Genomic DNA, 70,327 nt, shown 5'->3' with positions numbered 1-70,327 from the left:
AAGAAACATGTGCATTACATTAGCAATTCTTTTAAGGAAAAAGAAAGAAAGCTTGTGATATTTAGCATGACAAAATGTTATATGCACATTAAAAACTAGAATAAAACCCAAATCAGTCCCTGACAATTACCTCGAAAGACAACGATGCCTTTGACAAAAAAAAAATCCCAATCCGGCCCCTGACAAAAAAAAAAAACCCAACCCGGCCCCTGACAATTACTTCAAAAGGACAACGAGGCCTCTGTGCCAAAAAAAAATCAATGTTATTTTTTTTGGCACAGGGGCTAATCAGTCCCAAAAAAAAATTATTAGGGACCGGATTGGGTGTTTTTTTTTTCTTGAGGGCCTCGTTGTCCTTTCGAGATAATTGTCAGGGGTCGGATGGGATATTCACTCTTAAAACTATTATGTATTTATATGTATTTATATCATTTATATTTTTAATGTGTATTTTATATTTTAATATATATTTTATAGGAGTTGTTGATTTAGTTACTAAGTCTTGCCCGTAACAGGGTTGAAGTTTTTTATTTTTATTTTTGAAAAAAGATCTTATTAAATTATCTGTCTGCGATATGATTTTAGATAGAACTTTTTTTTATTTCTCCTTTGAGGAGATTTGTTTGAGTGAATTGAAGAGTAGAAGATTAGAGGTAGATTATGAAGAAGAAGGTTGCATATCATTGTGTTAAATTGGGTTGGGCCAAGGGAGTTGCAATGTAAGATTTTTGGAGCCCATTGAATAAGTTATGGCCCTAACTATACAACAGCCTCTGAAGTTCTACTAACGAAAACTAACGTCTGAACTTGTACAAAAACAAACCACTTTAATGTTTCGAACCAAATCAAGTTGGTTAATTGAGTGGTCAGTTCATTTGTCTGGTTAAATAAGTATTGGAACTTGAATTTCGTCTTATATATACAACAATTTATTAACTAATAACAAATCTTTAAATAAAACTCTCGTATTAAAAGATACCGTGTAAACAACCAAAAAAAAAATCGTTTCAGAACAAATTGTAAATAAATATATTTGCCGATAAAAATTCAGATGCAGTTGATTTCACGTGAAGTTGATAACCGAGGGCTGTTAGATGAAAATTTAGTCAAATCAATCAAATTATCTAACAACTCTCAGTTATCAACTTCACGTGAAGTTAACTTAACCTGAGTTTCCACCATATTTGCCTCCTAAAAGTGCCACAAGAGTCCGAATCTCTTGCTAAAAAAGAGAGTATATAGTGTGTGTGTCAAAGTCAAACCGTCAATGGTTGGTCAATGATTAACGTTACTGGACACAGAGGCATATTTCATTTTTGCAATTTTTTGGCGCATAAAAAGCGGCCAAAGTGCCCTTGACACATTTTAGACAACCCCAATTTTAAGTATCGGTTCAACTAGGTATCCTTTAAAAATCGTACAACATTCAGCCTTTTATTACAATAATTAAAAAAAATTAAAACAAACACAACTAAAAATTATGAATAGATTTATTGTCTTTTTAAAATTAAATACACATTCAAAATACAATCTAAAAAAACTGAAATTTAAAATTTAAATTTTAAATTTTTGTTTCAGATTTAATATATTTAATTATTAATATATTATAATTTAAATACATATCTAAAAATCAAGTTATTCAAAATTCAAAATTTTGATTTTAAAAATATAAAATAAACCTTAAACTATCAAATTATTAATTAAATTCGTACAAAACACTCAAAAAAACAGAGAAGTCACGTTTGCGCCATGTCGAAAATTCAGAGGCGCACATAGAAAACTCAGAGGTGCACATCGAAAAGTCATCTTCCGCTGTCGTTCATCCTCTTCCGCGCTCATCCTCAACGCTGCCTTCCTCCTTTCCGGCGCTCATTTACAACGCTGTCTTTTTAATGTTTAAATTTAAATTTTAGATTTATGATTTTGGATGTGTTTTAAAAATATTTTCTGTATAACATCATAATTTTAGATGTGTTACAATTATTTTTTAATGTTTAAATTTAGATTTTAGATTTATGATTTTGGATGTGTTTCAAAAATATTTTCTGTATAACTTTATAATTTTAGATGTGTTACAATTATTTTTTAATGTTTAAATTTAAATTTTAGATTTATGATTTTGGATGTGTTTTAAAAATATTTTTTGTATAACTTAATATTTTAGATGTGTTACAATTGAAAAAGAAACTATAATTGAAAATATTTTAGTTGATGTATATAATTATATTCGACCATTCATAATTGTATTATTAACATTTATATTGTATTATTAAAGTTGACTGATTTTAGATGTGTTTTAAAAATATTTTGTATAAAATATCATACTATCAGATGTATTATAATCGAAAAATAACAACATAATTTTAAATTAATTGTTGATTATATACTTTATTTGCAACAACTTTATTAATAAAATTAAATAAGATCAACCTTGTTCCAATTAAATCAGCAGAGTGTTTTTATGTTTAAATTAAAATATAATTAAAAATGTTGAACATGATATTTCTTAACAAATTACATAAACACATGTGTGGAAAATAATGATACCTTTCACCAATGCAAAATGAGAGAGTGCTTCAGCTGGAAGGTGGTGATGGTCTTCACCAATGAAGACGAGATGAAGAATTCGGCTGGCAGCGTCCTTTTTGGTTTGGGATTCACTAATGCGTGTGAATATCCCGTAGAATAAGGAATTTAAAAAACTGTATCTGTTACGTGAAGTTACGAAAGTAAAGCAAAGTCACCGTAACCACCAATGAAGTGGGTGGGTTTTAAAATTTAAATTTAAATTAAAATCTAATTATAGATATGTATCTACAAAATAGGAACATGTTACACTACAAAAATAATTAAATATTATTTAAATCTGATTAAAGGCTGATTAATATTGTACAACTAGCATTTCCCATTTGGGAAATGCTAGTTGTACAATATTAATCAGCCTTTAATCAGCCTTTAATCAGATTTAAATAATATTTAATTATTTTTGTAGTGTAACATGTTCCTATTTTGTAGATACATATCTATAATTAGATTTTAATTTAAATTTAAATTTTAAAACCCACCCACTTCATTGGTGGTTACGGTGACTTTGCTTTACTTTCGTAACTTCACGTAACAGATACAGTTTTTTAAATTCCTTATTCTACGGGATATTCACACGCATTAGTGAATCCCAAACCAAAAAGGACGCTGCCAGCCGAATTCTTCATCTCGTCTTCATTGGTGAAGACCATCACCACCTTCCAGCTGAAGCACTCTCTCATTTTGCATTGGTGAAAGGTATCATTATTTTCCACACATGTGTTTATGTAATTTGTTAAGAAATATCATGTTCAACATTTTTAATTATATTTTAATTTAAACATAAAAACACTCTGCTGATTTAATTGGAACAAGGTTGATCTTATTTAATTTTATTAATAAAGTTGTTGCAAATAAAGTATATAATCAACAATTAATTTAAAATTATGTTGTTATTTTTCGATTATAATACATCTGATAGTATGATATTTTATACAAAATATTTTTAAAACACATCTAAAATCAGTCAACTTTAATAATACAATATAAATGTTAATAATACAATTATGAATGGTCGAATATAATTATATACATCAACTAAAATATTTTCAATTATAGTTTCTTTTTCAATTGTAACACATCTAAAATATTAAGTTATACAAAAAATATTTTTAAAACACATCCAAAATCATAAATCTAAAATTTAAATTTAAACATTAAAAAATAATTGTAACACATCTAAAATTATAAAGTTATACAGAAAATATTTTTGAAACACATCCAAAATCATAAATCTAAAATCTAAATTTAAACATTAAAAAATAATTGTAACACATCTAAAATTATGATGTTATACAGAAAATATTTTTAAAACACATCCAAAATCATAAATCTAAAATTTAAATTTAAACATTAAAAAGACAGCGTTGTAAATGAGCGCCGGAAAGGAGGAAGGCAGCGTTGAGGATGAGCGCGGAAGAGGATGAACGACAGCGGAAGATGACTTTTCGATGTGCACCTCTGAGTTTTCTATGTGCGCCTCTGAATTTTCGACATGGCGCAAACGTGACTTCTCTGTTTTTTTGAGTGTTTTGTACGAATTTAATTAATAATTTGATAGTTTAAGGTTTATTTTATATTTTTAAAATCAAAATTTTGAATTTTGAATAACTTGATTTTTAGATATGTATTTAAATTATAATATATTAATAATTAAATATATTAAATCTGAAACAAAAATTTAAAATTTAAATTTTAAATTTCAGTTTTTTTAGATTGTATTTTGAATGTGTATTTAATTTTAAAAAGACAATAAATCTATTCATAATTTTTAGTTGTGTTTGTTTTAATTTTTTTTAATTATTGTAATAAAAGGCTGAATGTTGTACGATTTTTAAAGGATACCTAGTTGAACCGTTTTAAAATTAGACCAATGCTTTGAAATGGATACATAGATATCTATTCCACTGTAATAATTCAGTAAGCGATCAGAATTGATTTAATGAATTACAAACATTTGTTGTATTTTGCAGCGTAGATGTAATAAAAGAGCCATAAATTATAAATTAACATAATTTTAATTTCTTGAATTTTTTCTACGAAATTTTAAAATTTAGCAGTAAACCACAGAACTTTGTACTATATATATGTGTGTTATGATCATTTGTTTTCGAATATAAATCAAATTAACACTCCTTTTAAAAGCTAGTTTAAATAATAAAGTATTTTATATGTCTATTTGTTAGTTTATTTAATTTTTAAATTAAATATTGTGTTTCTTATATTTTCTATCTTGGTGGTACAATAGATTTAAAGACAATGAAATAAAGAGTTAACTACTCTACATTCGAATAAACATGATAATGGTAAAAAATTAGACATTTTAATTTGGTATTTCTAAACAACTGTTAAAAGGTGACAAAAATAATTATTTAACACTAAATATATGAATATAGAAATTTAATAATTTACATAATAATTTTTTTAATGGCTTCATGTTAAAAAATGGGGTGACAGGAGATGTATATGTAAATTGATATATCATTTATAGTAAAAACTCAGGTACAGTCAACTTCACGTGAAGTTGATAGTTGAGAGACGTTAAATGATTTGATTGATTTGACTAAATTTTTATCTAACGGTTTTTAGTTACCAACTTTAGGTGAAATTGACTGCACCTGAATTTTTACCATTATTTATTGTTACACGATATATTTTGATATTTTAAATACTTTCTAATTCATGTTAAAATATTTTTCTCCCATTTAGTCATTTCTTAAAATTTATAGTTTAATCCATATCCATGGTGACTACTTAGTGCCAAGGGCTTTAATCTGTATCTATAAAAAATATGCCTAAGAATAAAAATTGTCTCAAATTTTCAATAACTCAATTGGTTTATTAACTATTTAAAACAAAATTATTAATCTCAGTCATGCTGTAAAATACTACAGAATTTTGTGGTATATCAAATCAATTATGACTACTTGCTGAACTATTTAGGTGTAAAATTTTTTTCTTTTTATAATTTATACGGTAACATTGGCCTTAGAATTAAGTGATGAATGGCTGAATGCCCTTTAAATGCAATTTAATTTTTAATAAAATAATATCAATTGGGGACTATATATAGAAGCATGTGCAGTATATATCGTTGCAAATAGTGTCGTTACTGTTTGGGTCTAAGACTAAAAGCATGTGATAGATAAAGTATCATTGACCAACTAAATTAAATAGGAATCTTATTGCCATTGGAATATGGTTATGGTCATAAAAATACAAATGAGTACTTTAATAATATAATAAAATGACGAGGAATTAATGAACTTCTTCCCAAGCTTTCATGAGTGAATGATATTGCCTTAATTACAACATCATGACGTGGAAAAGTAATAACAATGCATATTATTTGAGAGCCGAGGTGGATATGGAAATTAAATATTATTTGAGATATGATATGTATGTATCTAGAAATTAATTATAAGCCAAGAGAGAGGAGTATGTGGACAAACCAATTTATCAATATGACTTGGATTTCCACCAAAAAGACAAGGATGATGCAAAGTGCAAACCAAACCCCACAATATATATACCAAGGTCAATGCGAGAGAGAAAATTGAACATAATGAACGAGTAATTATTTTATCAGCATTTTGAGAAATTTTTATTTTTTTTTTTGTATTTTTTGGTTGATGATTTTAAATGCAGTACTGGATTTTTCTGTAATTTTTATAGATAATTTAAAAAATTTTGAAAATTTTTGAGAGAATTTTTTAATTATTTTATTATAGTTTTGAATAGGAGATATGAACGATTTTTTATATTAGAGTGCGAAGTGAAAAATAACGTTTGTTTGAGATTTCAAACGTATGTTATACGCTCTTTTAATGAGAGTGGTTTTTATTAGTATTAGATCTAATTGATTAGACTTTAACGACAATAAAATTTAGATGTGTAATAAATTTGTTTATTTATTTATTCTTTTATAATGTACAAATTCTATACGAAATACTCCTAATAATATGTTGATATTATAATTATTTGGATTATGTTATTTATCATTCTTATTTTTTTATTTATTGAAGCTACTAGTATTCATAATTATGGATGTGTATATCTGATCTATGGTTGCCTCATAGCTAGGTACTGCTTTTGCACTCATGGTGTCTTCCCCTTTTGAAGAAAGTGCTCTCTCATAATCATATACTCTCTTAGCTTTGTTTCATATCATACACCAACTATGACAAGCTAGCTAAGATCATAATATATATATATATATATATATATATATATATATATATATATATATATATATATATATATATATATATATATATCCATTGAATAAGTTAGTGAGAAAATGGGAAATAGTGTATTGTGGAGAATTTCAAGAACCAAAATAAATAAATAAATATGGCAAAATGTACTATTGGTTGCCTTATTTATGGAGTTTAATTTTGATATATTGACAGTATAAAATATTTTATATAATTTGTGTAATTATAATCGTTTTTTTTATGTCAATATGAAAAATAGTTATTTTTATTGATGTAATATTACGTAATTAGATATAGGTGTAAACTTACTTTATATTAATAATGCATCAAAATTAAATTTTTATTAGTATAAAGTTTTATTTTTTTAAATGTAAAACAAATATATTAAAAATGTAATTATTTTTATTTTTAATAAACAAATTTTTAATTTATAATTTTAATATGTATCCTTAAAATACTACATAAATTCTAGTTACATATGTAACCCAAATTTTAAAGGGTAAAGTATATTTTTTGTCTTTGAAATTTGATAAAAATTTCAAAAATATCCCCTAAATTTTATTTTATTTCAATTCTATTTAAAAAATTTTCGATTTACATCAAATATACTTCTGGAAACTAATTTTTCAAAAAACTTAAGACCAATTTAATAATAATTCCAAAAGAACAGTCTTTAAAATAAGTAAATCAAGCATAATTTTTATGTATTATTGTTAAATTAATCTTAATTTTTTTTAATTTAACTATTAAAATATATTTGATACAAATAAACAATTTTTAAAATAAAATAAAACTTAAAAGTATTTTGCATATCAAACAAGAAGCAAAAGTAATTGCTGATTATGAGGTCCAATTGTTGCTAGCATGTGTTTTGAGATTTGTGACAAATTTCTTAGGAGCTTTTCGGTTCCATTATTAATATAATTAATGTCAATCTTTAATTTGTCTTATTAAGCTTTCAGCGTTTGTGGAGTTGAGCTTTTGAGACAATGCAGTTGTTTTTTATAATTATCTAAGATTTTATATGTATGTATTGATTATTTCATTAAAAAGAAATCAAATTATTTATTCTCATAAGTATTATTCTTCTAATATTTATTATTTATTCTCTTTTGTTGGTAATAAAACATTTGACTATTTAAACTAATTAATTTGGAAGTAATGGAACTTTGGAAGTGGTAGATTAGATAATAAAAATTTTAATTAACATGATTATTTTTTTAATTTTTAATTTTAAATTTTAAAAAATATATTTTATATCCTTAATTCTTACTTAAATTTTAAATTCTCTAAAAAAAAGTTTAAAAAATAATTTTACAATTAAAAAAATTAGTTAATATATTGACTACTTAAAAGTTTTTTTTTTACTCCATTAGAAGAAAACTAAGTTAAAAAAGCTCACCAGAGAGTGACACAGTGAAGAATTTTATATACAAATATATAACTGAAGTGAAGAAGAATCTGAGTTCAGGAAGATCAGAGAAGTTGGAAAATGGCATGGGGTCTGCTATGTATATTTTCCTTTTAACTTGAAACATTTGGTGGAGCCAACATGTTCATTGCTTTATTTACAACACTTTCTTTTTTCTTTTTTCTTTTTTCTCTTTTCTTTTTTTTTTTCTTTTATCTAATTTAGCTCCCTTTTCCTCTTCTTTCTTATCTTTCGTTTTTTTTATCTTTTACTTTGCTAACGGATGCATATACAAATGTGAGGACCAAAATGTAATAAGCTGGCTAGCCAAGCCATTTTTCAAGGAAATGACTTTAATTTATTTAATTTTGAGAAATTATGACTTTAATTTAATTTCTAATTACCATATGTTTCAATTGTGTTTTTTGTCCATAGTATCTCAACTTGATAAGTTAGGTTACGTTTGTTTATAAAAACAGGACAAGACATTGAGAATAAGACAAGACAAGATACTGATAGACAGAGACACAAAATTTTGTGTTCTTGTATTCCGTTTTGTGATAAATTAGAACAAATTATGAAAATTCAATTTATTCTCATTTTTTTCATTCAAAAAATCTGAGATAAAAAATATAACAATAAAAAATATAATTATAAAAAATTAACAAGAATAATAAAAGAAAAAATAAAAAATAAGTTGTGTCCCTTGTTAGTGTCTCCGTATCCTTCCTGTCATGATGAACACAAAATACATTAATTTAGTGTCTCTAGACACATTGTCTCTGTCCATGTCTCTTCTGCCAAACACGATTTTATGTCTCAGTGTCCCTATCTCAGTGTCCTGTAAACAAATGCAGCCTTAAGAATTAATCTGTCACAGATCTCTGAGTTCTATTTAAAGGTTTGTTATTGGTCAATGAATTACTGCATACATAAGATGAGATTCAAACTACTGACACTTACTTAACTATTAAACGAGTGAGCTGATCATTCGACCTACCCAAGTTGGTTTATGCTTCAATTGTGTTAGCTCCAAGTCAAAAGGAGAATTATGATCCTATACTATTCCAGCATTGATAGATCTCTTTATTATGAAAGCAATTATGCTGTCCGCAACCCTCGTTTTGCTCTTTATAATGATGTAATTCCTTTTTATTATATTCTTATTCTTATACCTCTCCTTTAATTCTCTTTCTAAGATTTTCTTATTTATAAGTTTGGGGCCATCTAATTTAATAATTCAAAATAGGGGACTCTAATCTAATCATTCCTTGTCACTAAAGCTAAAAGCTTGACTACACTTAGTTTATATATATATATATTTTATGTAAAATCAATCCAATAATTATTTGAGTTAATTATTCTCTAAACTATCCATGTTTTTTAGTCAAAGTTATTCTGCCCATTTGGTTTATAATAAAAAGAAACCGAAAAACTTTGTAATTCCTCCTCCTCATTATAAGTTAGTTAAGAAGAAAGCAACAAATTAAACTCCACAGTTTCTTGATCGTTTCATTCACATTCTTCTATTTCCTTTCATTTTACCAAAAAGTAATAGTAGTAGATAAAAAAAATCAAATAAAGTGATATTTATAATAAAGTGGTGAGTACTTATAAAAGAGAATAGTTGTCGCAAAGAAAATACTAATTAAGTTGCTGGATCAAGGAATCGATGCTTATTTACTTTTCCCCTCGTGAGGTCATAACCTTGAAGAGTTTGTGTATTATTATTTATAAAAAAAATGGTATGTGAATAGAAAATTAATTATTAAATTAATTATTATATATTTATGTATAAATATATATTATTTAATTTATTTTTATTGTATATTTTATATTTTAATATATATTTTATATAAAAAACTAATTCAGTGACTAATTTTTTGTACACATATAATATAGTTATATTATTTATTACTGATCCTTCATGACGTAGGCTCATTTTTTCGGTTATGGAAACCATGAATGTGTTGTGCTTGGTTATGGATTTCTGGAGTGTTAGACCAATGTGTGGGGCAGTTTTTATGAGCTGCAGTGTGAAAATTTCGGACCATGCGAGTTGTGTGTACGGAAAAGGTGATGATCAAGTCGGAGGGTCCGAGTTGTAAGTAGAGAAATTTTGAATCTTCGACAAAGCAAATCGGACCGTCTGTGTTCTATGTATAGTTAATTTTTTTTTAGAAATCCGTATTGTTGGAGCAAATCGGACCGTCCGACAAGGCCTCTCCCACTCGCACCGTCCGATTTCTCTTCTGCTGACACCACATGCATGTAAAGCACGCCTGAACTCCATAACGGGATCCTACCCCATCTTCACCTCCGTAATAAAATTAAGGAGAGTGATAGGGGAACAATGAAATTTTTGAACAATATGAACAACCACCAATCAAATGAAAATATATTACACCCTAATTTAATGCTACTAATTAAATTTACTCTTTTAATCCTATTAATTCACATGATTTACGTATTGTTCAAAAATCTTGTTGGTTACCTATACTTTTCCTAAAATTAAAGAGTGCACTTATGTTGATTAAATGTTAAAATCAGTTAGAAAACAATGTAATGTTAACTAAAACTATTTATAACTAATAATCATGAAACAAAATAGAATATATATTAACTTAAATGGTTGTTGGAACCAGATATACCGAGACAAATTCTATTATTATTATTAGAAGAGAATATAAAATAAGAAGATACTCTATCAAATTCAAAATATTAAAACACTAAATTAACGAGTTTTTTATTTTATAAACTCCTTATTCTTTCTTGCTTTCTTCAATATGTGACTAATTTCATACACTACTCCTCACACTTGCAACATTAACATGCAAGTGCTTGGTTGTTTTGTTATTTAATGGTACTAAGAAAGTAGCTAGGAAGGAATATGAAGATGAGAAATGGAGTACGCCATGGGCTTCAGTGCAATGATGCACTATGTCTCCCAATGATTGGAGCGTGTTCTGTAGACGGCACTCACTCATGTGTGGATTGGATTCAACTTGGGAAACTTTGACATTGTAATGCTAATGCCATTACCACACTGTACTATATATCAACTATCATTTCTATTTGTACAACAATCTCATCCTTCTTATGCAAATCTTTGTCGCTCCATCACCTTGTACAACCACTACTAATGATGTCTCTGATGAAGCAAACAAGAAAACATGAGATTTGTAATCTTGGTATTAATGTAACAAGGGTCAATTAATTAAGACTAAGATTGGAATTTAGCTACAAAGTATGATTACATGAATGATGAGTAATAGTATGTAGCATTGCATTGAGTTAAGGTAAAGTGGAAGCAAGTGAACTAACTCAGGCTACACATAGAAATCAAAGACAGTGACTCTTCAAAAGGGAAGCAGGCCTGCCCTGATTGTGACACCTCGGAACACCAACTTATTGCCATTAGATCATCATCTTGGATCTTATATCTTATGTGGACCCAAATTACAATTACATACATACATGCATAGAGAAACAACAAGAGCACTCTTTCCCATGGATTCGTTTTTTTTTTTCTTTTCCTTTTCCTTTGAGTGAGTGGGTTTATTGTATTTTAATTTTTCAGTACATACAGTAGTATTCTTTTTTAATCTTTCTCTTTTGCTTTTAATTTCTTTCTTTTGTAGTAGTGGAAGATCAAAGCAAGATTATCTATCTATCTCTTGCTTTTGCTTTTGAGCCCTCTCTTTAAGACCTATCAACTCTTATTTATATTGTATTATTGAATTAAAAGCAAAGGGCATAGACCCAATTAGCTCATTTTCCATACCTAGTTGGTCCCTGGCTTGTAGGGCAAAGAAGAAGAAAGAATAAAGTTAGAGGCAGGAAAAAGCTTCCACTGCTGGTTCCTTTCTTCCATGCAAAATCTATCTGGAAACTTATTATCAATTGATCATTCAAACAACAACATAGTCATAGTCATGATTTATTAATAATCATCATCTTTTAGTCCTTACACATCCCTCTGCCACATGTTCCCAATTTCCAAATTGTTAATACTGTCATACATATATAGGACTTGCTTTAATTTGCTTCGGAAATGAAACCGTATTACTATGTATTATTGATTGATGAGGTGAGAATATAGACACAAATTCAACACAACACAATGGCATGCAAATTAAAGTTGCCTTCCAATTCATTCATTCTCCCAACCAATTGAATATTGACATAACCAAATCCTGACAGCATGGCATGACAACAGAGACACACACTTTTTATTTTATGGGGGGTCCATTTTCATGATAATTTACCATACAATACATTCCTTCAAATTTACTACTACAAAGGAAGTGAGTAATTATTAATTTTTAACCGCATGTACGAAAGTGAATGTGGTATACATGAGTGCTGAAAAGTCAAAACAGAGAATGGTGGGAATGCCAAAGATGGAAGGCATCTATCTCATTGTAAAGAAGGATAAGTTAGCAGTTTATGGATTGTGGTAGGGAAGTGTATACGCGGTTCAATACAATTTTAGAGAGTCCCACGGGCCACTACACTATACAATACATTATATTTATATGATATGATGCACCAGCACCAGTCTGCAACAGTGCCAACCACTTACTGCCACTACTCACTTTCCATTCTTTTGTTTTTTCATAGAAATGAATGCTAAGGTGGAAGTATAGTCATTTAACAAGTGTGTGTGGGATTCCCTCCTTCAAAGTGCAATTCAAAGCAATAAAGACTAAAGACCCATTCTTTCTTTCTTTGATTAAAGCTAAAGGGCATTTTTGTCATACGATCCACACCACTTTACTTTATCATGTTGCCCTAATCTAAGCTTTAAATTTCGGTTATCCATCCAACCCCTTTTTCTCTTTTATTTTTTTTTTTCTCTTCCTCTTGAACCAGCTCTTGTATTGCTTTTTCCTTTTCCCTTTCCCTAATAAAACCATAAAGCAAATAAGGATAACAAGTAAAACATTTTTTTCTGGGAGTGTGCATTACTTCCTCACCATCTTCTTCTTGTTCTTCATCAAAGAAAAAAGACAGTAAAAGAAGAAAGGAAAAGAGCAAATTTTACAAAAGTAAGGGCTTAGCCTTGGCTTCTTCAATTCCTTGTATTTCAAGACATGTAACGGTTCAAGCTTCTTTCTCTCTTACCTTAAAACCTCTTCTTCTCTCCAAACTCTTGAACCGTATCAAACCATGTCCACCTTGGCCTTCACAACCCTCGTTGTTTCGGTTCTGTTTTCTCTCCTCTCTTGCTCTGCTTCTTCTTCAACCCTGCTCAGTGATTTCCATGCACTTGTTTCACTCAAAGAAGGATTTCAATTCCCAAACCCAGCTCTCAATAACTGGAACACTTCCAATCCGGTCTCCGTTTGTTCATGGACCGGAATTCAATGCCACCGGGGGAGAGTGGTTACCGTCGACTTAACAGATTTCAACCTCTTCGGCTCTGTTTCTCCTTCAGTTTCTCAACTGGACAGCCTCATCCACCTATCCCTTTCCGGCAACAACTTCACCGGCGCCATTGACGTCAGCAACATGAGCAGCCTCAAGTTCCTCAACATCTCGAGCAACCAGTTCAGCGGCCACCTCCATTGGAACTACTCCACCCTTCATAGCCTCCAAGTTCTGGACGCCTACGACAACAACTTCACCTCCTTGCTTCCCGTGGGGCTTCTGAGTCTCAAGAAGCTCACGTACTTGGATCTTGGCGGCAACTACTTGTACGGAGAAATCCCGCCTAGCTACGGCGGCCTGACGGGGCTAGAGTACCTTTCTCTGGCGGGAAACGACCTTCGGGGAAGAATCCCGGCGGAGTTAGGGAACCTAACGAAGCTGAGGGAGATATACTTAGGCTACTACAATTCCTTTGTAGGCGGCATTCCGGTGCAGTTTGGAAAACTGACGAGTTTGGTGCATATGGATCTCTCAAGCTGTGACTTGGACGGTTCAATTCCAAGAGAGTTGGGGAAGTTGAACCAACTTGACACTCTTTACCTCCACATTAACCAGCTCTCCGGTTCAATCCCGACGGAGCTGTCAAACTTAACGGCTCTCGTCAATCTTGACCTCTCCAGCAATGCACTCAGCGGGGAGATTCCGGCGGAGTTCGCCAACCTCAGCCGACTCAAGCTCTTCAACCTCTTCTTGAACAGGCTTCACGGCTCCATACCGGACTACATTGCGGAGTTCCCGGAGCTGGAAACGCTTGGCCTCTGGATGAACAACTTCACCGGCGAGATACCGTACGGCCTCGGCTTGAACGGGAAGCTACAGGTGCTTGACTTGTCGTCCAACAAACTCACCGGTGTGATTCCTCCTCACCTGTGTTCCTCTAAGCAGCTAAGAATCCTGATTCTCCTCGACAATTTTCTCTTTGGACCCATCCCCGACGGTTTCGGAACGTGTTACAGTCTGACCAGAGTGAGGTTAGGAGAGAATTACCTCAACGGAACCATCCCTAACGGATTTCTTTACCTTCCTAAGCTAAACTTAGCCGAGTTACAGAACAACTACCTCACCGGAGCCTTGACGGAGAATTCCAATAGCTCCTCTCAGCCTCTTAATTTAGCCCAGCTTGATTTGTCAAACAATGCATTGTCCGGTCCACTACCTAAATCGCTTTCCAACTTCTCCTCTGTTCAGATCCTTTTGCTCAGCGGCAACCAATTCTCCGGTCCAATTCCGCCTTCCATTGCAGGACTCCGACAGGTACTCAAGCTTGATCTAAGCAGGAATTGGTTGTCCGGGGAAATTCCGCCGGAGATTGGGCAGTGCGACCACCTTACCTACCTTGACATGAGCCAGAACAATCTCTCTGGCTCTATTCCTCCTCTCATAGCCAATATCCGCATTTTGAATTACCTCAACTTGTCAAGAAACCATTTGAACCAAAGCATCCCCAAATCAATAGGCACCATGAAGAGTCTCACCATTGCAGACTTCTCGTTCAATGAATTGTCCGGTAAGTTACCGGAGTCAGGGCAGTTTTCGTTCTTCAATGCTTCGTCTTTCGCAGGGAACCCTCAACTGTGCGGGTCTTTGGTCAACAACCCCTGCAACTTGAGCAGAATGACATCCCAGCAGGGAAAGCGCTCTCCGGATTTCAAATTAATATTTGCGCTGGGGCTGTTGATTTGCTCCCTGGTGTTTGCAGTTGCAGCCATCATAAAGGCCAAGTCGTTCAAGAAGAATGGACCCGGTTCGTGGAAGATGACGGCATTCCAGAAGCTGGAATTCAGGGTGTCGGACATTCTAGAATGCGTGAAAGACGGGAATGTGATCGGAAGAGGAGGTGCCGGGATTGTTTACCACGGGAAGATGCCGAACGGAGTAGAAGTGGCAGTTAAGAAGCTACTGGGAATCGGTGCGAGCAGCCATGATCACGGGTTCCGTGCAGAGATTCAAACACTGGGGAACATAAGGCATAGAAACATAGTGAGGCTACTGGCGTTCTGCTCCAACAAGGAGACGAACCTGCTTGTGTACGAGTACATGAGGAATGGAAGCTTAGGAGAGGCGTTGCATGGGAAGAAGGGTGCGTTCTTGAATTGGAACTTGAGGTACAAAATAGCCATTGATTCTGCTAAGGGACTCTGTTACCTTCACCATGATTGTTCACCCTTGATTGTCCACCGTGACGTCAAGTCCAACAACATTTTATTGAATTCCAATTTCGAAGCCCACGTGGCGGATTTCGGTCTCGCTAAGTTCTTGGTGGACGGCGGCGCCTCCGAGTACATGTCTTCTATTGCCGGCTCCTACGGCTACATTGCACCCGGTATGTACTTCTTGTTAACTTGTTAGTTAGGGAAATGAAATAAAAGATTTTAATTAGGATAATCGAGGTTAGGTCCATAGTAATTATAGTATAGGAAACATTTCAAGTGCACCGAAAATACCGGTACTCTAATTGTTTTAATCGTTAATCTGAATTATAAAAAATATATATAATATATATTAATTGAAATCAATGGTTAAAACAACTGCTGCGTTTGAAATGTTTTCTACAGTACATAGTAGTAACAGCTAGGCCTAGGCAGGGGGTGAGTGAGGGATGCAAAAAGAAGTGGATGGAATTTTATAGAGAAACGAGAAGAGAATTTGTTTTGGTTCAGCATTCAGCACCTGCGAGTGGGGACCATAAAACTCTCATTTCCTTTCACAATCTCAGAGAGACAGGTCAATCTGACACTTTCTATTAATTGAATTTGGTTGATTATATTGCAGAATATGCATACACACTGAGGGTTGACGAAAAGAGTGACGTGTACAGTTTTGGAGTAGTGGTGTTAGAGCTTCTAACCGGAAGGAAACCGGTGGGGGCAGAGTTCGGTGAAGGAGTGGATCTTGTGCAATGGTGCAAGAAAGCAACGAATGGACGGAAAGAAGAGGTTATGAACATAATTGATCAGAGGCTGAGCGTGGTCCCCAAAGAAGAAGCCATACACCTTTTCTTCATTTCCATGCTCTGCTTAGAAGAGAACAGTGTGGAGAGACCAACCATGAGGGAAGTCGTTCAAATGCTTTCTGAGTTCCCTCGCTCTTCCTTCTCTCCTCACTTACACCAATCTTCTTCCTCTCAAATACCTCCCAAACACAAACCTCCTACTTCTAATAATAAACATCTTTTGCTTTAATTACTACTTATTAATAATATTCCTCTACATTTTCAGGCTAAATCTTCTTAATTATTTTCTTTTTTTCTCCGGGCTTAGATTTTACTTTAGTCATACAGAGAGAGAGAGATGTAGGAATAGTGACCAAGATGTGCAGGATTGCATTGGCCTCCCCAACGTTCTTTATTTGTATTTATGTTATTATTATATCATATATATAACAATAATTATTTTGTTAATTAAGTTATCTTTTTGTTCTATTTGCAACAAATTTTAAAACTACCCTTACAATCCATTAAGGAATATGGTGCACCTTCTAGTAGGGGTTGTGGAAGGATTTAGAGTTAATATCTGAATGGCGGGGTCTAATTAGTAATTAGCCCAGGCCCATTCCATCTTTCTGTCCAGGAAAGAATCTGAGAATTGGGGATTGTATGTCTTTCACCAATTGACCAGACGAGGATTTCGAGCCCTTACAGTGGCCTGCTTTCTTTTACTTCACCCAACACGCTGCTTTTGCTAATCTCATGGTAAATAGTATTGTCTAGGGATATATCAAGCCTAAATCCATAACTTTCATTCCATCAAATTCAAATCACAACGGTCAACCTTATAGCTTGCTTTATTACAGTACGGCAATAACTCAAATATCAGCAAAAATTTATTATTTTTTATAAATATTTTTAATAATTAATCTAATTTTTTAAATCAGTAATCTAATAATATACTTTAAACTCGCATTTTTTAACATTATTAACTAATTGCTATTAAACACAATAAATTTTGTTGGACTTTTAACATTTCTTCAAATTTATTAATTTTATATTCTAAAAAATAAGGGTTGTCTTTAATTTTTTTGAGTATATATGTCTTAATTTTATATACTGATCTTAATTTTTTTTTTCGAAAAATGTTTCTTCATAAAGTAAAAATTCAATGATTTCAACGCTTAACATCATTATGACAATCGTAACCTGGTCTTCTGCAACCAAGAGTAGGTTATTTAAGGCAGCTGTATATTTTTGAAAGACCTTGTTCAATGTAAATAAAATGCGTTTGAGAGGCATGTAACTAAATTGAAGAAGTCAAATTGAATGTAGAGCTTATGAGTCCCAATAATGCTTAACGTCAGAGATTAGCTAGTAGAAAAGAAAATGATATGAGAGCTGGCGTGCAAGCCTAATAAATATGTTATTGGTACGTAGAAGCATCATTTTGGTAAGGATTATAGTAGTTAAAGCTATATTATATATAGAGGTAAAAACTCAGGTAAAGTCAACTTTACTGTGAAGTTGATATATGAAAGTCATTAGATAAAAATTTAATCAAATCAATTAAATTAACGACTTTTAGTATCAACTCCACGTGAAGTTGATTGCACCTGAATTTTCACATTTAAACAATATTAGCAAATGAATTAAGGTAGAGGAAAGTTGTTGGAGTTGGAGTCTAATAAACAAATTAAACTCTTGAATTATTGAATTCAACGACTAATAATAATAAGAAATTAAAAAGTAAATACATTTGGGGGTGGGAAGATGAGGAGTCAGGAGGAGGAGGAGGAGGTTGATGAGGGGGTAAGAGGGTAGCCAATGCCATGGCGAGTGGTAGGGAAGACGACAAAGAGGAGGCTGCAGAGGAGGCCGATGGCAACGGGGACAATGTCAAGAACCTCCTGAGTCTCATGCTGGGGCCGAGGGTAGAAGCAGCTCACCACGTTTTTGTCTCTCAAGGCCACGGCGGAGAAAACCAGCACTGACAACACTGAGTGCACCCAGTCAATGGGCCTTATCTTGTACGACCTTAAGTCCTTGGGCAGGCCCGTTCCAGAGCCATCAGGGTAGTCAAACACCCACAGGCCCGTAGGTGTTGCGAGCCCGTGGTACACCTTTCCGTCTGAGGCCTTAACGGAGTCAGTGAAGCAGGCCAGGAAGCAGGAGAGGCCCAGCAGGAGGAGGAGGAGCAGGGTGAGGAGGCGAGTGACGGAGTCGCAGACGCCGTTGTTGGTGAATAGTGGCGTCAGCAGCTGGAATGCCAGCAGGGTTCCCGTTGGCAGTAGGTTCGCCAAGTTGGCTGTGCTTGTCAGTGTTTGCGACACTGTCCACCGCGATGCCGATGGAGCTGATGCTGATGCTGTGGTGGCTTCTTCCTTCTGCGACGGTTGCTTGCTTGTGCTTGTAGGCCTTTGTCTAACTTCCCTTGTTGACATTATTGCATCCACAAAAATAAATAATTAATCGGTGAAGCAAAATTAGATTTAAATTGCTAGGTACGTGGTCGATTGATATGTATATATAGAGAGAGAGGGGAATGGATTAGCATTACGCAAGTCACAAGCGTGTTTGCGTTGCTTGTCGTCTTAAACGTTTTATTATTATATTATTATTATTATTAGAGAAAGTATTATTTGTTCTTGTTAATTTTTCTTCCATGGAGTTTCCTTCTAGCGTTAAGTTGGTTGGTTCAAGTTCAACCTTCATGTGCTGCGTGCAAATTGAACATGCATAATCATATTTTATAACTTCTATGTCTCCTGTCTGCTTATATTTATATATGATTACTATAATATATTATATGATGTAAATTGTAAAGTATGGATGCCACGATATTATTATACCACCAAGTCAACAACTTTCATCTCCAACCATAGAATGGATATTCTTTTTCATACATCGTAAGATTCTTCGATCTATTATGTAAAAATAATTTTTTATGTTTGAAGTTAACGCATGGTTCAAAGGTAATTAAATTATGCAATGAAAACATATTTTTCACAACCCCAATTGTCTCTGCATCCAAAACAATTAAAAAAATAAAATAAAAAAGATTTCTCATATAAATGATTATTAGTTTTTTATTGACGAAGAGAATGTGAAGAAGACGCTGATTAAATAAATGACAATTTATGTAGTGTTTTTTGTGTTGTTTCTTTTCTTCTCCCCCTGTTACCTACCAAAAATTAGGTGCTTCCAAAGCTGAAAGTTTATATTCGGGTAGAATAGCTACGATGCGTGGCGTGTGTGATTGTTATGTATGTTAGTCAAAGGTCGGTTTAGGTAAATATTTTCGTATAAACATAACTATATATTCAATTCATTTTTGCAAGTATATATATAAATACATGGAGAAAACGTATAAAAAACTAAAAGGATAGTAGGAGGAAAGTTCTTCAATGTTCGTTCGTGCATGTTCCAAATAGGAAAAGTCTAGGGGCCAGCAGTTTTGTTGAATTTTGGCCAGCATGTAGTCAGCAGAGAAAGGTGAGTCATTGGATGAAATCTCACACTAATCTCATACCATTAGATCATCATTGATGGCTATTTGATGGCTACCAATCACAAAAGTTGCTGGCCCCTAGCATTGCTCTTCTAAATATTATGGAACCAAATATATACCATATCAATCCCCGAGTTGTTATAATTAATAACCAATGTAAAAGGGATTAACCTAATGAATAGAAATGAAAAAAAAATATATATTTTGTAAATTCACAATAACAGTATATTTTATTCATTTGTATGATATACTATATTTATGAAATTCTCCTTATTTCTTATTATGATTATAATCATATTTAAATTTAAATGAGTTATTAAACATGAATTTCGAAATAAATTAAAAAAGGTAAAAATTCAAGTGCAATCGACTTCACATGAAGTTGATAGTTGAGAGCTATTGGATAAAAATTTAGTCAAATCAGTTAAATCACCTAACGGCTCTCAACTATCAATTTCACGTGAAGTCGACTGTAATTGAATTTTTACCGTAAAAAAAAAAAAGGGAAAAATCTTAACCTAATAGCATATGTATTATATATACACACTGAAAAAGAAATTAATTTAGGAGCCAAATTAAGTTTCTACATTTAAATTTAAGACTAAATTGGATAGCTAAAAATTTGGTGTTAGCAAATTTCAATTTTTACTCTTTGAAAAACATATCATTAAATTATGTTATTTATAAATTATTTCAAATATATCATTTGATGGAACTATTGCAAGTAATATTTATATTATCTAATATTGTTTAAAAAATATAAAATTAAACTAAATTTTGATTATTGATGAATAAATAACCATTTATACCCATAAAAGATGAAAACGCTGACATATGTACTCACATTAGATCGAAACTAAACTTGTATCTGCGCAAGATGCCCTCCGTGTGACAAAAGTACTCTGTCTTTAGAGGGTTGGGGTGCCACGTAGGGTACTTTTGTTATACGGATGGCATCTTGCGTGGGTACAAGTTTAGTTTCGATCTAGTGTGGGTACATATGTCAGCGTTTTCATCTTTTATGGGTACAAATGGTCATTTATTCGATTATTGATTAAATTATGTTCCTATCTTAGAGCTTGTTTGGGTGAATTTCTAAGAAAAGATCTTTTTTCGAGTTATCTTTTTTTAAAAGATCTTATAAAAAAGTAAAAGTAATTTTATGTTTGGGTATTTCATGCAAAAAGATCTTTTTATCTATCAATTATGTTTGGGTATAATAAGTTAAATAATAAATTTCATTTTCCACCAAAATTTTTCTCTTTATCATAGTATTATTTTCGGTTCAAATCATTTAAGAAAGATCTTTCTGCCTTCCATTTATTTACAAAGGAAGAAAGAAAAGAATACTAATCCCCCACTAATACCTTTGACTAATGTTGGTTTAAATTGGAAAGATTTGGTTTGATATTGACTACTAGCTATTATTAAATCATTACAAGAAAAATGGTATGTCGCCACACTTTTTTTGCTACGCTTTAAAAGTGTAGTTGTATGTCCACTTTTTAGCACACTTTAAAAGCGTGGCTATAGGGTTATACATACGGCCACGCTTAAAAATATGACAATAAATAAAAGCGTGACAAAAAAGCGTGCCAATAGATCGAGAAAAACGTGGCAATAGAATAATCGACACACTTTTAGATATGACCCTTTTAAAAGCGTGTTGGTAGTTCAAAAAACGTAGCAAAAAGCTATCATTATGCTTTTTTCAAATTTTCATCACGCTTTAAAAATGTAGCAAAATCGTAGTTTTCTTGTAGTGAATTCATGAGATGCTTTAAACTTTTTAATTTGTAGCTCAATGTATGCTTGAGTGAGCCTATACCACTCATTCTTTTGAACATTTTTTTAAGTTTAAACTTAAACTCTCTTATTATGATTCCCAAAATAAGCCAAACCCACTCATGCTACTTACTTTCTATTTATATATCTCTCTGTTGTAATCAACTCCTAAAGTCAAGGTGCTTTTATCACACATTTAGTTATTTTGATTTTCTTTGCTCCTAAATGTGCATTTGAAAGGGGCATTTTCTCCATCGCCTAAATTTCTTGGCTGCTAGGGCGTGTCAAGATTGTGGCATTGTCTTAGAAGGTAAAGGTGAAGGTGAAGATACAACACCTGAAACATATTTTTGAGTCTAGTAAATAATAATAACATTTTTGGTAATGACAAACATGATTTTAGTTGGGTTGAAAGTCCAAAAGTGTTTTGATGATTCAGTGTTGCAGACCCAAATATTATTGAACAGCCCAAACAGAAGAAACCAAGTATCTAAGCCGTAGCTACTTGGACCAAGCCTCTAGTCCAGCCCATTGCCATTCTTGAAAGGAAGAACATCTTCCTGCTAATGGTGCTATGTTGCTTCGGGTAAAGCACAAAGGAGAAATACGGTTTCACTTTTTCACTAAGCATCAAAGAAGAAAAAGGTGTTTTACTTTTTCATCAAGCACCAAATCAGAAGAAAGAAAAGCGAATCAAAGAAGCTATGTCAAATCAAAATTAACATGCACAAATTAGGTATTATCATAAGAGAAAAGGTAAATTATTTCTATTAACATACAAGTCAATTATTTTCTGATTTCTCTTTTCCTCTGCACAACTATTTTGAGTAATATGAAGAAAGTGATGGCTACTTTACTCTACTGTGGATTAATGACTAATATTGAAACTTAGGGTCAAAGCACAAGGTTAATGGTTTTGATTTATCAAACCCATTGAGGATCTGTTATCAATGAAGCTGCTTTGCCTAACTCTAATTCTAAATTCTTGATTTTTTAGTCTGATGGAAGAAAAAAAAGGAACCTTAGCGAGCTCAAGATTCAAGATGCTGACTTTGTAAAGAAGCCCTAGGTGGGAATACAGAACTCAATACAAAAAGAAAAATCATCTTCAGTTTTGCTCAAGGAGAGAAAACCCAAAATCAGAGAAGAGAGAAACCTCACAAATCAAAATTTGAAGTCTTGGAAGCATTGCACTTACATAAAAGGGATCATTATGTCAAGATGAATAGCTACATTTGAGAGTTCAAAATATGGGTTAAGCTTATAGGGTTTGAGTTGTTCAACATTATCTCCTTCATGGTTTATTATTGAAAATTCTGGATGTTTGTTGTATCTTTCTTTGTTTGTATTCAGTGGTAAAAGGCATAAAAGTGAGACATTGAGAAAAAGCTATTTAGAGAAAAGGCAAAGAGAGGTATTTAGAGAGAAAAACCAAGATTTATGTCATGTATCTTTTGATTATATTTTTGTTTTGTATCATGTACCTGAGAGGTATTCCTTGCTAAGTTGGGTGAGCACTTAGTGGTTGAAAATCTAGGGAGTAAACCTAGTCAAATCTAGCTTGGGTAAAAACTGAGTTTGTCCCAAATAGGATTGGGTTGAATCCTAGAAAAATTTGTGTATGTAATACTTGAAAAGATAGTGAAAATTCCACCATTGTTGTGGTGGAGACTGGATGTAGGTTGCATTGCACGAAGCAGCTGAACCAGGATACATAACTGTGTCATCTTCTTCTTCCCTGTTATAATTCTGTGTTTCAAGAGTTTTGAGACAAAATAAAATTGTCTCCTGCATAATTAATCTCACAGTCTAAACAGAAGCAAAGTTTCATTTTCTAGTTTGAAGGTTTATTAATCAAGATTAAAAGAATGCCATAGATTCCATCCCCTTCTCTAGACCATCAAGAGCCTTCAATTAGTATCAGAGCTTAGTACTCAAGGATCAAGCTTCACAGCTTGGAGGGAAGGTCCAATGGCTAATAACTTGGGTGCAAACTCTGTGGCCTACACTCTTACTGAGGGGGTCAATCAAACAACAGGCTTCCTTTCTTCAACGAAAAGAACTACACCTACTGGAAGGAAAGAATGCGGATCTTTGTTCAATCCACTGACTACAGTATATGGAAAATATTGTGAATGATCCTCAAGTACCTACCAAGACAAGTGCTGAAGGACTGATGACTCCTAAAGAAGAAGCTGAATGGAATGATGAAGACAAGAAGAATGTGGAGTTAAATGCCAAAGCCATCAAAAGATGTACCATGCTATCAGTTTTGAGGAATATTGATTCAGTGACTAACAAAAAGTATAAGGTGATAAAGCAGTTGGTCGCTAAAATCGATCGCTAATTTTAACATTAATGACCGATTTTCGCAAACAACATAAAAAATAAACTGAAAAATTGTTAGTCTCTAAATTAGTGGCTAATGATAAAATTAGCAACCGATTCAGCAACTAACAAAAATATAAGGCCATAAAGTAGTTAGTCGCTAAAATCAATCACTAAATTTGTTATTAGTGACTAATTTAGCAACTAACATAAAAATTGAACTCAATGATATAAATACTCTCAGTTCCAAAATTCAGGTTTCAGTTTCAGAAAAAACACAAGACACACACTATCTCTCTCTCCCGCTCTCGTTCAACCACTCTCACTCTCTTTCTCGCCGCCGCACGCCAATCGCTCGCCGCTCTCTAGCAGATTGCTCGTCGTCGCCGCTCATCGCTCGTATCCTCCATTCGCTCCTCTCCGCTCGCCGCTCGCTCGTTGTCGCTCCTCTCTCCTCGTCGCTGCTCTCTCCTCTCCGATCGTAGTTGATGCGCGAGCATGTTTTCTATATTTTCTTATTATTTTAGATATGAATTATTGAATTTTATTTAGATGCTAGTGTTTGAAGCCTATTTGAATGCTACTTTAAGGCGCATTGTGGTTTTATTTATTTCAGAAAAAATCCAGACGAGTTTGGCAGAATCTGTGCAGAAGAAAAAGAAAAAAATTGATGCTACAAAGCTAGCGCCAAACGCCGCTAGCTAGCGTTTGGCGCCAAGTGCCTTGTAACGTGTACAAGCCCTCTATGAAGTTGAGGCCAAACGCCACGACCTGGCATTTAGTGCGAGATGCTTCGTAAATTGTGCCAAAGTCACACGCTAGTGGCGCTAAACGCGCAGCTGAACGTTAAGTGTTAGGAAGACAGTAAACCTACAACCCTTCTCTGCCCCAACGGCGTTAAACGCCGAGCCTGGTGTTTAGCGTCAGTAGCGCGTATATATATATATTCATGCCTATAAGCCACATTCGGCCTGCTTTTTTTCTTTCTTTATATATATATAATGGCATATATATACATATATGTATATATAATGGCCTTCGGCAAACTTTTTTTTTTCTTTTTTTTTTTTCGAATAATAATAATAATAACAATAATAATAATAATAATAATAATAATAATAACAATAATAATAGTAATAATAATAATAATTAAAATTCTTTTATTTTTTTCGAAATATTCCATTATAATAAAAATTATTTAGAAAGTCTAATAGATTTTAAATTCAAAGTATCATAAAATTTAATTTAATTACTTTTTGGAAAAATGATTTTTTTTAAATAAAATTCTCAATAAATATAATAAATTGTAAATCACTTATTATTTAATTTTTAAAAAGTTGGGTTGTTATAGTATAATTCGTCACTGACTTATTGTTAAAAAAATTAATTATATAAAGATGATGTTTTCTGATTTTTTTTTTTGTAATTATGAAAAAGCCAAATACGTAAAGAAAACAAAAATAAAAGTAGAGGAGTGTTAGGGGATCAACAAGTTTTGTAATTTGTAGTGATCAATTAGTTATTATTAATGTTTTTAATCGTGTAAAATTACATCTAATAGTGTAGAATTACTCATTTTTTTGTTGTTGACCAGATTTTAATAAAACTGCTGGCTCCTAGACTTTTTCATAAAAGTATTCATACAATGTGCGTCTTTTCTAATTTAATGTGTTGGATACAAATCTAACATACATGGAGAAATTCTCTATCGCTCTGTCAGCATAGATTTTGAAGAAGAGAACGCACACATTGAAACAGCAAATATATTTATCTCCTCCTTTAATTTCTATTCCTCTAAGAGAGAATCGTCCAATTCTCGATGTATATGAAAAGATAACTAACTGCAGCTTCATCATATCATATTATTTATTTACTAGTACTTGCTTTCTCTTCGTCTGTCTTTGGATTGGTACAATCGCAAGGGTTGAAACCTTTCTGAAGCAACTTCTCAACCTCTTCAAACTGAAGCCCTTTAGTCTCTGGTACCAATAGATAGATGGCAACGAGCCCAATTGTGGAAAACCCAGCAAAGAGGAGAAATGTTCCTGCAGCCCCAAGTGCATGGATAAGTGACAAGAATGTCAAACTCACTATGAGATTAGCACACCAGTTTGAAACTGCTGCTATGCCTCCACACATTCCCCTGAATCTCAATGGGTAAATCTCTGAGTTCAAAACCCAAGGCACTGATCCCATTCCAGGGGAGTAGGCTAGGATATATAGTCCCAACACTATAACTGCAAGCACTCCAATTTTGCTTGGGCATCCATCAGAAAACCACACGCGCTTTTGCTCACCGCACACCGCTCTGACTTCCTTTGTTTCCGCCAGGCATGCTCCCGGAAGATGCTGCATTATGTTCATTGATTATGTTAAGATTAGATTAGACTAATACATAGATATATATAAGTTGAAAGAGATGGAAGTGATGAACTTACATTGCCCCCAGTGCTGGCACAGAAGGCACATTCAGCTTTCAAACATTTCATGCAGTTCCATGAAGAGACATTAGGGGCATCAAGATAAGCCTGGCATGTAGCGTTAGCACCGAAGCTGAGGGTGTCAACGTTGTCAATTGGAGGAGCGGTGGTAGATGCCTGATAGAAAACTCCAGTTAGAGTGAGGAGGCAAACGATGATTGCAATAAGGGATAGGAGCATGAGCTTTCTCCTTCCATATTTATCGATGCAAAGCATGCTGAGGATAGATCCAACGGCGTTGAGACCAGATGTGACGAGGGAGAGTGCAAGTGCGGTAGATTTTGATGCAATGCCGGCAAACTGAACAATGGTTGGGCTGTAATACATGACGGTGTTGATGCCAACGAATTGTTGAGCGACTTGAGCAGTCACGCCTGCATACAATCCTCTTCGAACAGCAACGTTGCTGAAAGCAGCCTTCATTTTCTCTCCAAGAGTTTGACCGATCAACCCTTCCTCTTGCTTCTCTTGTTCTATAGCTTCTCTCATCGCTTTTATCTCCCCTTCAATCTCGTCTGCTCTATAAATCTTTTCCAGGATTTTCCTTGACTCATTTTCTTTCCCCTGGTTGTACAACCACCTCGGTGACTCAGGAAGGGTCAGCATTAAAACGAACTGAACCACCGCCGGAAGTCCAGCCACCCCAAGCATCCAACGCCACGTTCCAGGAGTCTGTATATTATGTTAAATAGTTTAGTCAAATATGTTAAATTACGTAATCTTTTTTAGTTATTATCCGAGTAGATATATACCGTAGTGAATGCGAGGTTGATAAGGTAGGAGAGGAATTGGCCAAAGGTGATGAGGAGACCATTAATACAAACGAGAGCTCCTCTAATGGCAGCTGGAGAGGCTTCTGAGATATAGAGAGGGGAAGTCATGGAAGCTATGCCAACTCCAAAACCAACCAAAATTCTTCCAACGACGAGGACCCAAGGCGCAGGGGCAATAGCCATGACTATTGCACCAAGAAAGAAAACAATATCAGCCCCCAAGATAGAGATCTTACGGCCGAGCATGTCGTTCATCCATCCACCAAGTGCAGCACCAATAATGGCTCCCGCTACAGCCATACTTACAATGACTTCCTGCAACCATAATTTCTTATCAACTTCTACAAAGTCTTCGCGAATGTAAAGCAAGGCTCCGGAGATAACACCGGTATCGTAGCCAAAGAGGAGACCTCCAATTCCGGCCGATAGAGCAAGGCGCATGATGTAAGGGGAACTGGTTGCTCTTTTCCAGAATTCCGTGAACTCTTGCTTACTCGCTGCCTCTGGCCCTCCTTCCATTCTTACTAATCACCTTATTAATTTAATGTCAACTCTATTGATGATTTCTAACTTTCCTCTGCCACTTGCACTCCACGCTGAAAATATTATTATTCCAACCATCATTGTTTATTTATGCATGCAATTAATCTCATGCGTTTCATAACATCATGCAAACTTTCGATCATAAAGTAAAATTTGATCTCAACGATAATTAGTCAATAATATTTATTCTTTCTTATTCCGATCTTAACACCTTCTCAAAAAGATAATTTTTATTGTTCCTAATTAACCATGTAGAGTTGTGATCAGCAACACAAAAACAATTAGGAATATATTCTAACATATCATTATTATTTATTTATATACAAAGGAAAAATACAATCAAAAAAGAATTGAGATAAATTAAACAGATAAGATATGTTACGTACTTGTACTACAGAAAAAAGAAAAAATGAACTTTGTTAAGAAACCACAACACTTTGATGTTAAACTTTCGTAGAAGGTCTCTCAGACCAGTTGTGTGGTATTACGCTCTCTTTTTTCTCGAAGGTTCGAAATTACTGTTGTTGGTTTAAATTCTGTCTTTTCTCTCCTTTTTATATAAATCTTTTCCGTTAGTGGCAGCTAATATATTCATATCTTTAACAAACAACAAGGCACCAAAATCTGTCTATAATAAATAATAAGCAAAGATTACCATATTATATTCAACCATCTTAACCGTCTATTAGTTTTTTTAATCCTATCCAATTTCTTGTTTTTTTCCTTAAAAATTGATCTGTTTTTTCATGTATCTTATCTATAACTAAAGCTAAGTTCTCTAACAAAATAGTAAAATACACGAATTAGAGAGATACAAGAAAAGTTTAACATCAGAGTGTTGTGGTTTCCATAACAATACTCATTTTCTCTCAGCTTTTTTTAGTACAAGTATATAACATGCTTTGTCTGTTTGTCTTAATTCTTTTTTGGATTGTATTTTTTCTTTATATATAAATAAATAATGATGATATGATAGGATATATTTTTAAGTATTTCTAAGTTCATGGTCGCAACTTTATTATATTCAATCCTGTCTTAACCGTATATTAATTTTCTTATTCTTATCCAATTCTGATTTTGTTTTGTTTTGTTTTTGTTTTTTTTGTTAAAATTGATTTGTTTTTTCACGTATCTTATCTATTTATAATCTAAATAAAGTTAAGTTCTCTAACAAAATAATAAAATAAAATAAAAAACAAGAATAAAATAGCTGCTTTTTTTTTGTTTTAACCAATATATAAAAGTCAAATTCTTCAAGTTATGTAATTTTATTATTACTTTATTCGAAAAGACAAATAAAGTTGCACTGGTGATACGCTTCTAAGGAGATCAATATTACTTTAATAATTTGAAAATTTTCAACATTTTAATATATTCAAAATGTATTCTCCCGTCTATAACCAACGGCAAAAGTTAATTAATCAATTCAAAACATGTTTCGAAGTGAATATTTATTTGTTGAGGTGTTCAAAAAAAATAGTTTGTACTAAATTATAATTTAGTCTCTAATATTTTCTAAGATAAATTATTAGTTTTTATTAAAAGAAATTGATAGAGGGTAACAATATATGTATCTCAAAAATTGTCGATACGATGATGTGTTTTAAAGAGGTTATGCTCCAAGTAACCATGATATTAAGGAGAGAATATAGAAGAGAAGAGAAGGGTAAAATGCTATTCCAATTAGCATCATAGTAAATATATCACTCCCTTATATTTTTATCTTTTACCTTCATTTGTTACATCTCAATATTTTCTAGATCCTCATTTTTATGTATATATGTAACAAACAAAAATATGTATAAATGTAAGAAAGTCACTGCAACAGCCCCATATATAGATGTATGTACCAATAATTTCTTATATAGTCATAGTTTTTTGAGGTCATATTATATATTCTCACCACAAAACTGATTTGAGAGACCTTCTGCGATTCATTCCACCGACGACAAATCATTGCAGGTCACCAAACACATCGTTTTACTAAAGTGAGTTACTATTGGATTAAATCCGATAGTAAATGATGCACCAATTTAATATATTTTTTCTCAAAAAATTACCGGCAGATTTATCATCGAAAAACAAAATCTGCCAATAATTAAAAAATCTTACGAATTCGACGTGGTTACCGTCGATAAATCCAACGGTACTCAACATTTTTCTTGTAGTATTTTCTGCCTTTTGCACTTTTTTCACAAATCTATATTATTTTTCGTTTTCTTAATCAATGCGCAAAGGAGCGTATATATGATTGGTTATATAATTAAGTTCAATTAATCATATAAATAAATGCTAATATATTTTCGTATTAATTATTTTAATGATTCCAAAATTCTAAAAACTTATTTTGACGTAAATATTTTTTCAAACAGACAAAATGTCAAATTTTATAATTATTATTGAAAAGAAATCTATATTTTAAAATATTATTAATATAAATATACAAATTTACTTTTAAATATGAAAAAATATTCAATTAATTTTTTTCATCTTTACCATATTTGAGTCGGTGCAAAATTCAGTTGATTTATTTATTGCTAAATACTCGTTTATCATTACTGTAACTAGAATTGTAAAATATAATTAATTAAAATTGTTTTTCCTCGCTTCTTTTATTAATAGTTAAGAATGGTAGATAAAAAAAAGAAAGAAATTCTGGTTAGAGAAAAGGCAAAGAGAGGTATTTGGAGAGAAAAACCAAGATTTATGTCATGTATCTTTTGATTATATTTTTGTTTTGTATCATGTACCTGAGAGGTATTCCTTGCTAAGTTGGGTGAGCACTTAGTGGTTGAAAATCTAGGGAGTAAACCTAGTCAAATCTAGCTTGGGTAAAAACTGAGTTTGTCCCAAATAGGATTGGGTTGAATCCTAGAAAAATTTGTGTATGTAATACTTGAAAAGATAGTGAAAATTCCACCATTGTTGTGGTGGAGACTGGATGTAGGTTGCATTGCACAAAGCAGCTGAACCAGAATACATAACTGTGTCATCTTCTTCTTCTCTGTTATAATTCTGTGTTTCAAGAGTTTTGAGACAAAATAAAATTGTCTCCTGCATAATTAATCTCGCAGTCTAAACAGAAGTAAAGTTTCATTTTCTAGTTTGAAGGTTTATTAATCAAGATTAAAAGAATGCCATAGATTCCACCCCCTTCTCTAGGCCATCAAGAGCCTTCAATTGGTATAAGAGCTTAGTACTCAAGGATCAAGCTTCACAGCTTGGAGGGAAGGTCTAATGGCTAATAACTTGGGTGCAAACTCTGTGGCCTACACTCTTACTGAGGGGGTCAATCAAACAACAGGCTTCCTTTTTTCAACGAAAAGAACTACATCTACTGGAAGGAAAGAATGCAGATCTTTGTTCAATCCACTGACTACAGTATATGGAAAATTATTGTAAATGATCCTCAAGTACCTACCAAGACAAGTGCTGAAGGACTGATGACTCCTAAAGAAGAAGCTGAATGGAATGATGAAGACAAGAAGAATGTGGAATTAAATGCCAAAGCCATCAAAAGATGTACTGTGCTATCAGTTTTGAGGAATATTGATTCAGCGACTAACAAAAAGTATAAGGTGATAAAGCAGTTGGTCGCTAAAATCGATCGCTAATTTTAACATTAACGACCGATTTTCGCAAACAACATAAAAAATAAACTGAAAAATTGTTAGTCTCTAAATTAGTGGCTAATGATAAAATTAGCAACCGATTCAGCAACTAACAAAAATATAAGGTCATAAAGTAGCTAGCCGCTAAAATCAATCACTAAATTTGTTATTAGTGACTAATTTAGCGACCAACATAAAAATTGAACTCAATGATATAAATACTCTCAGTTCCAAAATTCAGGTTTCAGTTTCAGAAAAAACACAAGACACACACTATCTCTCTCTCCCGCTCTCGTTCAACCACTCTCACTCTCTTTCTCGCCGCCGCACGCCAATCGCTCGCCGCTCTCTAGCAGATTGCTCGTCGTCGCCGCTCATCGCTCGTATCCTCCATTCGCTCCTCTCCGCTCGCCGCTCGCTCGTTGTCGCTCCTCTCTCCTCGTCGCTCCTCTCTCCTCGTCGCTGCTCTCTCCTCTCCGATCGTCGTTGATGCGCGAGCATGTTTTCTATATTTTCTTATTATTTTAGATATGAATTATTGAGTTTTATTTAGATGCTAGTGTTTGAAGCCTATTTGGATACTACTTTAAGGCGCATTGTGGTTTTATTTATTTCAGAAAAAATCCAGTCGAGTTTGGCAGAATCTATGCAGAAGAAAAAGAAAAAAATTGTTGCTGCAAAGCTAGCGCCAAACGCCGCTACCTAGCGTTTGGCACCAAGTGCCTTGTAACGCGTGCAAGCCCTCTATGAAGTTGACGCCAAACACCACGACCTGGCGTTTAGTGCCAGATGCTTCGTAAATTGTGCCAAAGCCACACGCTAGTGGCGCTAAACGCCCAGCTGAACGTTAAGTGTCAGGAAGACAGTAAACCTACAACCCTTCTCTGCCCCAGCAGCGTTAAACGCCGAATCTGGTGTTTAGCGTCAGTAGCGCGTATATATATAAATATATATATATATATTCATGCCTATAAGCCACATTCGGCCTGCTTTTTTTCTTTCTTTACTATATATATATATAATGGCATATATGTATATATAATGGCCTTCGGCAACTTTTTTTTTCTTTTTTTTTTGAATAATAATAATAATAACAATAATAATAGTAATAATAATAATAATTAAAATTCTTTTATTTTTTTCGAAATATTTCATTATAATAAAAATTATTTAGAAAGTCTAATAGATTTTAAATTCAAAGTATCTTAAAATTTAATTTAATTACTTTTAGGAAAAATGACTTTTTTAAATAAAATTCTCAATAAATATAATAAATTATAAATCACTTATTATTTAATTTTTAAAAAGTTGGGTTGTTATAGTATAATTCGTCACTGACTTATTGTAAAAAAAAATTAATTATATAAAGATGATGTTTTCTGATTTTTTTTTTGTAATTATGAAAAAGCCAAATACGTAAAGAAAACAATAATAAAAGTAGAGGAGTGTTAGGGGATCAACAAGTTTTGTAATTTGTAGTGATCAATTAGCTATTATTAATGTTTTTAATCGTGTAAAATTACATCTAATAGTGTAGAATTATTCATTTTTTTGTTGTTGACCATATTTTAATAAAATTGCTGGCTCCTTAGACTTTTTCATAAAAGTATTCATACAACGTGCGTCTTTTCTAATTTAATGTGTTGGATACAAATCTAACATACATGGAGAAATTCTCTATCACTCTGTCAGCATAGATTTTGAAGAAGAGAACGCACACATTGAAACAGCAAATATATTTATCTACTCCTTTAATTTCTATTCCTCTAAGAGAGAATCGTCCAATTCTCGATGTATATGAAAAGATAACTAACTGCAGCTTCATCATATCATATTATTTATTTACTAGTACTTGCTTTCTCTTCGTCTGTCTTTGGATTGGTACAATCGCAAGGGTTGAAACCTTTCTGAAGCAACTTCTCAACCTCTTCAAACTGAAGCCCTTTGGTCTCTGGTACCAATAGATAGATGGCAACGAGCCCAATTGTGGAAAACCCAGCAAAGAGGAGAAATGTTCCTGCAGCCCCAAGTGCATGGATAAGTGACAAGAATGTCAAACTCACTATGAGATTAGCACACCAGTTTGAAACTGCTGCTATGCCTCCACACATTCCCCTGAATCTCAATGGGTAAATCTCTGAGTTCAAAACCCAAGGCACTGATCCCATTCCAGGGGAGTAGGCTAGGATATATAGTCCCAACACTATAACTGCAAGCACTCCAATTTTGCTTGGGCATCCATCAGAAAACCACACGCGCTTTTGCTCACCGCACACCGCTCTGACTTCCTTTGTTTCCGCCAGGCATGCTCCCGGAAGATGCTGCATTATGTTCATTGATTATGTTAAGATTAGATTAGACTAATACATAGATATATATAAGTTGAAAGAGATGGAAGTGATGAACTTACATTGCCCCCAGTGCTGGCACAGAAGGCACATTCAGCTTTCAAACATTTCATGCAGTTCCATGAAGAGACATTAGGGGCATCAAGATAAGCCTGGCATGTAGCGTTAGCACCGAAGCTGAGGGTGTCAACGTTGTCAATTGGAGGAGCGGTTGTAGCTGCCTGATAGAAAACTCCAGTTAGAGTGAGGAGGCAAACGATGATTGCAATAAGGGATAGGAGCATGAGCTTTCTCCTTCCATATTTATCGATGCAAAGCATGCTGAGGATAGATCCAACGGCGTTGAGACCAGATGTGACGAGGGAGAGTGCAAGTGCGGTAGATTTTGATGCAATGCCGGCAAACTGAACAATGGTTGGGCTGTAATACATGACGGTGTTGATGCCAACGAATTGTTGAGCGACTTGAGCAGTCACGCCTGCATACAATCCTCTTCGAACAGCAACGTTGCTGAAAGCAGCCTTCATTTTCTCTCCAAGAGTTTGACCGATCAACCCTTCCTCTTGCTTCTCTTGTTCTATAGCTTCTCTCATCGCTTTTATCTCCCCTTCAATCTCGTCTGCTCTATAAATCTTTTCCAGGATTTTCCTTGACTCATTTTCTTTCCCCTGGTTGTACAACCACCTCGGTGACTCAGGAAGGGTCAGCATTAAAACGAACTGAACCACCGCCGGAAGTCCAGCCACCCCAAGCATCCAACGCCACGTTCCAGGAGTCTGTATATTATGTTAAATAGTTTAGTCAAATATGTTAAATTACGTAATCTTTTTTAGTTATTATCCGAGTAGATATATACCGTAGTGAATGCGAGGTTGATAAGGTAGGAGAGGAACTGGCCAAAGGTGATGAGGAGACCATTAATACAAACGAGAGCTCCTCTAATGGCAGCTGGAGAGGCTTCTGAGATATAGAGAGGGGAAGTCATGGAAGCTATGCCAACTCCAAAACCAACCAAAATTCTTCCAACGACGAGGACCCAAGGCGCAGGGGCAATAGCCATGACTATTGCACCAAGAAAGAAAACAATATCAGCCCCCAAGATAGAGATCTTACGGCCGAGCATGTCGTTCATCCATCCACCAAGTGCAGCACCAATAATGGCTCCCGCTACAGCCATACTTACAATGACTTCCTGCAACCATAATTTCTTATCAACTTCTACAAAGTCTTCGCGAATGTAAAGCAAGGCTCCGGAGATAACACCGGTATCGTAGCCAAAGAGGAGACCTCCAATTCCGGCCGATAGAGCAAGGCGCATGATGTAAGGGGAACTGGTTGCTCTTTTCCAGAATTCCGTGAACTCTTGCTTACTCGCTGCCTCTGGCCCTCCTTCCATTCTTACTAATCACCTTATTAATTTAATGTCAACTCTATTGATGATTTCTAACTTTCCTCTGCCACTTGCACTCCACGCTGAAAATATTATTATTCCAACCATCATTGTTTATTTATGCATGCAATTAATCTCATGCGTTTCATAACATCATGCAAACTTTCGATCATAAAGTAAAATTTGATCTCAACGATAATTAGTCAATAATATTTATTCTTTCTTATTCCGATCTTAACACCTTCTCAAAAAGATAATTTTTATTGTTCCTAATTAACCATGTAGAGTTGTGATCAGCAACACAAAAACAATTAGGAATATATTCTAACATATCATTATTATTTATTTATATACAAAGGAAAAATACAATCAAAAAAGAATTGAGATAAATTAAACAGATAAGATATGTTACGTACTTGTACTACAGAAAAAAGAAAAAATGAACTTTGTTAAGAAACCACAACACTTTGATGTTAAACTTTCGTAGAAGGTCTCTCAGACCAGTTGTGTGGTATTACGCTCTCTTTTTTCTCGAAGGTTCGAAATTACTGTTGTTGGTTTAAATTCTGTCTTTTCTCTCCTTTTTATATAAATCTTTTCCGTTAGTGGCAGCTAATATATTCATATCTTTAACAAACAACAAGGCACCAAAATCTGTCTATAATAAATAATAAGCAAAGATTACCATATTATATTCAACCATCTTAACCGTCTATTAGTTTTTTTAATCCTATCCAATTTCTTGTTTTTTTCCTTAAAAATTGATCTGTTTTTTCATGTATCTTATCTATAACTAAAGCTAAGTTCTCTAACAAAATAGTAAAATACACGAATTAGAGAGATACAAGAAAAGTTTAACATCAGAGTGTTGTGGTTTCCATAACAATACTCATTTTCTCTCAGCTTTTTTTAGTACAAGTATATAACATGCTTTGTCTGTTTGTCTTAATTCTTTTTTGGATTGTATTTTTTCTTTATATATAAATAAATAATGATGATATGATAGGATATATTTTTAAGTATTTCTAAGTTCATGGTCGCAACTTTATTATATTCAATCCTGTCTTAACCGTATATTAATTTTCTTATTCTTATCCAATTCTGATTTTGTTTTGTTTTGTTTTTGTTTTTTTTGTTAAAATTGATTTGTTTTTTCACGTATCTTATCTATTTATAATCTAAATAAAGTTAAGTTCTCTAACAAAATAATAAAATAAAATAAAAAACAAGAATAAAATAGCTGCTTTTTTTTTGTTTTAACCAATATATAAAAGTCAAATTCTTCAAGTTATGTAATTTTATTATTACTTTATTCGAAAAGACAAATAAAGTTGCACTGGTGATACGCTTCTAAGGAGATCAATATTACTTTAATAATTTGAAAATTTTCAACATTTTAATATATTCAAAATGTATTCTCCCGTCTATAACCAACGGCAAAAGTTAATTAATCAATTCAAAACATGTTTCGAAGTGAATATTTATTTGTTGAGGTGTTCAAAAAAAAATAGTTTGTACTAAATTATAATTTAGTCTCTAATATTTTCTAAGATAAATTATTAGTTTTTATTAAAAGAAATTGATAGAGGGTAACAATATATGTATCTCAAAAATTGTCGATACGATGATGTGTTTTAAAGAGGTTATGCTCCAAGTAACCATGATATTAAGGAGAGAATATAGAAGAGAAGAGAAGGGTAAAATGCTATTCCAATTAGCATCATAGTAAATATATCACTCCCTTATATTTTTATCTTTTACCTTCATTTGTTACATCTCAATATTTTCTAGATCCTCATTTTTATGTATATATGTAACAAACAAAAATATGTATAAATGTAAGAAAGTCACTGCAACAGTCCCATATATAGATGTATGTACCAATAATTTCTTATATAGTCATAGTTTTTTGAGGTCATATTATATATTCTCACCACAAAACTGATTTGAGAGACCTTCTGCGATTCATTCCACCGACGACAAATCATTGCAGGTCACCAAACACATCGTTTTACTAAAGTGAGTTACTATTGGATTAAATCCGATAGTAAATGATGCACCAATTTAATATATTTTTTCTCAAAAAATTACCGGCAGATTTATCATCGAAAAACAAAATCTGCCAATAATTAAAAAATCTTACGAATTCGACGTGGTTACCGTCGATAAATCCAACGGTACTCAACATTTTTCTTGTAGTATTTTCTGCCTTTTGCACTTTTTTCACAAATCTATATTATTTTTCGTTTTCTTAATCAATGCGCAAAGGAGCGTATATATGATTGGTTATATAATTAAGTTCAATTAATCATATAAATAAATGCTAATATATTTTCGTATTAATTATTTTAATGATTCCAAAATTCTAAAAACTTATTTTGACGTAAATATTTTTTCAAACAGACAAAATGTCAAATTTTATAATTATTATTGAAAAGAAATCTATATTTTAAAATATTATTAATATAAATATACAAATTTACTTTTAAATATGAAAAAATATTCAATTAATTTTTTTCATCTTTACCATATTTGAGTCGGTGCAAAATTCAGTTGATTTATTTATTGCTAAATACTCGTTTATCATTACTGTAACTAGAATTGTAAAATATAATTAATTAAAATTGTTTTTCCTCGCTTCTTTTATTAATAGTTAAGAATGGTAGATAAAAAAAAAAGAAAGAAATTCTGGTTAGAGAAAAGGCAAAGAGAGGTATTTGGAGAGAAAAACCAAGATTTATGTCATGTATCTTTTGATTATATTTTTGTTTTGTATCATGTACCTGAGAGGTATTCCTTGCTAAGTTGGGTGAGCACTTAGTGGTTGAAAATCTAGGGAGTAAACCTAGTCAAATCTAGCTTGGGTAAAAACTGAGTTTGTCCCAAATAGGATTGGGTTGAATCCTAGAAAAATTTGTGTATGTAATACTTGAAAAGATAGTGAAAATTCCACCATTGTTGTGGTGGAGACTGGATGTAGGTTGCATTGCACAAAGCAGCTGAACCAGAATACATAACTGTGTCATCTTCTTCTTCTCTGTTATAATTCTGTGTTTCAAGAGTTTTGAGACAAAATAAAATTGTCTCCTGCATAATTAATCTCGCAGTCTAAACAGAAGTAAAGTTTCATTTTCTAGTTTGAAGGTTTATTAATCAAGATTAAAAGAATGCCATAGATTCCACCCCCTTCTCTAGGCCATCAAGAGCCTTCAATTGGTATAAGAGCTTAGTACTCAAGGATCAAGCTTCACAGCTTGGAGGGAAGGTCTAATGGCTAATAACTTGGGTGCAAACTCTGTGGCCTACACTCTTACTGAGGGGGTCAATCAAACAACAGGCTTCCTTTTTTCAACGAAAAGAACTACATCTACTGGAAGGAAAGAATGCAGATCTTTGTTCAATCCACTGACTACAGTATATGGAAAATTATTGTAAATGATCCTCAAGTACCTACCAAGACAAGTGCTGAAGGACTGATGACTCCTAAAGAAGAAGCTGAATGGAATGATGAAGACAAGAAGAATGTGGAATTAAATGCCAAAGCCATCAAAAGATGTACTGTGCTATCAGTTTTGAGGAATATTGATTCAGCGACTAACAAAAAGTATAAGGTGATAAAGCAGTTGGTCGCTAAAATCGATCGCTAATTTTAACATTAACGACCGATTTTCGCAAACAACATAAAAAATAAACTGAAAAATTGTTAGTCTCTAAATTAGTGGCTAATGATAAAATTAGCAACCGATTCAGCAACTAACAAAAATATAAGGTCATAAAGTAGCTAGCCGCTAAAATCAATCACTAAATTTGTTATTAGTGACTAATTTAGCGACCAACATAAAAATTGAACTCAATGATATAAATACTCTCAGTTCCAAAATTCAGGTTTCAGTTTCAGAAAAAACACAAGACACACACTATCTCTCTCTCCCGCTCTCGTTCAACCACTCTCACTCTCTTTCTCGCCGCCGCACGCCAATCGCTCGCCGCTCTCTAGCAGATTGCTCGTCGTCGCCGCTCATCGCTCGTATCCTCCATTCGCTCCTCTCCGCTCGCCGCTCGCTCGTTGTCGCTCCTCTCTCCTCGTCGCTCCTCTCTCCTCGTCGCTGCTCTCTCCTCTCCGATCGTCGTTGATGCGCGAGCATGTTTTCTATATTTTCTTATTATTTTAGATATGAATTATTGAGTTTTATTTAGATGCTAGTGTTTGAAGCCTATTTGGATACTACTTTAAGGCGCATTGTGGTTTTATTTATTTCAGAAAAAATCCAGTCGAGTTTGGCAGAATCTATGCAGAAGAAAAAGAAAAAAATTGTTGCTGCAAAGCTAGCGCCAAACGCCGCTACCTAGCGTTTGGCACCAAGTGCCTTGTAACGCATGCAAGCCCTCTATGAAGTTGACGCCAAACACCACGACCTGGCGTTTAGTGCCAGATGCTTCGTAAATTGTGCCAAAGCCACACGCTAGTGGCGCTAAACGCCCAGCTGAACGTTAAGTGTCAGGAAGACAGTAAACCTACAACCCTTCTCTGCCCCAGCGGCGTTAAACGCCGAACCTGGTGTTTAGCGTCAGTAGCACGTATATATATATATATATTCATGCCTATAAGCCACATTCAGCCTGCTTTTTTTCTTTCTTTACTATATATATATATAATGGCATATATGTATATATAATGGCCTTCGGCAACTTTTTTTTTCTTTTTTTTTTGAATAATAATAATAATAACAATAATAATAGTAATAATAATAATAATTAAAATTCTTTTATTTTTTTCGAAATATTTCATTATAATAAAAATTATTTAGAAAGTCTAATAGATTTTAAATTCAAAGTATCTTAAAATTTAATTTAATTACTTTTAGGAAAAATGGTTTTTTTAAATAAAATTCTCAATAAATATAATAAATTGTAAATCACTTATTATTTAATTTTTAAAAAGTTGGGTTGTTATAGTATAATTCGTCACTGACTTATTGTAAAAAAAATTAATTATATAAAGATGATGTTTTCTGATTTTTTTTTGTAATTATGAAAAAGCCAAATACGTAAAGAAAACAAAAATAAAAGTAGAGGAGTGTTAGGGGATCAACAAGTTTTGTAATTTGTAGTGATCAATTAGCTATTATTAATGTTTTTAATCGTGTAAAATTACATCTAATAGTGTAGAATTATTCATTTTTTTGTTGTTGACCATATTTTAATAAAATTGCTGGCTCCTTAGACTTTTTCATAAAAGTATTCATACAACGTGCGTCTTTTCTAATTTAATGTGTTGGATACAAATCTAACATACATGGAGAAATTCTCTATCACTCTGTCAGCATAGATTTTGAAGAAGAGAACGCACACATTGAAACAGCAAATATATTTATCTACTCCTTTAATTTCTATTCCTCTAAGAGAGAATCGTCCAATTCTCGATGTATATGAAAAGATAACTAACTGCAGCTTCATCATATCATATTATTTATTTACTAGTACTTGCTTTCTCTTCGTCTGTCTTTGGATTGGTACAATCGCAAGGGTTGAAACCTTTCTGAAGCAACTTCTCAACCTCTTCAAACTGAAGCCCTTTGGTCTCTGGTACCAATAGATAGATGGCAACGAGCCCAATTGTGGAAAACCCAGCAAAGAGGAGAAATGTTCCTGCAGCCCCAAGTGCATGGATAAGTGACAAGAATGTCAAACTCACTATGAGATTAGCACACCAGTTTGAAACTGCTGCTATGCCTCCACACATTCCCCTGAATCTCAATGGGTAAATCTCTGAGTTCAAAACCCAAGGCACTGATCCCATTCCAGGGGAGTAGGCTAGGATATATAGTCCCAACACTATAACTGCAAGCACTCCAATTTTGCTTGGGCATCCATCAGAAAACCACACGCGCTTTTGCTCACCGCACACCGCTCTGACTTCCTTTGTTTCCGCCAGGCATGCTCCCGGAAGATGCTGCATTATGTTCATTGATTATGTTAAGATTAGATTAGACTAATACATAGATATATATAAGTTGAAAGAGATGGAAGTGATGAACTTACATTGCCCCCAGTGCTGGCACAGAAGGCACATTCAGCTTTCAAACATTTCATGCAGTTCCATGAAGAGACATTAGGGGCATCAAGATAAGCCTGGCATGTAGCGTTAGCACCGAAGCTGAGGGTGTCAACGTTGTCAATTGGAGGAGCGGTTGTAGCTGCCTGATAGAAAACTCCAGTTAGAGTGAGGAGGCAAACGATGATTGCAATAAGGGATAGGAGCATGAGCTTTCTCCTTCCATATTTATCGATGCAAAGCATGCTGAGGATAGATCCAACGGCGTTGAGACCAGATGTGACGAGGGAGAGTGCAAGTGCGGTAGATTTTGATGCAATGCCGGCAAACTGAACAATGGTTGGGCTGTAATACATGACGGTGTTGATGCCAACGAATTGTTGAGCGACTTGAGCAGTCACGCCTGCATACAATCCTCTTCGAACAGCAACGTTGCTGAAAGCAGCCTTCATTTTCTCTCCAAGAGTTTGACCGATCAACCCTTCCTCTTGCTTCTCTTGTTCTATAGCTTCTCTCATCGCTTTTATCTCCCCTTCAATCTCGTCTGCTCTATAAATCTTTTCCAGGATTTTCCTTGACTCATTTTCTTTCCCCTGGTTGTACAACCACCTCGGTGACTCAGGAAGGGTCAGCATTAAAACGAACTGAACCACCGCCGGAAGTCCAGCCACCCCAAGCATCCAACGCCACGTTCCAGGAGTCTGTATATTATGTTAAATAGTTTAGTCAAATATGTTAAATTACGTAATCTTTTTTAGTTATTATCCGAGTAGATATATACCGTAGTGAATGCAAGGTTGATAAGGTAGGAGAGGAACTGGCCAAAGGTGATGAGGAGACCATTAATACAAACGAGAGCTCCTCTAATGGCAGCTGGAGAGGCTTCTGAGATATAGAGAGGGGAAGTCATGGAAGCTATGCCAACTCCAAAACCAACCAAAATTCTTCCAACGACGAGGACCCAAGGCGCAGGGGCAATAGCCATGACTATTGCACCAAGAAAGAAAACAATATCAGCCCCCAAGATAGAGATCTTACGGCCGAGCATGTCGTTCATCCATCCACCAAGTGCAGCACCAATAATGGCTCCCGCTACAGCCATACTTACAATGACTTCCTGCAACCATAATTTCTTATCAACTTCTACAAAGTCTTCGCGAATGTAAAGCAAGGCTCCGGAGATAACACCGGTATCGTAGCCAAAGAGGAGACCTCCAATTCCGGCCGATAGAGCAAGGCGCATGATGTAAGGGGAACTGGTTGCTCTTTTCCAGAATTCCGTGAACTCTTGCTTACTCGCTGCCTCTGGCCCTCCTTCCATTCTTACTAATCACCTTATTAATTTAATGTCAACTCTATTGATGATTTCTAACTTTCCTCTGCCACTTGCACTCCACGCTGAAAATATTATTATTCCAACCATCATTGTTTATTTATGCATGCAATTAATCTCATGCGTTTCATAACATCATGCAAACTTTCGATCATAAAGTAAAATTTGATCTCAACGATAATTAGTCAATAATATTTATTCTTTCTTATTCCGATCTTAACACCTTCTCAAAAAGATAATTTTTATTGTTCCTAATTAACCATGTAGAGTTGTGATCAGCAACACAAAAACAATTAGGAATATATTCTAACATATCATTATTATTTATTTATATACAAAGGAAAAATACAATAAAAAAAGAATTGAGATAAATTAAACAGATAAGATATGTTACGTACTTGTACTACAGAAAAAAGAAAAAATGAACTTTGTTAAGAAACCACAACACTTTGATGTTAAACTTTCGTAGAAGGTCTCTCAGACCAGTTGTGTGGTATTACGCTCTCTTTTTTCTCGAAGGTTCGAAATTACTGTTGTTGGTTTAAATTCTGTCTTTTCTCTCCTTTTTATATAAATCTTTTCCGTTAGTGGCAGCTAATATATTCATATCTTTAACAAACAACAAGGCACCAAAATCTGTCTATAATAAATAATAAGCAAAGATTACCATATTATATTCAACCATCTTAACCGTCTATTAGTTTTTTTAATCCTATCCAATTTCTTGTTTTTTTCCTTAAAAATTGATCTGTTTTTTCATGTATCTTATCTATAACTAAAGTTAAGTTCTCTAACAAAATAGTAAAATACACGAATTAGAGAGATACAAGAAAAGTTTAACATCAGAGTGTTGTGGTTTCCATAACAATACTCATTTTCTCTCAGCTTTTTTTAGTACAAGTATATAACATGCTTTGTCTGTTTGTCTTAATTCTTTTTTGGATTGTATTTTTTCTTTATATATAAATAAATAATGATGATATGATAGGATATATTTTTAAGTATTTCTAAGTTCATGGTCGCAACTTTATTATATTCAATCCTGTCTTAACTGTATATTAATTTTCTTATTCTTATCCAATTCTGATTTTGTTTTGTTTTGTTTTTGTTTTTTTGTTAAAATTGATTTGTTTTTTCACGTATCTTATCTATTTATAATCTAAATAAAGTTAAGTTCTCTAACAAAATAATAAAATAAAATAAAAAACAAGAATAAAATAGCTGCTTTTTTTTTGTTTTAACCAATATATAAAAGTCAAATCCTTCAAGTTATGTAATTTTATTATTACTTTATTCGAAAAGACAAATAAAGTTGCATTGGTGATACGCTTCTAAGGAGATCAATATTACTTTAATAATTTGAAAATTTTCAACATTTTAATATATTCAAAATGTATTCTCCCGTCTATAACCAACGGCAAAAGTTAATTAATCAATTCGAAACATGTTTCGAAGTGAATATTTATTTGTTGAGGTGTTCAAAAAAAAAAATAGTTTGTACTAAATTATAATTTAGTCTCTAATATTTTCTAAGATAAATTATTAGTTTTTAATAAAAGAAATTGATAGAGGGTAACAATATATGTATCTCAAAAATTGTCGATACGATGATGTGTTTTAAAGAGGTTATGCTCCAAGTAACCATGATATTAAGGAGAGAATATAGAAGAGAAGAGAAGGGTAAAATGCTATTCCAATTAGCATCATAGTAAATATATCACTCCCTTATATTTTTATCTTTTACCTTCATTTGTTACATCTCAATATTTTCTAGATCCTCATTTTTATGTATATATGTAACAAACAAAAATATGTATAAATGTAAGAAAGTCACTGCAACAGTCCCATATATAGATGTATGTACCAATAATTTCTTATATAGTCATAGTTTTTTGAGGTCATATTATATATTCTCACCACAAAACTGATTTGAGAGACCTTCTGCGATTCATTCCACCGACGACAAATCATTGCAGGTCACCAAACACATCGTTTTACTAAAGTGAGTTACTATTGGATTAAATCCGATAGTAAATGATGCACCAATTTAATATATTTTTTCTCAAAAAATTACCGGCAGATTTATCATCGAAAAACAAAATCTGCCAATAATTAAAAAATCTTACGAATTCGACGTGGTTACCGTCGATAAATCCAACGGTACTCAACATTTTTCTTGTAGTATTTTCTGCCTTTTGCACTTGTTTCACAAATCTATATTATTTTTCGTTTTCTTAATCAATGCGCAAAGGAGCGTATATATGATTGGTTATATAATTAAGTTCAATTAATCATATAAATAAATGCTAATATATTTTCGTATTAATTATTTTAATGATTCCAAAATTCTAAAAACTTATTTTGACGTAAATATTTTTTCAAACAGACAAAATGTCAAATTTTATAATTATTATTGAAAAGAAATCTATATTTTAAAATATTATTAATATAAATATACAAATTTACTTTTAAATATGAAAAAATATTCAATTAATTTTTTTCATCTTTACCATATTTGAGTCGGTGCAAAATTCAGTTGATTTATTTATTGCTAAATACTCGTTTATCATTACTGTAACTAGAATTGTAAAATATAATTAATTAAAATTGTTTTTCCTCGCTTCTTTTATTAATAGTTAAGAATGGTAGATAAAAAAAAAAGAAAGAAATTCTGGTTAGAGAAAAGGCAAAGAGAGGTATTTGGAGAGAAAAACCAAGATTTATGTCATGTATCTTTTGATTATATTTTTGTTTTGTATCATGTACCTGAGAGGTATTCCTTGCTAAGTTGGGTGAGCACTTAGTGGTTGAAAATCTAGGGAGTAAACCTAGTCAAATCTAGCTTGGGTAAAAACTGAGTTTGTCCCAAATAGGATTGGGTTGAATCCTAGAAAAATTTGTGTATGTAATACTTGAAAAGATAGTGAAAATTCCACCATTGTTGTGGTGGAGACTGGATGTAGGTTGCATTGCACAAAGCAGCTGAACCAGAATACATAACTGTGTCATCTTCTTCTTCTCTGTTATAATTCTGTGTTTCAAGAGTTTTGAGACAAAATAAAATTGTCTCCTGCATAATTAATCTCGCAGTCTAAACAGAAGTAAAGTTTCATTTTCTAGTTTGAAGGTTTATTAATCAAGATTAAAAGAATGCCATAGATTCCACCCCCTTCTCTAGGCCATCAAGAGCCTTCAATTGGTATAAGAGCTTAGTACTCAAGGATCAAGCTTCACAGCTTGGAGGGAAGGTCCAATGGCTAATAACTTGGGTGCAAACTCTGTGGCCTACACTCTTACTGAGGGGGTCAATCAAACAACAGGCTTCATTTCTTCAACGAAAAGAACTACACCTACTGGAAGGAAAGAATGCAGATCTTTGTTCAATCCACTGACTACAGTATATGGAAAATTATTGTAAATGATCCTCAAGTACCTACCAAGACAAGTGCTGAAGGACTGATGACTCCTAAAGAAGAAGCTGAATGGAATGATGAAGACAAGAAGAATGTGGAATTAAATGCCAAAGCCATCAAAAGATGTACTGTGCTATCAGTTTTGAGGAATATTGATTCAGCGACTAACAAAAAGTATAAGGTGATAAAGCAGTTGGTCGCTAAAATCGATCGCTAATTTTAACATTAACGACCGATTTTCGCAAACAACATAAAAAATAAACTGAAAAATTGTTAGTCTCTAAATTAGTGGCTAATGATAAAATTAGCAACCGATTCAGCAACTAACAAAAATATAAGGTCATAAAGTAGCTAGCCGCTAAAATCAATCACTAAATTTGTTATTAGTGACTAATTTAGCGACCAACATAAAAATTGAACTCAATGATATAAATACTCTCAGTTCCAAAATTCAGGTTTCAGTTTCAGAAAAAACACAAGACACACACTATCTCTCTCTCCCGCTCTCGTTCAACCACTCTCACTCTCTTTCTCGCCGCCGCACGCCAATCGCTCGCCGCTCTCTAGCAGATTGCTCGTCGTCGCCGCTCATCGCTCGTATCCTCCATTCGCTCCTCTCCGCTCGCCGCTCGCTCGTTGTCGCTCCTCTCTCCTCGTCGCTGCTCTCTCCTCTCCGATCGTCGTTGATGCGCGAGCATGTTTTCTATATTTTCTTATTATTTTAGATATGAATTATTGAGTTTTATTTAGATGCTAGTGTTTGAAGCCTATTTGGATGCTACTTTAAGGCGCATTGTGGTTTTATTTATTTCAGAAAAAATCCAGACGAGTTTGGCAGAATCTGTGCAGAAGAAAACGAAAAAAATTGATGCTGCAAAGCTAGAGCCAAACGCCGCTACCTAGCGTTTGGTGCCAAGTGCCTTGTAACGCGTGCAAGACCTCTATGAAGTTGACGCCAAACGCCACGACCTGGCGTTTAGTGCCAGATGCTTTGTAAATTGTGCCAAAGCCACACGCTAGTGCCGCTAAACGCCCAGCTGAACGTTAAGTGTCAGGAAGACAGTAAACCTACAACCCTTCTCTGCCCCAGCGGCGTTAAACGCCGAACCTGGTGTTTAGCGTCAGTAGCGCGTATATATATATATATATATATAATGGCATATATGTATATATAATGGCCTTCGGCAACTTTTTTTTTCTTTTTTTTTGAATAATAATAATAATAATAACAATAATAATAGTAATAATAATAATAATTAAAATTCTTTTATTTTTTTCGAAATATTTCATTATAATAAAAATTATTTAGAAAGTCTAATAGATTTTAAATTCAAAGTATCATAAAATTTAATTTAATTACTTTTAGAAAAAATGATTTTTTTAAATAAAATTCTCAATAAATATAATAAATTTTAAATCACTTATTATTTAATTTTTAAAAAGTTGGGTTGTTATAGTATAATTCGTCACTGACTTATTGTAAAAAAATTAATTATATAAAGATGATGTTTTCTGATTTTTTTTTTGTAATTATGAAAAAGCCAAATACGTAAAGAAAACAAAAATAAAAGTAGAGGAGTGTTAGGGGATCAACAAGTTTTGTAATTTGTAGTGATCAATTAGCTATTATTAATGTTTTTAATCGTGTAAAATTACATCTAATAGTGTAGAATTATTCATTTTTTTGTTGTTGACCATATTTTAATAAAATTGCTGGCTCCTTAGACTTTTTCATAAAAGTATTCATACAACGTGCGTCTTTTCTAATTTAATGTGTTGGATACAAATCTAACATACATGGAGAAATTCTCTATCACTCTGTCAGCATAGATTTTGAAGAAGAGAACGCACACATTGAAACAGCAAATATATTTATCTACTCCTTTAATTTCTATTCCTCTAAGAGAGAATCGTCCAATTCTCGATGTATATGAAAAGATAACTAACTGCAGCTTCATCATATCATATTATTTATTTACTAGTACTTGCTTTCTCTTCGTCTGTCTTTGGATTGGTACAATCGCAAGGGTTGAAACCTTTCTGAAGCAACTTCTCAACCTCTTCAAACTGAAGCCCTTTGGTCTCTGGTACCAATAGATAGATGGCAACGAGCCCAATTGTGGAAAACCCAGCAAAGAGGAGAAATGTTCCTGCAGCCCCAAGTGCATGGATAAGTGACAAGAATGTCAAACTCACTATGAGATTAGCACACCAGTTTGAAACTGCTGCTATGCCTCCACACATTCCCCTGAATCTCAATGGGTAAATCTCTGAGTTCAAAACCCAAGGCACTGATCCCATTCCAGGGGAGTAGGCTAGGATATATAGTCCCAACACTATAACTGCAAGCACTCCAATTTTGCTTGGGCATCCATCAGAAAACCACACGCGCTTTTGCTCACCGCACACCGCTCTGACTTCCTTTGTTTCCGCCAGGCATGCTCCCGGAAGATGCTGCATTATGTTCATTGATTATGTTAAGATTAGATTAGACTAATACATAGATATATATAAGTTGAAAGAGATGGAAGTGATGAACTTACATTGCCCCCAGTGCTGGCACAGAAGGCACATTCAGCTTTCAAACATTTCATGCAGTTCCATGAAGAGACATTAGGGGCATCAAGATAAGCCTGGCATGTAGCGTTAGCACCGAAGCTGAGGGTGTCAACGTTGTCAATTGGAGGAGCGGTTGTAGCTGCCTGATAGAAAACTCCAGTTAGAGTGAGGAGGCAAACGATGATTGCAATAAGGGATAGGAGCATGAGCTTTCTCCTTCCATATTTATCGATGCAAAGCATGCTGAGGATAGATCCAACGGCGTTGAGACCAGATGTGACGAGGGAGAGTGCAAGTGCGGTAGATTTTGATGCAATGCCGGCAAACTGAACAATGGTTGGGCTGTAATACATGACGGTGTTGATGCCAACGAATTGTTGAGCGACTTGAGCAGTCACGCCTGCATACAATCCTCTTCGAACAGCAACGTTGCTGAAAGCAGCCTTCATTTTCTCTCCAAGAGTTTGACCGATCAACCCTTCCTCTTGCTTCTCTTGTTCTATAGCTTCTCTCATCGCTTTTATCTCCCCTTCAATCTCGTCTGCTCTATAAATCTTTTCCAGGATTTTCCTTGACTCATTTTCTTTCCCCTGGTTGTACAACCACCTCGGTGACTCAGGAAGGGTCAGCATTAAAACGAACTGAACCACCGCCGGAAGTCCAGCCACCCCAAGCATCCAACGCCACGTTCCAGGAGTCTGTATATTATGTTAAATAGTTTAGTCAAATATGTTAAATTACGTAATCTTTTTTAGTTATTATCCGAGTAGATATATACCGTAGTGAATGCGAGGTTGATAAGGTAGGAGAGGAACTGGCCAAAGGTGATGAGGAGACCATTAATACAAACGAGAGCTCCTCTAATGGCAGCTGGAGAGGCTTCTGAGATATAGAGAGGGGAAGTCATGGAAGCTATGCCAACTCCAAAACCAACCAAAATTCTTCCAACGACGAGGACCCAAGGCGCAGGGGCAATAGCCATGACTATTGCACCAAGAAAGAAAACAATATCAGCCCCCAAGATAGAGATCTTACGGCCGAGCATGTCGTTCATCCATCCACCAAGTGCAGCACCAATAATGGCTCCCGCTACAGCCATACTTACAATGACTTCCTGCAACCATAATTTCTTATCAACTTCTACAAAGTCTTCGCGAATGTAAAGCAAGGCTCCGGAGATAACACCGGTATCGTAGCCAAAGAGGAGACCTCCAATTCCGGCCGATAGAGCAAGGCGCATGATGTAAGGGGAACTGGTTGCTCTTTTCCAGAATTCCGTGAACTCTTGCTTACTCGCTGCCTCTGGCCCTCCTTCCATTCTTACTAATCACCTTATTAATTTAATGTCAACTCTATTGATGATTTCTAACTTTCCTCTGCCACTTGCACTCCACGCTGAAAATATTATTATTCCAACCATCATTGTTTATTTATGCATGCAATTAATCTCATGCGTTTCATAACATCATGCAAACTTTCGATCATAAAGTAAAATTTGATCTCAACGATAATTAGTCAATAATATTTATTCTTTCTTATTCCGATCTTAACACCTTCTCAAAAAGATAATTTTTATTGTTCCTAATTAACCATGTAGAGTTGTGATCAGCAACACAAAAACAATTAGGAATATATTCTAACATATCATTATTATTTATTTATATACAAAGGAAAAATACAATAAAAAAAGAATTGAGATAAATTAAACAGATAAGATATGTTACGTACTTGTACTACAGAAAAAAGAAAAAATGAACTTTGTTAAGAAACCACAACACTTTGATGTTAAACTTTCGTAGAAGGTCTCTCAGACCAGTTGTGTGGTATTACGCTCTCTTTTTTCTCGAAGGTTCGAAATTACTGTTGTTGGTTTAAATTCTGTCTTTTCTCTCCTTTTTATATAAATCTTTTCCGTTAGTGGCAGCTAATATATTCATATCTTTAACAAACAACAAGGCACCAAAATCTGTCTATAATAAATAATAAGCAAAGATTACCATATTATATTCAACCATCTTAACCGTCTATTAGTTTTTTTAATCCTATCCAATTTCTTGTTTTTTTCCTTAAAAATTGATCTGTTTTTTCATGTATCTTATCTATAACTAAAGTTAAGTTCTCTAACAAAATAGTAAAATACACGAATTAGAGAGATACAAGAAAAGTTTAACATCAGAGTGTTGTGGTTTCCATAACAATACTCATTTTCTCTCAGCTTTTTTTAGTACAAGTATATAACATGCTTTGTCTGTTTGTCTTAATTCTTTTTTGGATTGTATTTTTTCTTTATATATAAATAAATAATGATGATATGATAGGATATATTTTTAAGTATTTCTAAGTTCATGGTCGCAACTTTATTATATTCAATCCTGTCTTAACTGTATATTAATTTTCTTATTCTTATCCAATTCTGATTTTGTTTTGTTTTGTTTTTGTTTTTTTGTTAAAATTGATTTGTTTTTTCACGTATCTTATCTATTTATAATCTAAATAAAGTTAAGTTCTCTAACAAAATAATAAAATAAAATAAAAAACAAGAATAAAATAGCTGCTTTTTTTTTTGTTTTAACCAATATATAAAAGTCAAATCCTTCAAGTTATGTAATTTTATTATTACTTTATTCGAAAAGACAAATAAAGTTGCATTGGTGATACGCTTCTAAGGAGATCAATATTACTTTAATAATTTGAAAATTTTCAACATTTTAATATATTCAAAATGTATTCTCCCGTCTATAACCAACGGCAAAAGTTAATTAATCCATTCGAAACATGTTTCGAAGTGAATATTTATTTGTTGAGGTGTTCAAAAAAAAATAGTTTGTACTAAATTATAATTTAGTCTCTAATATTTTCTAAGATAAATTATTAGTTTTTAATAAAAGAAATTGATAGAGGGTAACAATATATGTATCTCAAAAATTGTCGATACGATGATGTGTTTTAAAGAGGTTATGCTCCAAGTAACCATGATATTAAGGAGAGAATATAGAAGAGAAGAGAAGGGTAAAATGCTATTCCAATTAGCATCATAGTAAATATATCACTCCCTTATATTTTTATCTTTTACCTTCATTTGTTACATCTCAATATTTTCTAGATCCTCATTTTTATGTATATATGTAACAAACAAAAATATGTATAAATGTAAGAAAGTCACTGCAACAGTCCCATATATAGATGTATGTACCAATAATTTCTTATATAGTCATAGTTTTTTGAGGTCATATTATATATTCTCACCACAAAACTGATTTGAGAGACCTTCTGCGATTCATTCCACCGACGACAAATCATTGCAGGTCACCAAACACATCGTTTTACTAAAGTGAGTTACTATTGGATTAAATCCGATAGTAAATGATGCACCAATTTAATATATTTTTTCTCAAAAAATTACCGGCAGATTTATCATCGAAAAACAAAATCTGCCAATAATTAAAAAATCTTACGAATTCGACGTGGTTACCGTCGATAAATCCAACGGTACTCAACATTTTTCTTGTAGTATTTTCTGCCTTTTGCACTTGTTTCACAAATATATATTATTTTTCGTTTTCTTAATCAATGCGCAAAGGAGCGTATATATGATTGGTTATATAATTAAGTTCAATTAATCATATAAATAAATGCTAATATATTTTCGTATTAATTATTTTAATGATTCCAAAATTCTAAAAACTTATTTTGACGTAAATATTTTTTCAAACAGACAAAATGTCAAATTTTATAATTATTATTGAAAAGAAATCTATATTTTAAAATATTATTAATATAAATATACAAATTTACTTTTAAATATGAAAAAATATTCAATTAATTTTTTTCATCTTTACCATATTTGAGTCGGTGCAAAATTCAGTTGATTTATTTATTGCTAAATACTCGTTTATCATTACTGTAACTAGAATTGTAAAATATAATTAATTAAAATTGTTTTTCCTCGCTTCTTTTATTAATAGTTAAGAATGGTAGATAAAAAAAAAGAAAGAAATTCTGGTTAGAGAAAAGGCAAAGAGAGGTATTTGGAGAGAAAAACCAAGATTTATGTCATGTATCTTTTGATTATATTTTTGTTTTGTATCATGTACCTGAGAGGTATTCCTTGCTAAGTTGGGTGAGCACTTAGTGGTTGAAAATCTAGGGAGTAAACCTAGTCAAATCTAGCTTGGGTAAAAACTGAGTTTGTCCCAAATAGGATTGGGTTGAATCCTAGAAAAATTTGTGTATGTAATACTTGAAAAGATAGTGAAAATTCCACCATTGTTGTGGTGGAGACTGGATGTAGGTTGCATTGCACAAAGCAGCTGAACCAGAATACATAACTGTGTCATCTTCTTCTTCTCTGTTATAATTCTGTGTTTCAAGAGTTTTGAGACAAAATAAAATTGTCTCCTGCATAATTAATCTCGCAGTCTAAACAGAAGTAAAGTTTCATTTTCTAGTTTGAAGGTTTATTAATCAAGATTAAAAGAATGCCATAGATTCCACCCCCTTCTCTAGGCCATCAAGAGCCTTCAATTGGTATAAGAGCTTAGTACTCAAGGATCAAGCTTCACAGCTTGGAGGGAAGGTCCAATGGCTAATAACTTGGGTGCAAACTCTGTGGCCTACACTCTTACTGAGGGGGTCAATCAAACAACAGGCTTCCTTTCTTCAACGAAAAGAACTACACCTACTGGGAGGAAAGAATGCAGATCTTTGTTCAATCCACTGACTACAGTATATGGAAAATTATTGTAAATGATCCTCAAGTACCTACCAAGACAAGTGCTGAAGGACTGATGACTCCTAAAGAAGAAGCTGAATGGAATGATGAAGACAAGAAGAATGTGGAATTAAATGCCAAAGCCATCAAAAGATGTACTGTGCTATCAGTTTTGAGGAATATTGATTCAGCGACTAATAAAAAGTATAAGGTGATAAAGCAGTTGGTCGCTAAAATCGATCGCTAATTTTAACATTAACGACCGATTTTCGCAAACAACATAAAAAATAAACTGAAAAATTGTTAGTCTCTAAATTAGTGGCTAATGATAAAATTAGCAACCGATTCAGCAACTAACAAAAATATAAGGTCATAAAGTAGCTAGCTGCTAAAATCAATCACTAAATTTGTTATTAGTGACTAATTTAGCGACCAACATAAAATTGAACTCAATGATATAAATACTCTCAGTTCCAAAATTCAGGTTTCAGTTTCAGAAAAAACACAAGACACACTATCTCTCTCTCCCGCTCTCGTTCAACCACTCTCACTCTCTTTCTCGCCGCCGCACGCCAATCGCTCGCCGCTCTCTAGCAGATTGCTCGTCGTCGCCGCTCATCGCTCGTATCCTCCATTCGCTCCTCTCCGCTCGCCGCTCGCTCGTTGTCGCTCCTCTCTCCTCGTCGCTGCTCTCTCCTCTCCGATCGTCGTTGATGCGCGAGCATGTTTTCTATATTTTCTTATTATTTTAGATATGAATTATTGAGTTTTATTTAGATGCTAGTGTTTGAAGCCTATTTGGATACTACTTTAAGGCGCATTGTGGTTTTATTTATTTCAGAAAAAATCTAGACGAGTTTGGCAGAATCTGTGCAGAAGAAAAAGAAAAAAATTGTTGCTGCAAAGCTAGCGCCAAACGCCGCTACCTAGCGTTTGGCACCAAGCGCCTTGTAACGCGTGCAAGCCCTCTATGAAGTTGACGCCAAACGCCACGACCTGGCGTTTAGTGCCAGATGCTTCGTAAATTGTGCCAAAGCCACACGCTAGTGGCGCTAAACGCCCAGCTGAACGTTAAGTGTCAGGAAGACAGTAAACCTACAACCCTTCTCTGCCCCAGCGGCGTTAAACGCCGAACCTGGTGTTTAGCGTCAGTAGCGCGTATATATATAAATATATATATATATATTCATGCCTATAAGCCACATTCGGCCTGCTTTTTTTTCTTTCATTACTATATATATATATATATAATGGCATATATGTATATATAATGGCCTTCGGCAACTTTTTTTTTCTTTTTTTTTTGAATAATAATAATAATAACAATAATAATAGTAATAATAATAATAATTAAAATTCTTTTATTTTTTTCGAAATATTTCATTATAATAAAAATTATTTAGAAAGTCTAATAGATTTTAAATTCAAAGTATCTTAAAATTTAATTTAATTACTTTTAGGAAAAATGACTTTTTTAAATAAAATTCTCAATAAATATAATAAATTATAAATCACTTATTATTTAATTTTTAAAAAGTTGGGTTGTTATAGTATAATTCGTCACTGACTTATTGTAAAAAAAATTAATTATATAAAGATGATGTTTTCTGATTTTTTTTTTTGTAATTATGAAAAAGCCAAATACGTAAAGAAAACAAAAATAAAAGTAGAGGAGTGTTAGGGGATCAACAAGTTTTGTAATTTGTAGTGATCAATTAGCTATTATTAATGTTTTTAATCGTGTAAAATTACATCTAATAGTGTAGAATTATTCATTTTTTTGTTGTTGACCATATTTTAATAAAATTGCTGGCTCCTTAGACTTTTTCATAAAAGTATTCATACAACGTGCGTCTTTTCTAATTTAATGTGTTGGATACAAATCTAACATACATGGAGAAATTCTCTATCACTCTGTCAGCATAGATTTTGAAGAAGAGAACGCACACATTGAAACAGCAAATATATTTATCTACTCCTTTAATTTCTATTCCTCTAAGAGAGAATCGTCCAATTCTCGATGTATATGAAAAGATAACTAACTGCAGCTTCATCATATCATATTATTTATTTACTAGTACTTGCTTTCTCTTCGTCTGTCTTTGGATTGGTACAATCGCAAGGGTTGAAACCTTTCTGAAGCAACTTCTCAACCTCTTCAAACTGAAGCCCTTTGGTCTCTGGTACCAATAGATAGATGGCAACGAGCCCAATTGTGGAAAACCCAGCAAAGAGGAGAAATGTTCCTGCAGCCCCAAGTGCATGGATAAGTGACAAGAATGTCAAACTCACTATGAGATTAGCACACCAGTTTGAAACTGCTGCTATGCCTCCACACATTCCCCTGAATCTCAATGGGTAAATCTCTGAGTTCAAAACCCAAGGCACTGATCCCATTCCAGGGGAGTAGGCTAGGATATATAGTCCCAACACTATAACTGCAAGCACTCCAATTTTGCTTGGGCATCCATCAGAAAACCACACGCGCTTTTGCTCACCGCACACCGCTCTGACTTCCTTTGTTTCCGCCAGGCATGCTCCCGGAAGATGCTGCATTATGTTCATTGATTATGTTAAGATTAGATTAGACTAATACATAGATATATATAAGTTGAAAGAGATGGAAGTGATGAACTTACATTGCCCCCAGTGCTGGCACAGAAGGCACATTCAGCTTTCAAACATTTCATGCAGTTCCATGAAGAGACATTAGGGGCATCAAGATAAGCCTGGCATGTAGCGTTAGCACCGAAGCTGAGGGTGTCAACGTTGTCAATTGGAGGAGCGGTTGTAGCTGCCTGATAGAAAACTCCAGTTAGAGTGAGGAGGCAAACGATGATTGCAATAAGGGATAGGAGCATGAGCTTTCTCCTTCCATATTTATCGATGCAAAGCATGCTGAGGATAGATCCAACGGCGTTGAGACCAGATGTGACGAGGGAGAGTGCAAGTGCGGTAGATTTTGATGCAATGCCGGCAAACTGAACAATGGTTGGGCTGTAATACATGACGGTGTTGATGCCAACGAATTGTTGAGCGACTTGAGCAGTCACGCCTGCATACAATCCTCTTCGAACAGCAACGTTGCTGAAAGCAGCCTTCATTTTCTCTCCAAGAGTTTGACCGATCAACCCTTCCTCTTGCTTCTCTTGTTCTATAGCTTCTCTCATCGCTTTTATCTCCCCTTCAATCTCGTCTGCTCTATAAATCTTTTCCAGGATTTTTCTTGACTCATTTTCTTTCCCCTGGTTGTACAACCACCTCGGTGACTCAGGAAGGGTCAGCATTAAAACGAACTGAACCACCGCCGGAAGTCCAGCCACCCCAAGCATCCAACGCCACGTTCCAGGAGTCTGTATATTATGTTAAATAGTTTAGTCAAATATGTTAAATTACGTAATCTTTTTTAGTTATTATCCGAGTAGATATATACCGTAGTGAATGCGAGGTTGATAAGGTAGGAGAGGAACTGGCCAAAGGTGATGAGGAGACCATTAATACAAACGAGAGCTCCTCTAATGGCAGCTGGAGAGGCTTCTGAGATATAGAGAGGGGAAGTCATGGAAGCTATGCCAACTCCAAAACCAACCAAAATTCTTCCAACGACGAGGACCCAAGGCGCAGGGGCAATAGCCATGACTATTGCACCAAGAAAGAAAACAATATCAGCCCCCAAGATAGAGATCTTACGGCCGAGCATGTCGTTCATCCATCCACCAAGTGCAGCACCAATAATGGCTCCCGCTACAGCCATACTTACAATGACTTCCTGCAACCATAATTTCTTATCAACTTCTACAAAGTCTTCGCGAATGTAAAGCAAGGCTCCGGAGATAACACCGGTATCGTAGCCAAAGAGGAGACCTCCAATTCCGGCCGATAGAGCAAGGCGCATGATGTAAGGGGAACTGGTTGCTCTTTTCCAGAATTCCGTGAACTCTTGCTTACTCGCTGCCTCTGGCCCTCCTTCCATTCTTACTAATCACCTTATTAATTTAATGTCAACTCTATTGATGATTTCTAACTTTCCTATGCCACTTGCACTCCACGCTGAAAATATTATTATTCCAACCATCATTGTTTATTTATGCATGCAATTAATCTCATGTGTTTCATAACATCATGCAAACTTTCGATCATAAAGTAAAATTTGATCTCAACGATAATTAGTCAATAATATTTATTCTTTCTTATTCCGATCTTAACACCTTCTCAAAAAGATAATTTTTATTGTTCCTAATTAACCATGTAGAGTTGTGATCAGCAACACAAAAACAATTAGGAATATATTCTAACATATCATTATTATTTATTTATATACAAAGGAAAAATACAATCAAAAAAGAATTGAGATAAATTAAACAGATAAGATATGTTACGTACTTGTACTACAGAAAAAAGAAAAAATGAACTTTGTTAAGAAACCACAACACTTTGATGTTAAACTTTCGTAGAAGGTCTCTCAGACCAGTTGTGTGGTATTACGCTCTCTTTTTTCTCGAAGGTTCGAAATTACTGTTGTTGGTTTAAATTCTGTCTTTTCTCTCCTTTTTATATAAATCTTTTCCGTTAGTGGCAGCTAATATATTCATATCTTTAACAAACAACAAGGCACCAAAATCTGTCTATAATAAATAATAAGCAAAGATTACCATATTATATTCAACCATCTTAACCGTCTATTAGTTTTTTTAATCCTATCCAATTTCTTGTTTTTTTCCTTAAAAATTGATCTGTTTTTTCATGTATCTTATCTATAACTAAAGCCAAGTTCTCTAACAAAATAGTAAAATACACGAATTAGAGAGATACAAGAAAAGTTTAACATCAGAGTGTTGTGGTTTTCATAACAATACTCATTTTCTCTCAGCTTTTTTTAGTACAAGTATATAACATGCTTTGTCTGTTTGTCTTAATTCTTTTTCGGATTGTATTTTTTCTTTATATATAAATAAATAATGATGATATGATAGGATATATTTTTAAGTATTTCTAAGTTCATGGTCGCAACTTTATTATATTCAATTCTGTCTTAACCGTATATTAATTTTCTTTTTCTTATCCAATTCTGATTTTGTTTTGTTTTGTTTTTGTTTTTTTTGTTAAAATTGATCTGTTTTTTCACGTATCTTATCTATTTATAATCTAAATAAAGTTAAGTTCTCTAACAAAATAATAAAATAAAATAAAAAACAAGAATAAAATAGCTGCTTTTTTTTTTGTTTTAACCAATATATAAAAGTCAAATCCTTCAAGTTATGTAATTTTATTATTACTTTATTCGAAAAGACAAATAAAATTGCACTGGTGATACGCTTCTAAGGAGATCAATATTACTTTAATAATTTGAAAATTTTCAACATTTTAATATATTCAAAATGTATTCTCCCGTCTATAACCAACGGCAAAAGTTAATTAATCAATTCGAAACATATTTCGAAGTGAATATTTATTTGTTGAGGTGTTCAAAAAAAAATAGTTTGTACTAAATTATAATTTAGTCTCTAATATTTTCTAAGATAAATTATTAGTTTTTAATAAAAGAAATTGATAGAGGGTAACAATATATGTATCTCAGAAATTGTCTATATAATGATGTGTTTTAAAGAGGTTATGCTTCAAGTAACTATGATGTTAAGAAGAGAATATGACAGAAAAGAGAAGGGTAAAATGCTATTCCAATTAGCATCATAGTAAATATATCACTCCCTTATGTTTTTATCTTTTACCTTCATTTGTTACATCTCAATATTTTCTAGATCCTCATTTGTATGTATATATGTAACAAACAAAAATATGTATAAATTTAAGAAAGTCACCGCAACCGTCTCATATATAGATGTATGTACCAATAATTTTTTATATAGTCATAATTTTTTGAGGTCATATTATATATTCTTACCACAAAACTGCTTTGAGAGACCTTCTGCGATTCATTCCACCGACGACAGACCATTGCAGGTCACCAAACATATCGTTTCACTAAATTGAATTACTATTGGATTAAACCTGATAGTAAATGATGCACCAATTTAATATATTTTTCCTCAAAAAATTACCGACAGATTTATTATCGAAAAACAAAATCTGTCAATAATTAAAAAATCTTACGAATTCGACGTGGTTACCGTCAATAAATTCGATGGTACTCAATATTTTTCTTGTAGTATTTTCTGTCTTTTGCGCTTGTTTCACAAATTTATATTATTTTTCGTTTTTTTAATCAATGCGCAAAGGAGCGTATATATGATTGGTTATATAATTAAATTCAATTAATCATATAAATAAATGCTAATATATTTTTCTATTAATTATTTTAATGATTCCAAAATTCTAAAAACTTATTTTGACGTAAATATTTTTTCAAACAGACAAAATGTCAAAATTTATAATTATTATTGAAAAGAAATCTATATTTTAAAATATTATTAATATAAATATACAAATTTACTTTTAAATATGAAGAAATATCCAATTAATTTTTTTCATCTTTACCATATTTGAGTCGGTGCAAAATTCAGTTGATTTATTGATTGCTAAATACTCGTTTATCGTTACTGTAATTAGAATTGTAAAATATAATTAATTAAAATTATTTTTCTTCGCTTCTTTTATTAATAGTTAAGAATGGTAGATAAAAAAAAAAGAAAGAAATTCTGGTTAGAGCATCTTTATCATCTCAATTTTTTTAGTGTATTAAATTATTAATTATTAATTATTTATATCTATGCATTATCTTTGTTGAAGCATGCACATATTTTGTATTTTAATTATATTAAGCACAAACAATTTAACCCATAATGATCATTATTTGAATTAATCATCCAATAACTCAATTTCTTAACTAAATTATTGACCATATTATTATATAAGTATATAACTATAATCAATCTAAATTTTTAAGTACAAGAACAAATATAAAAATATATTATATTACAAGGATAGGTATGATCATTTACGCTATTGGTTTGAAAAATTAGACAGAATTTTTTTTACATAAAGATTTCAAATAGCCTTCTCTCCTTTGATAGGTTCTTTGGTGAAAAATAAAATTAGGTGAACCAAGAAATTTTTTATTAAATTTAGACTAAAAAGATGCATTGCACATTATATATTTTTTTTTGTGTGAATTTTTTTGGGCTTGTTTAGGTGAGTTTCTAAAAAAAAGATCTTTTTTCGAGTTATTTTTTTTTAAAAGATCTTATGAAAAAGTAAAAGTAATTTTATGTTTGGGTATCTCATGCAAAAATATTTTTTTATCTATCAATTATGTTCGGATATAACAATATAAAAGTACTTTTTTTTATTTATTACATAAAAACATCTTTTTTAAGGAAAAAAGATCTTTTAAAAAAGATGTAAATTACAACTTTTTAAAAAAAGATATTTTTCTGATTTTTCTAGTGCTTTTACTTTTACTACTTGAAATTTGCCAAACATGTTAAAAAATTTTAAAAAATATCTTTTTTCATTGAAAAAAAATATTTTTTTATCAAAATAATAGCGCCTAAACAAGCACTAATATAAAAATACTTTTTTGTTTATTTATTACATAAAAACATCTATTTTTTAAGAAAAAAATTAAAAAAAAATATATAAATTATAACTTCTCAATTTTTTTTTATTTTTCTAATATATTTATTTTTACTATTAAAAATTTACCAAATATACTAATATGACACCCAACAAGCACTTATTCCATGATTATTATTGCCAATTGGAGAAGTACTAATAAGTAATAAGTAGAAGTCACGTGTGAAAGGTAGAAGGTAATGAAACGCAGCGTTTAAAGTTGAGGATAGGGATTGCGTTTTGGGTTTTCCATATTACATCGTACGGTGTTTCGTCGCTCCTCCTCCCTCCGTCGCCGTTGCCACCGCAGAAAAGGGTTTTGCACTCTACACCGATTTGAATCCTCCGTTCCTTCTCACTCGCGCTGTCTAAATACACTCTCCATCCACGCAACTTCGCACCATATCCCTGTTCCTTCTGATGTAATTTCTCTCCTCTTCTGAAATATAATCTTTTAATTGCTATCTTAACCTCTTTTAGCTGATAATTCTGTTTGATTTTAGCTAAATTCTAACCACGTACCTATTCTTGCGAAATATTACGTTTCTTTTCTTATTATATACAAAAATTCAGATTATAGGTTTTGTTGTGTGCTGAATTAGCACTTGAATTTGTTCTGCAAATATTTGGTGACCCTTTAGATGCATAGATTTCTGTAATTTGTAGTCTGGTGAGTTAAAAACTTAAATTTGGTGTTAATTGGCTTTGGAACAGAGTGTGGTTTGGTTAGAGGATGAAGCGGAAGCGTGGGCATAAAAAGGGGAAGGGAAAGAGCAGTAGCAAGCATGTAGTGAGTGGTAATGAGACTCAAAATAAGGAAGAAACCTCTGCTTTGGAGCATTATGGTACTAATAATGATAATGATGATGATAAGGATGATAACTCTGGAATGGAGGTTGACACACCTTCCTCAACTGGGACAGATCAGCAGCATTACAATGTGGCCAGCATTAATCCTGATGGCTCCATTGATAAGGCTGTGGGGAAGCCACTCGGGGTTGGACGCGTTAAGGTGAAGCTCAAGACTCCAAAGATGTTGGACTCCCATTCCCAGCACACGTCTTCGGATGCTCCCACGCATAGTGACACCGATAAGAGTAGCCAGCAACACGGCTTTGACAAACAAGGTGTCGGTGCTGATAGGATGGAAGACAGTGCAAATTCCTTGCCTGATATGAAATCCCCTGTTCCATCAAAGAGGACTGCTACCGCTAGCATCAAAATTAAGTCATCCAAGGTCTTGGCATCCAATGCTGACCACACAGTTTCCAGTGAGATTAATCATCCAAAAGAAAGAAGTCTCCGATATAATAAGCAGGAATTGGACGCTTCCTTAGTTGTATGTTTGAGCACTTTAGATTTGTTTTCCCGTTGTTCTACTTTGTTATCGCCTCAGAGAACATTTTTTTTAACTTGGTTTCTTCTGCACAGGTAATAAGGAAGGTAATGAAAATGGATGCTGCTGAACCCTTCAATGTTCCTGTTAATCCTGAAGCTCTGGGAATTCCTGTAAGTAATATTTTTTCTTTTTGGATAAAAATTCCTGTAAGCACAATTATGTAAGCAACGTTAGATGTGCTTTCAGATATTGGTTAACATGTGCTGTCTCTTTCTTGATCTTGAACACTCAGGCATAGAAGTTATTCCACAAGGATCTATGATATTTGTTGTTCCCAGGAGACTAATTTGATTTGTAGTAAAACTGGAACCAAAAAGTTACCTTTTGTCCCCCAAAAATTTGTGATTAGTTGATTACAGGTGTCTAATGTCATAATGCTTTCTGGAACCAGGACTATTTTGATATCATTGACACGCCAATGGATTTCGGAACTATATGCAGCAATCTTGAAAAGAGCGAGAAGTACATGAATTCTGAGGATGTTTATAAGGATGTTCAATACATTTGGGACAATTGTTATAAGTATAACAATAAAGGTGACTATATCTTGGATCTTATGAGGCGAGTGAAGAAGAATTTTATGAAGTACTGGACTGCAGCTGGGTTATATTATGAACCATCAAAAGGGACTAAGGGTGAGACTTCTGTGTACCCCTCCATTATTTCTTTCTTTAGTGAAAAGGATAGGTATCAAGCATTTAGTGAGTCATTCTTGACCGCCATTTTCTTTCTTGTTTTAAATATTCTTGTGATACAATATATGAATAGGACTAGATGTGTTTGTTTATTATCTCTGCCATTTTGTCTCCAAGCTTCTTTTACTTTTGGGGTCATGCTCAGGATGGGAGATGGGTCAATGAGTGATAGATGTTAAAATATTGAAAAGTGGGAAGTTTATAGTTAAGCTATATGGTTTTCTGAGATTTTATTTTCACAATCCTACTCAAGTAAATGAAAAGAAGATGAAGATGAATATGCTTTTTTAATTTCGTGAAAGATGCTAGACCATGGTCTTTTGATAGCAATTTGAGCATATTCTTCTAATGAGCAGGAGCAGAGGATGCTGCATTATCTGGTGATGGAAAAGTAGCGAAGGGTGGTCAAGCGAAGCAGAAGTCAAAGAAACGTCATGGGTGAGTATACTCCCAACGCTGATATTAGAATACTTATGTGGTATAATTGCTGTTATGGTTGGAAATTGATATCCCTTAGTCTTAAATTGAATGAAATCTATTGTTAATTATGTGTTTGTGTCAGTAATACTGTTTTACATGGAAATTATAGACTAATATCTTTGACTCCAGAAATTTGATACATGATTGATGGTTTAATTTTCTAAAAATGAATGGTTAATCTGAAGAATAGGAATAGAGAAGCTTTGATTACTCTAAGAAATCACATTAAGTGCAACGTAATTTCTATGAAAGGTTTATATAACAGTACATTTGTAAACTTGGTTATTCCTATTTCTTCAATTCTTATAATATCATACATTATTCTGCAACAATATTGCATTGTAAGATGGTGATACTATTATACTTAAAGCTTTATCTGATTTTGCAGAAGACACCATAAACATGATTGTTTATGTGCTATTTGTGTGCTAAAGCGCCGAAGGAGGGAACGGGAGGAGAATGCTCGACTTGCTAAAGGAAACTTTGGATCTGGTGGTGATAAGCTTGCTAAAGAATTTAAGCAAGAGGTATGGTAATGGATCATTGCCTACATCTTATCCTTTTAATGTCCTGCCAGGAAATTTGCCTGGTGGTTTTAGAGGTATCTGTATCCCTGTGGTAAAATTTGTGATTGAAGGTGTTTTTTATTGCAACTGATTTTACATTTTTCCATTTTTTCTTTTTTTCCACAATTCTCCATGGTTATAAACTAAATTCATTATAACAATACAGAAACGAATCTTATCGGAATGGTCTCTTTATATATTTTCTTTATGCTATAGAGTATTCCAAATAACACAAAATGTTTTTTAAGTGGCATGACGATATTGCTCTCCCATTTGGTTCCTATTACATTTGTTGACATTAAATGGGATTAAAAGCTCATGCAATGAAGAAATCCTAGTACATTATTTTTTCCTTTATGACCATGCAAACTAAGTATTGACTAGCACGTAATATACGTAGACTTGAAACTTTTTCTTGGTTTTCAGGAATCAATGCTTGTAGAAAGCCCTGGTGGTGAGGATTCATCATCAAATATGAATGATTCACTTGGCACTGATGGAGATGCTGAAGATGACAAAGGAGAGGTAGCAAAAATGGATCTTAGTGGGAAGCAGTGCAGCCCTTCCAAGGGAAAGCATGAAGACATTGATGGTGATGATGAAGATGATAATGACGAAGACCACAGCCAGGAGGAAGGGGAAGAGGAGGAAGATGGAGAGGAAGAAGATGAGGGGGAGATTGAAACGGACAACCCGAAGCGACAGATGGATGAGGCTTCAAATCGGTCACATTATGGAGGAAGTTTGGCCGAGAAATCTAATGTTGGAGATGTAACCACTCTTCGTGATGAATATGCAGCGACTCGGCAAGAAGGACAAGCTGCAGTAGTCCAGCGACAGAAGCACAAGGTATTTCAAACAATTTCTGATTTAGGAAACAATAGCATTTGCATAAACTTCAATTAGGCATGTAGCGTGTTGCGAAAGGCTGTTGCGTTTAGTTAGTTGTAGTTGCAACTGCAGGTTTTACTAAACAGTTTGGTCTGTCTGTAGGAATCACGAGATAAGCATCAGAAAGCTCAGCTGCTTGAGAGCTTATATGTCGAAAACCCCAAGCTATCAAGTTTATGTGGTATTCTCTTCCCCAACAATACTCAATCTGTCTGGAGTGGACCACATTCATTAGTACAGCGTCAGAATTCAAGTCGCACTTCTTCAATTCACGCGGCAATTCGGACTTTGATGGACTAGCTTTTTTGCGTTACTATTTTTTAATTGATTCACTACTTGCTAGCCACCATCCCAAAATGATAATAGTTTTAGTTGATGTGTTACTAAGTTTAAACTAGGTTTTGTAGCTTTGCCCTGTCTCTCGGTTTTTAGTATTAAGCAGGCGTAGGGCAAAATGAGTCACATTACTGTAAACATAACACTAGCGAGCAAATGCATCGTCATTCTCATTTCTATTTTCTTGTTTCCCTGCCCATGCACTACTACCAGTGTATAAATCTTAGTTAAGCTCAAAGTCTACGAAGAATTTTATAGGTAAAATATAAATATTTTTATATTAATAAATTAAATTTAATTTTAATACACTGATATACTCATGTATTTAATTACGTATCACCAAATCAACAAAAATAGCTATTTTTAACAATCAATGCGTAAATAGTCAAGGAAATCGACAGGGTAAAATAGTTTATGGTTTACACTGTCAGGTCATTAAAATTAAACTCTAATAAATTTTGTTGAAGAGTATAATTAAAAGGTTTTAGAGATGAAATTTTATCACAATTTATTGCATACAAATTACAACTAAATAATTATCTAAATATTTTCATAAACAGAGTGGACTAAATGCACAAAATAATTAAAATAGCATGTGGAGTATGTGGAGGGGAGGGTGTTAGGGTAAAAAAGCATGTTGCCTTAATAATTAAAATAGCATAATAGTACCCTTTAATGAAAAACGAAACTCTAAAATGTCCGTGACTACTGACTAGGCATGAGTTACACCGGAAAAGTGAAAAAAAAAACTAACAAAACTGAGTAATCTCTTGTATGAAAGAATTTGTGCTTGCTTGACATGGCCCCCATTACCGTCGATATTTCTATTGGTGGAACCATTACAAACAAATAACGGCTATGTTACATTTCTTTTAGAGAAATAATAGAGGACTATCAAAATTTATTGGTTTTGACCATCACTTTTAGCTATTAACCAAATTTCTTTAGTTTAGTAATTCAACAACATACTTTAACATATACCTTAAAACATTGATGACCAAAACAATAAATTTTGATAGCCCTCTAGTATTCCTCTTTTCTTTATCTCAACAAAGACCATAAATAAAAGATAAATGTTGTTGGTGAAAGTAACGATATCAGAAAGTAAGTCCAAGTATAGTAAAATGAAAATCCTAATCCACCAATAAATCAAAATCTCCTAATTCCTAAATGGCACATTTAAACAGTGAGAAGCAGCAATGGTTAGACGGACATCTGTGTCCATGGCATGACTTAATTAGGCAGATCATATTTCACTTCACCTAGGTATAGACCACATGCCGGGGCCATTGGACTTGCGGCTGTAATAGTCTTGGCATTCAAGATTCTTTCAACTGAAATAGTGCGTCATTTGAAACATGTTAGTCAATTCAGGCTATAAAAAAGGATCAGATAGTACATTATCTTATTATTAAACACACGTGAATAGAAATGAAGGATATTTGTACCGTCTGGAATTGTTAAGTTTCCAGTTCCAACAACTTTGAGAACACCAACAAGTAGTCTAACCTGAAATTCATTTAACAATTGGATTCAGACCAAAAAGATTGTGATTGTGGAAAAGGAACTCAAAAGGGAAGATATCAAACCTGATGGTAAAGAAAAGAGCGTGCGCGCGCTGTTACCACCAAGCAACGATGCTGCCTCCTTTTGCCAAATCCTATATCTTCAGTTGATGTGGTTCCTTTATCAATGCTTGCACTAGAGCTAGGAGGAGGAATAACAGTTTCAGAGTTGCTGTGGCAGCCATTCAGATCCTGATTATGTCGTTCTCTATCCATTGTATTTGGAAAATACAGACTTGGAATTACCTCGCAGATGCTGAGTTCATCTAAAGTTCTGATTGGTGATGTTGCCTGTAGTAGGGCAATTTTATTTATGGATAGTTCATATAGACTTGAGATTATATGATCATAGAATTGGCATTTGACTAAACCAAAACTCTATTGACTGAATCTCACCACCATCGGGCAAACTCCCTCAGACGAAAGTAAACCTATTCATTGTTTTTAACTATAAATTCTGAAGTACTATTTAGAAACTGGAGAGAAGAAGCAACCTGACAACCGGCAGCCCTGAAGGAACTAAAATCATGGCGTCCGACAAGAACTTTGCAAGCTTCCTGCATGAATTGTATGAATGAAGTCTTCTGCCTTTTACAGGAATTTTGAGTGCACAATGTAGCAAATATAGAGAAGCAAAAGCTAACTAACTCGCATAGCTGAAAGGTTAAGCTCTTCAGGCACATGCCATGCTCGATCTTTCTCAAAGGCTGATACAGGCTCTGGCCCGGACAGCAAGCGATAAAAGTATCTGAATGGAAGTTCCAAATAAATCTCAATTCCCACAAATTATGATAAACACAATTCTATGGCAATGCCTATTCAGTTTTATAAAATCCAAGATCACTATTATATGATGCTCTACTTAACAGTCACTACTCACTATTATACACAATCAAGTACAATTCCATAGATCTTTGTCACAGAACACTCACGTGCGCTCTTGTGCTGAAAATCTGGCATGAAAATCGAGTGGAACGCAACGGACATCAATAACCGTTAAGTCGCTATCATTCTTCTGAAGTAAATAAGTTTGACAAAAAGAATAACGCAAATTGTGAGCACAATTATCAAGAATCCAGATCGAAGGAAAGCTAGCACAAAGTGAAACCTGCAAGAAATGGTTGACAGCTCTTCGAACGACGGAAGGTTCATGAGGCGGTAACTGTAATTTGAAACAAGGAGGAGTAAGATTACAAAGAGTGAAGAGTGAATCGATAAATAGCATAGAAAAGGAATGGATACCACTTCACCCGGCCTCCGTTTACTGGTGCGTTGGATATCAACATGACAAACATTTGACAAGGCATGGACTCCTGCGTCCTGCACTTGAAACGAAATCGCAATGCTCGAATTGAATATAATATGATTTACAGAGTGAGTGAGTGAGTGAAATGATACTCACAGTTCGGCTTGAACAGGATACGATAACTGCTTGGCCAATGAATTTGGTGAAAGCCTCTTCGAGAGCACCGACGACGGTTCGGCAAGAGAGTTGCTTCTGTGAACCGGAGAAGTGAGTGCCGATGTACTCGATGGCAACCAAATAGCGTTGGATCCCAGCCGCTGAGTTCTTTTGGGTCATGTTATGGTTATGGGGTTTTGATATCTTAGAGGGCTTATTATTATCAGTGTCAAATTCAAGCGTATGCTTGCAATTCTTTGTCATTGGGATTTGGGAAATCAAAGTAAAGAGGACGCCTTATTTGATTTCGGCGTCGCCGCTTTGCCTTTCTGCTTTTCTCCAACTCTCTCCAACTCTTAACTCTTTAAGTCTCTGACTCATTGCCATGCTTCATGCTACCTCTTTTTTGGCAACTAAAATACTGCTTATATACCAAAATTAATTATTAAAATTAATTTATATGATGTTTAATTTATTTCAATATATATTTTATATTAAGCCGACTTTAATATATAGTTGTATATATAATATGATTGTTATTTTTATATACCATACTCATTCTTTTTATCAAAATCTTCTAAAATAAGAGGTTGGTAAAATAGTCAAATAAAGAGTAAATATCGTTTCTGTTTCCTGGAGTAAATTCTATTTGTGTCCCTAACGTTTAAATTGTCTTATTTGTATTTCTAACGTTTGTAAAAGTAATTCAATGTTATCCTGCCATCAATTACACATCATGAGTCCTTTAGTTTGAGTTTTAAAAATCTCTTCTTAAAGTTAGAATACAAATGTCTAGGATATAATCGATGATCTATTCCGAAAAATAGCTCATCAAATGTTGAAACTAATTCCTACATTTACATAATTCAATTTTCTAGGGACATAATTAAATCTAAACACAAATAGTGAGTATAATATTAAAATTGAACACATCCAAGTAAAACCTAATTGAGAATGAATACATCCAAATGAGAATAATTGAAAAATATAATCTAATTTGTTAGTATAATAGATAGTAGGATAACATTGAATCACTTTATAAACGTTAAGAATACAAATAGGACGATTTAAACATTAGGGATACAAATAGAACTTACCCAAACGTTAGGAACAAAAACGATACTTTACTAAAAAATTAATTATTTTTAAATTAAAATAATAAAATATAAATTTCATAAAAATTATAAAATTAATAGTAATTAACTATTTATCATTTTATTATTTTTTTCACCTTAAAAAATTTAGATTCATATTTTTTGCCGCATAAATTTTACCTTAGAAGTGAAAATATCATACCATGTATTAAAAAAATTTAAATATTTTAGTTGTATTATTTAAAATAATAGAAATATTAAAAATGATATAAATTATAAGGCAGATTAGTCAAAATGCGAAAGTATTTCAAATTTTATGAGACAAGAAAATAATATATTTTTTTCATATTTTCGTTATATTAGCTAATATTATACGTTAAGAATAATAAAAACTAAACACACAAAATTAACATAGTCAAAATAAACATATATAGACAAATGAATGAATATACATAAATAGACAAAATAAAAAACAAGGAAATAAGAGGAAGAGTTAAAATGGTGCAAAAATTGCATAATCTCCTTTCTGATAATTTAAATATGTGACAAAAAGGCATCTTGTCAAAAGAGTAAATTAAATAAAAGATAGATAAGTAATTGAAAAAAGAAAGAATATAAAAAAAAATTAAATAAAATAATTAAGAGATCTCCAAATATAAATAAACTCAATATAATTCATAGTAAGGTGAGATAAAGTGGAATATAGTTTTTTTTTCTCATGTGGTTGTCCAATTAGGAGCAAAATAATTATTATCATTATTATTATTATTATCCACAAAAGCTTCACAAAGTGCTAAGGCCAATCATGCACATAATAATGTTAACATAATCATAGGTATAACACAATTTAATTAGACAAAATCACAGAGATACTCATGAACATTGAACAAGGGGATATTACACCAAAAATGAAGAAA

The 70,327-nt window shown here is 33.3% G+C and overlaps 10 protein-coding genes across 11 annotated transcripts in view; 2 read left to right on the top strand and 8 right to left on the bottom strand.

The window, feature by feature from the left end:
* Positions 1-12,874: 12,874 nt before the first annotated feature.
* LOC107638500 (uncharacterized) lies at positions 12,875-17,048 on the top strand. Its single transcript, XM_088483685.1, has 2 exons — positions 12,875-15,967; positions 16,417-17,048. Exons 1-2 carry the CDS (start codon positions 13,384-13,386, stop codon positions 16,824-16,826), a joined length of 2,994 nt encoding a protein of 997 aa, XP_088339811.1. The 5' UTR covers positions 12,875-13,383; the 3' UTR covers positions 16,827-17,048.
* Positions 17,049-18,255: 1,207 nt separating this feature from the next.
* LOC107637517 (transmembrane protein, putative (DUF679)) lies at positions 18,256-19,200 on the bottom strand. The gene has a single exon (XM_016340924.3). It carries the CDS (start codon positions 19,012-19,014, stop codon positions 18,352-18,354), a length of 663 nt encoding a protein of 220 aa, XP_016196410.1. The 5' UTR covers positions 19,015-19,200; the 3' UTR covers positions 18,256-18,351.
* Positions 19,201-26,060: 6,860 nt separating this feature from the next.
* On the bottom strand, positions 26,061-27,966 carry LOC148566520 (inositol transporter 4-like). The gene is made up of 3 exons (XM_088483686.1): positions 27,427-27,966; positions 26,633-27,346; positions 26,061-26,543 (listed from the first exon to the last, which is right to left on the bottom strand). Exons 1-3 carry the CDS (start codon positions 27,964-27,966, stop codon positions 26,061-26,063), a joined length of 1,737 nt encoding a protein of 578 aa, XP_088339812.1.
* A 5,473-nt stretch (positions 27,967-33,439) lies between these two features.
* On the bottom strand, positions 33,440-35,345 carry LOC148566519 (inositol transporter 4-like). The gene is made up of 3 exons (XM_088485429.1): positions 34,806-35,345; positions 34,012-34,725; positions 33,440-33,922 (listed from the first exon to the last, which is right to left on the bottom strand). The coding sequence occupies exons 1-3, from the start codon at positions 35,343-35,345 to the stop codon at positions 33,440-33,442; spliced, it is 1,737 nt and encodes a 578-aa protein (XP_088341555.1).
* A 5,464-nt stretch (positions 35,346-40,809) lies between these two features.
* LOC148566518 (inositol transporter 4-like) lies at positions 40,810-42,715 on the bottom strand. The gene is made up of 3 exons (XM_088485430.1): positions 42,176-42,715; positions 41,382-42,095; positions 40,810-41,292 (listed from the first exon to the last, which is right to left on the bottom strand). Exons 1-3 carry the CDS (start codon positions 42,713-42,715, stop codon positions 40,810-40,812), a joined length of 1,737 nt encoding a protein of 578 aa, XP_088341556.1.
* A 5,396-nt stretch (positions 42,716-48,111) lies between these two features.
* Positions 48,112-50,017, bottom strand: LOC148566517 (inositol transporter 4-like). Its single transcript, XM_088485427.1, has 3 exons — positions 49,478-50,017; positions 48,684-49,397; positions 48,112-48,594 (listed from the first exon to the last, which is right to left on the bottom strand). Exons 1-3 carry the CDS (start codon positions 50,015-50,017, stop codon positions 48,112-48,114), a joined length of 1,737 nt encoding a protein of 578 aa, XP_088341553.1.
* A 5,460-nt stretch (positions 50,018-55,477) lies between these two features.
* Positions 55,478-57,383, bottom strand: LOC148566516 (inositol transporter 4-like). Its single transcript, XM_088485428.1, has 3 exons — positions 56,844-57,383; positions 56,050-56,763; positions 55,478-55,960 (listed from the first exon to the last, which is right to left on the bottom strand). The coding sequence occupies exons 1-3, from the start codon at positions 57,381-57,383 to the stop codon at positions 55,478-55,480; spliced, it is 1,737 nt and encodes a 578-aa protein (XP_088341554.1).
* Positions 57,384-61,150: 3,767 nt separating this feature from the next.
* Positions 61,151-65,527, top strand: LOC107638498 (DNA-binding bromodomain-containing protein). The gene is made up of 8 exons (XM_088485500.1): positions 61,151-61,404; positions 61,697-62,321; positions 62,414-62,491; positions 62,773-63,016; positions 63,433-63,514; positions 63,945-64,083; positions 64,549-64,971; positions 65,116-65,527. The coding sequence occupies exons 2-8, from the start codon at positions 61,716-61,718 to the stop codon at positions 65,311-65,313; spliced, it is 1,770 nt and encodes a 589-aa protein (XP_088341626.1). The 5' UTR covers positions 61,151-61,404; positions 61,697-61,715; the 3' UTR covers positions 65,314-65,527.
* Positions 65,528-65,998: 471 nt separating this feature from the next.
* Positions 65,999-68,716, bottom strand: LOC107638497 (Pseudouridine synthase family protein). Its single transcript, XM_016341804.3, has 9 exons — positions 68,317-68,716; positions 68,157-68,234; positions 68,023-68,076; positions 67,847-67,929; positions 67,563-67,662; positions 67,409-67,471; positions 66,939-67,205; positions 66,798-66,858; positions 65,999-66,683 (listed from the first exon to the last, which is right to left on the bottom strand). Exons 1-9 carry the CDS (start codon positions 68,578-68,580, stop codon positions 66,583-66,585), a joined length of 1,071 nt encoding a protein of 356 aa, XP_016197290.1. The 5' UTR covers positions 68,581-68,716; the 3' UTR covers positions 65,999-66,582.
* Positions 68,717-70,142: 1,426 nt separating this feature from the next.
* Positions 70,143-70,327, bottom strand: part of LOC107638495 (uncharacterized) — a 4,278-nt gene continuing 4,093 nt past the window's right edge. For both annotated transcript variants that reach the window (XM_016341797.3, XM_088483102.1), the window contains exon 9: positions 70,143-70,327. This exon is cut by the window's right edge and continues 166 nt beyond it. The gene's annotated coding sequence lies outside the window, so the exon portion shown is untranslated.

Source organism: Arachis ipaensis, chromosome B4 (assembly GCF_059453495.1).
Source record: "Arachis ipaensis isolate K30076 ecotype BB chromosome B4, ASM5945349v1, whole genome shotgun sequence".
Lineage (NCBI taxonomy): Eukaryota > Viridiplantae > Streptophyta > Magnoliopsida > Fabales > Fabaceae > Arachis > Arachis ipaensis.
Note: the sequence above shows the minus strand (reverse complement) of the source record. Positions and strands in the feature narration are given on the sequence as shown.

Coding starts and splice junctions, on each gene's coding strand:
- LOC107638500 (XM_088483685.1), top strand. CDS start 13,384: ATGTCCACCTTGGCCTTCACAACCCTCGTTGTTTCGGTTCTGTTTTCT. Junction 15,968..16,416: donor CTACGGCTACATTGCACCCG/GTATGTACTTCT, acceptor ATTATATTGCAG/AATATGCATACACACTGAGG.
- LOC107637517 (XM_016340924.3), bottom strand. CDS start 19,014: ATGTCAACAAGGGAAGTTAGACAAAGGCCTACAAGCACAAGCAAGCAA.
- LOC148566520 (XM_088483686.1), bottom strand. CDS start 27,966: ATGGAAGGAGGGCCAGAGGCAGCGAGTAAGCAAGAGTTCACGGAATTC. Junction 27,347..27,426: donor TCAACCTCGCATTCACTACG/GTATATATCTAC, acceptor CATAATATACAG/ACTCCTGGAACGTGGCGTTG. Junction 26,544..26,632: donor GTGCCAGCACTGGGGGCAAT/GTAAGTTCATCA, acceptor AACATAATGCAG/CATCTTCCGGGAGCATGCCT.
- LOC148566519 (XM_088485429.1), bottom strand. CDS start 35,345: ATGGAAGGAGGGCCAGAGGCAGCGAGTAAGCAAGAGTTCACGGAATTC. Junction 34,726..34,805: donor TCAACCTCGCATTCACTACG/GTATATATCTAC, acceptor CATAATATACAG/ACTCCTGGAACGTGGCGTTG. Junction 33,923..34,011: donor GTGCCAGCACTGGGGGCAAT/GTAAGTTCATCA, acceptor AACATAATGCAG/CATCTTCCGGGAGCATGCCT.
- LOC148566518 (XM_088485430.1), bottom strand. CDS start 42,715: ATGGAAGGAGGGCCAGAGGCAGCGAGTAAGCAAGAGTTCACGGAATTC. Junction 42,096..42,175: donor TCAACCTTGCATTCACTACG/GTATATATCTAC, acceptor CATAATATACAG/ACTCCTGGAACGTGGCGTTG. Junction 41,293..41,381: donor GTGCCAGCACTGGGGGCAAT/GTAAGTTCATCA, acceptor AACATAATGCAG/CATCTTCCGGGAGCATGCCT.
- LOC148566517 (XM_088485427.1), bottom strand. CDS start 50,017: ATGGAAGGAGGGCCAGAGGCAGCGAGTAAGCAAGAGTTCACGGAATTC. Junction 49,398..49,477: donor TCAACCTCGCATTCACTACG/GTATATATCTAC, acceptor CATAATATACAG/ACTCCTGGAACGTGGCGTTG. Junction 48,595..48,683: donor GTGCCAGCACTGGGGGCAAT/GTAAGTTCATCA, acceptor AACATAATGCAG/CATCTTCCGGGAGCATGCCT.
- LOC148566516 (XM_088485428.1), bottom strand. CDS start 57,383: ATGGAAGGAGGGCCAGAGGCAGCGAGTAAGCAAGAGTTCACGGAATTC. Junction 56,764..56,843: donor TCAACCTCGCATTCACTACG/GTATATATCTAC, acceptor CATAATATACAG/ACTCCTGGAACGTGGCGTTG. Junction 55,961..56,049: donor GTGCCAGCACTGGGGGCAAT/GTAAGTTCATCA, acceptor AACATAATGCAG/CATCTTCCGGGAGCATGCCT.
- LOC107638498 (XM_088485500.1), top strand. CDS start 61,716: ATGAAGCGGAAGCGTGGGCATAAAAAGGGGAAGGGAAAGAGCAGTAGC. Junction 62,492..62,772: donor CTGAAGCTCTGGGAATTCCT/GTAAGTAATATT, acceptor TTCTGGAACCAG/GACTATTTTGATATCATTGA. Junction 63,515..63,944: donor AAGTCAAAGAAACGTCATGG/GTGAGTATACTC, acceptor CTGATTTTGCAG/AAGACACCATAAACATGATT.
- LOC107638497 (XM_016341804.3), bottom strand. CDS start 68,580: ATGACAAAGAATTGCAAGCATACGCTTGAATTTGACACTGATAATAAT. Junction 68,077..68,156: donor AACGGAGGCCGGGTGAAGTG/GTATCCATTCCT, acceptor TTCAAATTACAG/TTACCGCCTCATGAACCTTC. Junction 67,663..67,846: donor TTTTCAGCACAAGAGCGCAC/GTGAGTGTTCTG, acceptor ACTTCCATTCAG/ATACTTTTATCGCTTGCTGT.